This window comes from Cupressus sempervirens, chromosome 10, assembly GCF_028749045.1.
Source record: "Cupressus sempervirens isolate cs-2001-9-10 chromosome 10, ASM2874904v1, whole genome shotgun sequence".
NCBI classification, from domain to species: domain Eukaryota; kingdom Viridiplantae; phylum Streptophyta; class Pinopsida; order Cupressales; family Cupressaceae; genus Cupressus; species Cupressus sempervirens.
In genome coordinates, this window is record NC_143127.1 from 591,349,281 (window position 1) to 591,421,369 (window position 72,089).

At 34.2% G+C, this 72,089-nt stretch overlaps 1 protein-coding gene across 1 annotated transcript; it reads left to right on the top strand.

Moving 5' to 3' along the window:
- The first annotated feature begins 36,263 nt into the window (after positions 1-36,263).
- On the top strand, positions 36,264-41,613 carry LOC149535253 (cholesterol 22-monohydroxylase CYP90B52-like). Its single transcript, XM_089806825.1, has 9 exons — positions 36,264-36,489; positions 38,149-38,473; positions 39,262-39,414; positions 39,620-39,871; positions 40,183-40,275; positions 40,374-40,452; positions 40,576-40,682; positions 41,093-41,214; positions 41,293-41,613. Exons 1-9 carry the CDS (start codon positions 36,275-36,277, stop codon positions 41,426-41,428), a joined length of 1,482 nt encoding a protein of 493 aa, XP_089662951.1. The 5' UTR covers positions 36,264-36,274; the 3' UTR covers positions 41,429-41,613.
- Positions 41,614-72,089: the final 30,476 nt, after the last annotated feature.

The window sequence follows — 72,089 nt, forward strand, 5'->3', positions numbered from 1 at the left end:
GAACTGCAGTTAGAGTTGTGATCAAGTGATTTCTTTTGTTTCACTTGGTCGTAAGGTTAAGAGGTGGACCTTAGGTTAAGGTAGTGATGATGCAAATGTAGTTAAGGATCCTTGTCTTTGCAAGGTCTTTTGGAATATTCAAATAGGAATAATGCTTCTGAGAGGGGGGGGGGGGGGGTGAATCAGAAGTACTGGACCTTTACCATTAAAACTTTTTAACTAAAAGTAGATTGCATGCATATAAACATATCAAACAATTATGAGAAACACATAAGCATCACCATATAACACTATAAATTTTGGTAACCCAGAAACCCTCCAGAAATAAGAAGGTAAAACTAGGGTGGGGATGATACCCACAAAATCACTGCAGTAATAATGTTTAACCACTTCTGATGGCCTTCCTTGTTAAAGGCTTTACACTATATCAATAATGACCTGGTTAAAGGATTTACAAACACTTTACATGAAGTGTTACCTTGTTAAAGGATTTAATCACCTATTCAAAGGATCTACAAAATAGTTGTTATGCTAACCTATCACCATAAGGTTTTCTTTCTAATACAATTGCTAGAGAGTATTAGGTATAATAAACCTGGTAGCTTACAATCCTTTGATTGCTGAATACAAGCACTTGATCTACTTTCTCTAATCTTGATCCTCTGTGGTCTGATACTCTTCACTTCTAAAAAATAGTTTTCCTTACACACCCTCATCTATTCACACATACAATGAGATTTAGTCTTCCTTATAAAGACATTCAAAGACTTAGGGTTAGGTATGGATCTATGATCCATATTGAATCTCTATTTTTTGCTCATTCCTTGCACATTTACTATTGGTTGCATGCCTTCTCCATTTTTCTTATTAGCTACATGTAGATTGCATAGGAAAAACAAAATATTCATTCTTATCTTTTTAATCCTTCAAGATTCATCATATGTCGGCCATGAAAATAGTTTACATCTGCATTTGTAAAGTTACAAACTCATATGTGCATTCTGTGTTGCTTAGCACTTATTGATTCTTGATGCTTGACACTTATATTAAATTGGCTTACTCAGCTCCTGTTGTATTTTTTTATTGCTCGGCATCGTCTATGACTCGACACTTGTATCATGCTTGGCACCTAAATTCATTCAGCACTTGATCTTCACTCGGCACCTGATCTTCACTCAGCACTTGAAGGCTACTCGGCACCTAAAGATCACTTGGCATCTGAAGGCATTCCTGAATCAGCTCATGTTGTGGCTCAGCATACATGGTGTACTCAGCTCCAATGTAGAAAATGCATAAGTGTGTTGGCACTCAAGTGTCAAAACCATTCTGAGACTAACAATCTCCCCCTTTGACATGAGTGACAAAAATACTTAACTGACCTTATGAGTACATTTACTAATATGCTCGATGTACATACAGAGGTTTTAAAACCTTAATCAAAATTTTGTAATGTAAAATATATATACCTCAAAATTATTGTAACTCCCCCTGAGTTGATTGTGCCATTATCTGTGCTATCTTGGTAACCAAAATTTTATGCCCATTCTTGTCTCCCCCTTTTTATCTTGTCTCAAAGGGTTTTAAGGGTTAAGACCATATTTCACCAAAAATGTGTTGTTTACCTCCATAATCATCCTGAGAGCTGCATCCCAATTATGCAAAGCAATTTTCAATTATTTATGTTGGATGGCAGTCTCTGCAGCAAGGTGAATAAGTTCATCTGAAGTAGAAAGATTTGGATCTTTCTTGAGAATAGTTTCTACATAGACTTGTTCTTTATGGAGGGCTTCCAAATGTGGGATAATGGAGGATTGGATTTGTAATAGTTTTTCCTTGATGGTGGCCTCTTCTACTATTAATACAACTATTTCTTTTTTAGTATAAAGCATTTGAACAAAATGCTTCTCACTTTGAGCTAGGTCTTTTGGTAGCTGCATGCTTGAAATATTCAAATTTCTCTCTAGGCTCATTATCTTTTGGCTTGTCTCCTGTGTGAAGTATGAAAAGTCACACAAATTTTTGTACAATGAGAATATATTCTCAAGTACCTTTTTCACTTTTTCTATTACCTTTGTCAATTCAACCTATGAAAGTTCTATTTACTAGATATTTTCTCATTAACTTTCCCTTAAAATTTTCTTTCAAACCACTCCATAAGTTTTGCGTTTGTCTCTTGGTCTGCATTTGTCACTTGGTCAACAATATCTGATAATTGTTCCATGATATGTTTGGACTCATCTGGTGACTAAATACTAAAAGCATCCATAAATATGTCTTTAATTTCATTCAGTGTTTGCTTTTGTTTATACTCCTTTCTGAGTATCTCTTGCCTCTTTCTTCTATTTAAGGCTTCCTGCACCTCATTGATTTGATCAATGTTTATTAATTTTGAGTCATAACTTGGTATGACTATCTCCTCATCTAGTTCATGGTTTCCATAATGAATTACCCTTGCAACTTTTGTAGAGCTTGATCCTAGTGCTAATATTTGCAGTGATTGTTGTGAAGGGGTTCCCGAGGTAGGCAAATTTATCAATGTTTGTATTTCCTCCTGCTCTTTAGGGGTTTCCACTATTTTCTCCTCCTACTATCTACCTTGATCAATTATTATAATTTGAGGAAGTGCACCTTGAGTTTGTGTTGTAGGATCAGATGTAATAGTCTATCCTATTTGTTCTATTTCTTTGTCTGCTACTGCACTCGGCTTTTGTATGGTTGTGTCAACTATGCCTGATGAAACAACTATTGGCATTTGAAGTTGATCACTAGTAGCTGTAGAGATGATGGAAGGTGGTTCTTCTGGATTCACCTTATCTCTAATTGTGTTTTCTACTAGTTTTTATAATTCATCCATATTGACCAATACTAGATTTGCACATAATCTTGCTTGTTGTGTGGATTGGTCAAGGATTCTTTTGAGATCCTCTGCAATTAATGGATTGATGTTCTGAGAAAAAATGTCAAGAACATCTTGTACTATTATAGTTTCTATGGGTGTGATGGGTACATGAGGAGGGCTAGGAGGTGGCAATTGTGTGTCTTGCACACTCTGGTCCTATTGTTTCTCTTACTCAGCTATTGCCTTTTCATCTTGCTTTTGTGTCTCCTCCTCTATTTATTCCTTTTGTTCTTCCTTATTCTCTTCTTCTTGTTTATTTTCTTCTTCCTTCTTTTCTTCTCTACCTTTCTCTACTTCTTTCTTCTCTTTTTTCCTTTTTCTTCTTTCTTCTGGTGGGGTAGAAGCTTCTTCCTTGTATTCTTCTTCAAGAAAATCTTCAATCTTTTTGTTTAAGTTCTTCCATGATTTTTTTGTTCTTTGTATAATATCTTCCATTTTGTTTTGGAGAATGAAGAATGCCCTATACTTAGGTGTAAACCCAACATTATGCCTTTTGACTGCTCTCTCTATTTTCTCCTTAGTCAAATTAGGCAGCATGCTTGCTAGGGTTGATTCTCTCATCTCCTTCTCCATTTTCAAACAAAAATGCCATTTGTCTTCCACAATTTTAGACAGTTCATTTGGCAATTGTCCATCTAGTTCAAGACGAGTATACTTGAACTGTGCCATCATTCCATAAACTGATTCTTCTATTCTATCTTGTTCTTCTTTAGTAAACTTGTTGAAATCAACTTTATTTATGTTGCTTAAGTCTCCACTTCCAATCTTTTTACATAATGTATCAACTGAAAAATGGCTTACCTTTTCAGATTGATCTTCTTCATTAGTATCAAGTTGAGCCACATATTTTCTTATTTTTCTTGGCTCTTCCTGTGTCTTCTTGATTGATTTCTTCTTTGTAGCTTCCTCTTTAGCTTTTTGTGTGGAGGCCCTCATTGCAGCTCTGGTTGGCTTTTGTGGTGATGGCTTGGTAGTTTTCTTTGGTTTGGGCTGAGTTGGAGGCCGTTCTATTGCCTTTCTCTTCTTTGGCTCAGCTTGGGTTGGTGCTTCCTTGGCTTCTTCTTCTTCCTTAGCACCTTCCTCCTTGTCTTCACCTAGGCCTTGAGTTAATTCCATTTGGCCTTGCTCCTGTTCATCCTCATCATCATCATTGTCATCATCATCTTCTTCTTCTGCTTCAACCTCTATTCCTTCACCAAATTTCTTCTTAATTTTCTTCATCAATTTATCTTTCTTTTTCAATGTGGAGGTAGTTTTTAATTCCATATTTATCTTTGACCTTACCACATAATAAGTGCCAAAGTGTGGAGCACTCTTATCTATATCTTCTACCAACAATGCATTTATTGCTACAGATGCTTCATCTATGTTGATCTCATAACCAAATGGCCTTAGCCATCTCACCCTTGGAATTGGTTCTTGGATATAGTTGAAGTCAATATCAACTAAGAAGCATATATCATTAATATGTTTTTTCACTAAGGAAACTGGAATTCTTGCCCTTTGCTACATGGATTTCTTAAAATCCTCAAAATAACTTGTCATTAGGGTGTCAAAATTGTCTCCCATTTGTTCTATATATTCATTAATTTGGGATATGATAGTTCTATCATTCCTCCATGTAACTTTGCCAAAAGAGGGAAATTCATTCTGAACATAAAAGAATATACAAACTAGAATTGCTCCAAATTTACATTGAGCACCCTTTGACCTTCTTATAGTTGTTAGGTTTTCATTTATCTACCATAGTTGCAGTTTAGCAAGATCATAAGTATGATCCTTTTTCACCAGGTTGTAGCCTACATCCACTGCAATACATGGCACATTATTGAGTCTACTAGATTGGTAGAATTTGTGGGCAATAAATCTAATAGCAAACTCAACTAGAGGATCCTAAATTGTGTGAATTATCATTCCTCTTTTGTTCCACTGAGCACCTATGTTCTTTTCTATAACCTCCTTTGATTCACTTCTCAAGGTTTTGAACTGATCTAGGGTAGGATATCCAGTTACCCTATGAATGATTTCTTTTGTTATCTTGATGGGAATATCTTCTAACCACAAACTACCATCATGAATTCTACTTAACACAAGTTTAACCCATTCTATCTTAAATATGGTGGGAAAGCTCAATACTTGGTTCAAACCCTTCCTTTCAACAATTTTGAATTCATCTTTCAAAACTCCATCTACACACAATTTCTCTTAGGCTTGCCTTATTTCCATATCTCCTATGGCTCCTATCTTACAATTGTAGCATCTTCTTACGTCCTAGACCATTACAACTTTTGGGGGTATGTGGGAAAGGGCTCTGACTGGGTCATTTTTGTATGCAACTTTAGGAATGGGATGAAAATTAGGCTGCCTAACCTCATTAGATACTAGTTAAACTTCAAACGATTGTTTTTCCTAGGTTTTCGTAGAACTCGAAGCCATTTATGCAAACTAGGGTTTCCTTTACACAGAAACATGAAACTGCATAGCTCAGCACAAATGAAAGTACCTCAAGATCAATGAAAATGCATTGTAAGAGGTTGCAATCTACTTGGAATGCTAGATTCTCTGGTATGAAGTTGCTCTACTCTCTTTATCTCCTTTGCTTCTTGATCGTGATGAGGGAAAATGATTGGAATCACAATAATATACCCTATTTCCATCGCATTAAATGCTCAATTGCAAACTTGGCTTATGAAGGATTTTAACATCACTCGGCTTGCACTACATTACCATTCTACTCAGCTTCCATAGGAGTTACTCAACTCAGCATCAGTCATCAACTCAGTCATTGTTAGGAATTCAGCATCCACTAAAGTTTTACTCGGCATCCAAAGATGGCTCAACATCAGCATTTAAAATTTTGTCTTGGCATCTTGTTTGATGCAGATTTATACTTTGCATTTCTTCTCCATGGTTTAGGGCTAATGTATGATACTTCCTGATATGTATCAGCCCCATAGGCTCATCTTGAGATTAATTGGATGAGATATGATCACTTGACCTTGTGGGTGAAGTGACCCTTTCATTGGATGTACTTGATTTATTTATTTTTTTGCCATGTCTTCTTCATGTTTGTTTTGATGTGTTCCACATCAATCTTTTCTTTTCCCTTGTTTACTTCAACCTTTGGTGCCTTTGACCTTGTACGATAGTTTCTGCTGATATGACCAATTTTTAGGCAACTAAAACATGTGGTTTGGCTTAGCCACCTACTATAATTTCCTCTTAAATGTGTTCTTATACAATTTTTAGGGATATGTCCATATTCCTGGCAATAATAACAACTATATCTGGTGTTATAATCCCAATGGTACTGACTTTCATTCCCTTTTGTTTTTACTGGTTGATTTGATGTCCACATAGGTTTTGATCTGCATTCAAATGCTCTATGTCCATACTTCTTACAATTATGGCAATGTCTATCAAATCTTTGTGTCCTTGTAACTCTGGATCTGCAATCTTGTGTCATATGTCCTCGCATGTTGCATTTGTGATAGTAACTCTTGCTTTTCAATGTGTTTGGCTGATTGATCCTTCTACTCCTATAAATATTAGCAGTATGCCCCTTTTTATTATAGTAATGACAAGTAGGTTTAGAATCCTTACCTTTGTCACCTTTTTGCTCAACATTCTTTGATGATTCTCCTACTTCTGTGCTGTTGTATCCAAGTCCTGATGTATCATGGGTGAATCTTGGAAATTTTATCAACTGTTGAAAGTACTTAATGGCTTCACTTGACTTGTTGAGATTATCTGCTAACTCTTTTTCTCTGTTCAATTCATTCTACAGTTGTTCATTCTGCATCCTCAAAGTAGAGATTTTCAATATCTTTCATATTAAGTTCACGATGAAGGTTCATCATTTGGGCAAGTGTATCCATCTGCATGTTTGAGATCCTTGTTAATTTAGTACATTTTTCTTCCAATCTGTTTGGAAGATTCCTTTTATCATCTTCCATCATGACTCTATCCTCAACTACTCTTTTCTTTTGTTCAGTGATTTCACATAACATTATGGCCTATGATTCATGTTCCATCTTGAGAGATCTTATCTCATTTGTTTGAATTTTGTTTTTCTCCATCAATTCTTCTATTGCTGCATCAAACTCTTTAGTGTCTCCATTGGCAAATAGTTTTGTGGTATCTATCTCCTTGTAGTTTGTATCATTTTCAGCTATGGCTATATCCTTTCTTCTTTTCAAGGATTTTCTCAGTTCCTCCCTTGCTTCCTCTACTTTTTGTAGATCCAGTTGCACATCAATCACTTGATTGTCAATAATCTTTCCAAGTTTGAAGACTTCCATATTTAGACCTTTTTCTCCAAGCTGTTAGACTTCTTCTTGTGAGAACCTTTCTACTTTGATACCAATTGTTGGAATATTCAAATAGGAATAATGCTTTTGAGGGGGGGGGGGGGGGGGGGGGGGGGGGGGGGGGGGGGTGAATCAGAAGTACTGTACCTTTACCATTGAAACTCTTTAACTGAAAGTAGATTGCATGCATATAAACATATCAAACAATTATGAGAAACACATAAGCATCACCATATAACACTAAAATTTTTGGTCACCCAGAAACCCTCTAGAAATAAGAAGGTAAAACTAGGGTGGGGATGATACCCACAAAATCATTGCAGTAATAATGTTTAACCACTTCTGATGGTTTGCCCTGTTAAAGGCTTTACACTATATCAATAGTGACCTGGTTAAAGGATTTACAAACACTTTACATGAAGTGTTACCTTGTTAAAGGATTTAATCACCTATTTAGAGGATCTACAAAATAGTTATTAAGCTAACCTATTACCATAGGGTTTTCTTTCTAATACAATTGCTAGAGAGTATTAGGTTTAATAAACCTGATAGCTTACAATCCTTCGATTGCTGAATACAAGCACTTGATCTACTTTCTCTGATCTTGATCCTTTGTGATCCTCTGGGTTTTCCTTACACACCCTCGTCTATTCACACATACAATGAGATTTAGTATTCCTTATAAAGGCATTCAAAGACTTAGGGTTAGGTATGGATCTACGATCCATATTGAATCTTTGTTTCCTGCTCATTCCTTGCACATTTACTATTGGTTGCATGCCTTCTCCATTTTTCTTATTGGCTACATGTAGATTTCATAGGAAAAATAAAAGATTCATTCTTATATTTTTAATCCTTCGAGATTCATCATATGTTGGCCATTAAAATGGTTTACATCTGTATTTGTAAAGTTACAAACTCATATGTGCATTCTGTGTTGCTCGGTACTTGCTGATTCCTGATGCTCGACACTTATATTAAACTAGCTTACTTGACTCCTGTTGTATTTTTGTATTGCTCGGCATCATCTATGACTCAACACTTGTATCATGCTCAGCAGCTAAAGTCATTCAGCACTTGATCTTCACTTGGCACCTGAAGATCACTCGTCACCTGAAGGCATTCCTGACTTGGCTCATGTTGTGGCTCGGCATACATGGTGTACTCGGCTCCAATGTAGAAAGTGTTTAAGTGTGTTGGAACTCAAGTGTAGAAACCATTCTAAGACTAACAAGGTCATGACAATCAGTAAAGAATGTTAAGGGAAAGTTGTAAAGTGGCAATAATAGTTTGTTCGCTCAAGTATAGGCATTTGATGTTAGTTGAAAGGAAAGGTTGTGAAGCTGTAATTATAGAAGAGCATCAAAGAAGGAAGACCTTGTAGAGTGGTAAAAATAAATAACCTCATTGGTCTACATGGTACATTCTAGTTGCTAGACCCATTTGACTGCTGACTTTTGCTGGTTTGTTGAGCCAAGAATGGGAAGAGGGTGGTTTTCCTATGCGATATGATCTTCTCGATCAAGCCCAACCACTCCTGAATGAATGCCATGTTGAGAAAACAAAGAGAGCACTCCACTACCCTAGTCCTATCCATCTACTTGGTTAGAAAAATTAATGGCACCATTTCATATCACTTTAGGGTTTCTTCTAGTTATGGTTTGATGATTTTCTTGCCTCCAGATGTGTACCACAATTGGATTCTCTTCTTGATCTACATGATTGATCTTAGTAATTTTTAATGTTAGTGGTTGAACCTAGCTTCTCTTTGAAGCTATCTGAGTTATGATTAAGTTATAAAATCATATTTTATAATCTTTGTTAGGGTCAGTCCTTCTCTTTTGTCCTTGGTATGCTTTGGCATACACATTGTAAATTCCCTTTGCCTCTAAACTATTCATGAATTTTTGCCTTATCTCTTTTAGCCATTGATGTACTGTGCAAGATCTATTTTCCTCTCTTCAATATTTGTTTTCATCTTTCATTCTACATGACTATATCTCCTTAGATCTATGAATGATATGAAGTAAATTTCCTTCCTTGTGTCATTTATTTGGTTGTCTAATATGAATGTGATTGATAGGTTAAGCAAGTTTGAATATGTATATTTTGATGGAGTGATAGTTAATTGTGCATATATGGGCAGAGATTGGATTGAACACTCTATTTTGGTGCATCACCCCTTAGATTAAGATAGGTAGATTTTATTTCATTCATTCCTTCTCCCCTTTCCTCTCAAATTTAGTTAGGTACACCCTAATAGCAAAGGAAGCTGGCCTTCTCTAGAGACTCAACCTCATAGTTCAAGTCCCATAGCTTGGAGGTTTTTTCCATGTTTTACAAGGTTTCCTTTAGGTAAAATCTTCAAGAAAGGGTGCAAAATTTTGTGACAATAGAACTCAAAGTTCAAGGACAAACTATATTGGCAAAGTGTCTAGATTCAATGTATTCAAGCTAGAAGATTATTGGGTAGTTGTGATTTAATGACAAAACATTGAAGAATCTGGTTAAGCAAAAATATTATACCTATTTAAGAGATGAACAAGATTTTTATAGATGCTAATCTAAGTCATTTGTGAATGTGAAGATAGAAGACAATACTGAGAAAAACTGCATTATAAGATCATGCAAGTAAGTGGAAATTTGATGTATGTGAGTGGATCATCCAAAGAGGAATAAACTAGGAAAAAGGATGAGTAAAATGGAGATCTAAAATAGAAAAAGGTAATTGCATTTTTATGGGATCATGTCACTATTTCTCTCTAGCAATTGTAGCTGAAAACATCTTAACCAAGAAAACTTAACAGTCTTATTTGTAAATCCTTGCTAAAGTGACATTCCATTTAATATTTGTAAGTACTTTAACAAGAGCCACTCAATTGAGGAGTGATAGAGTCTAGATGATCTTTGGTGTAAATTTAATGCAGGAGCATCCTGGGTTTTTTAACAATCCTGCATGTTGGGGGTATTTTGGCTCTGGAATTGTGGTCCTTGGTCACTAAAGGGTGTAGTTGTGGCTAAGGAGTTCATTTTTTGAAGAGTCTTGGTCATTGTTTGAGCTTGAAATTTTCTGTGCACTCATCATGTATTGGTTTCTTAACATGTATTGGAGCTCAAAAAATATTGTTGCTTGACATTCACTAAGCTCGACATGCACTAGGAGCTCGATAATGCTTGTGATTTGGTGGATGCTCAACTTGGTTTCTCTAACACTCGATCTAGTCTTGGTTCTTGTAAGTGTCAAGTTGTCTATGACCCAACTTTGGGTATTTAATTCATGTTGTCATTGAATTTGGGTATTTAACTTGTATTGTAGTCAACTTGTGGCTTAACATATATTTAATATAAGGGATTTAATTTAATTTGTAATGAACTAGGCTAACTTGTGGCTTAGTTGGGTATAACTAAGGGGTCTTGTGGATTCTTTTAGTCAATGATCATCCATCTTAGAGAAGAGGATGCAAACTTTGAAGAGCTAGTAGTTGTGGCTTGAAAACTAGGAGATTACTTGGTGGGCTTGCAAGCACAAGTTAAGATTTCCTCAGAGGTTTCTACCAAAATGTGGATCTAGACTAGTTAGGATTAGGCTTGTGGGATCTTGTAGAATTTTTTTGTAATTGTTTTTGTATTTGGCCCTAACCTAGAAGGCCTTGTAGCTAGGCACATTGTATGTAAATAGTTATTAATGAATAAGGTATTGCGATTTTTTATTAGACCTTGCTTTGTTGTTGTGTTTCCATTGTGTGGTTAGTTGTAGAGATCCAAATTACCTCCAATAGGGGTATCCTCAAATTCTCATTGTATTAGGTGGTATCAGAGTGAAGATGTTCTTGAGTGTGTAGATAGATCACTCAAGTTGAGGAAGTTTGCACCATGACTTAGGTGAAGGATGGAAGAGAAAGTTGATCTTGTGGAGCTGATTGATCTTTTGGATTAGTGGATCTATTGTAGAGGGTTTGCAAAAATATTGGAAGAAGATTGGACCCTAGGGAAATTGATGATCTTAGTGATGTTGTGGAAGAAAGGAACTTAGAAAAGGTTTAAATAGATTTTAGATCTAAGATGGAGGAGGTTAAAGCTAGTTACAAATCTAAGATGGCATTGATGAATAGTGACATGATTGCTGAAATTGTGAGTGCTTTAGGTGGTGTACCTAGGCATGTGGGTACTAAAATTGGTTATGAAGAAGTAGCTAAAGCCTTTGAAATTATTGGATCTAGTGGTGAGGACAAAACTAGTCATGTGGAGAGACCTATTAGAACTAGGGCTGGTCAATTTGCCAGACCTAGATCTTAGTTGAAGTTGAAGCATAAGATGGAGGCTTCCAAATTTCTCAGATACTTTGACTCCTTAAGACTTGATTGAAAATATTGGTGAATTGGAAGACTACTTTGAGTTAGAGGATATTGGAGATCCACTCAGAGTAAGGTTGGCACAGACTAAGTTGAAAGGACATGCTGCTCTTTGGTAGAAACAACTACAAAGAGACAAAGAAGAGGAAAGTGAAATGAAGATCACTAAATGGAGATTGATGGTGACTAAGTTGAAGGCTAAGTTCATTCCTACTGATTATGAACTTGAGTTGTTTAAGAGGTTGTAGAATCTAAAGAAGAAGGATATGAATGTGAAATATTATACCGAGGAGTTCTACAAGTTAACTATTTGGTTTGGGCATAAAGAATTTTCAAAGGAGAAAGTAGCTCAATATATTAATGGTTTGTGATTCAATGTTTAGGATGAGCTTGGTATGATGAATATTTCTTCAGTTGAGGATGCTTATCAGTGTGCCCTGAAGGCAAAAGATAAGTTGAAGAGGAAAAGTCAAGGTAATGCTAGAGGGAAGGAGAAGCAAGATAGCTTGGCACAAGCTAAATCAAATGTAGAAACTGAACCAAAATTCGTTGATTAGAAAAGGAGGATAGGTGGATGTGAGTTTAGAGGTAATTGTTTCAGATGTGGTGAAGAAGGGCATAGATCATTTGAATATCCTCATGGTAAGAAAGCTACTATTGTGAATGAGGTTGAAGTCCAAGATAGTTCACCTAAGAAAGGAGAAATTTTACTAGCTTTGCAAGTGCTTATTGGTTAGATGACAATGAATTCTTGTCAGAAGACAAGATTGTTTAGGACTTTTTACAAGTTTGGTGGTAAATTTTGCAAGGTGATTGTGGATGGTGGTAATACTGATAACATTTTTTTGAGGAGATGGTTCAAAAACTTAGTTTGAAGAGAGTGAGACATCCTTATCCTTATAGGATTAGTTGGTTGTAAATTGAGCATGCTTTGGAAGTGAGGGAGCAATGTCTTGTTGATTTCCAAATTGGACAATATTAGGATCAAGTGTTATGTGATACTATGGACATGAAAAATTTTCATGTGTTACTTGGTAGACCTTGGAATTATGATTGCAGGAATGTGCATGATTGTGTCAAGAATGTATTTATTGTTGAGAAAGGTGACATGAAGAATTCCTTGATTCATTTGCAGAATGAAGAGCTTGGCATAAGTAACCTGAGTATTGGTAGCTGAGTTGAGTAGAAAGATTTGTAGAAGATTGGAAATCAACATGGAAAGAAGACTTGTCGAACATTGAGGAAGGATGCAACGAAGTAGAAGAAGAACAAGGGAAAGAGTGTACAAGTTGAGGACTTGAAGGACATGTATGTGAAGAACCAGATTGGGATTTATGTGTTGCATCCCAGAAGATGTTCTTCAACATCTTTTTGAACCTAGCATGTCTGATGTAGGAGTATCCTAGGGTTTTTAACAATCCTACATGTTGGGGGTATTTTGGATTTGGAGTTTTGGTACTTGATTGTTGAAGGGTGTAGTTGTGGCTGAGGAGCTCAATCATTAAAGGGGCTCAGTCATTGTTGGAGCTCAGAACCTTCTATGTGCTCGACATGTATTGAAGCTTGACAGATACTATTTCTTGTCATTCACTATGCTCAGCATGCACTGGGAGCTCGACAATGCTTGTGGTTTTGCTGATTCTCAACTTGGTTTCTTTGACACTCAATTTGGTCTTGGTTCCTATAGGTGGTGAGTTGTCTTTGAGATGGCTTTGGGTATTTAATTCATGTTGTAGCTGACTTTGGGTATTTAATTTTTATTGTAGCTGACTTGTGGATAAACATATATTTAATGTAAGGGATTTAATTTAATTTGCAATGAACTAGGCTAACTTGTGGCTTAGTTGGGTATAAGAAAGGGGTCTTGTAGAGTCTTTTAGTCAATGATCATCCATCTTGGAGAAGAGGATGCAAAATTTGAAGAGCTAGTAGTTGCGGCTTGAAAATTAGGAGATTGTTTGGTGGGCTTGCGAACACAAGTTAAGATTTCCTTGGAGGTTTTTGCCAAAGTGTGGATTTGGATTAGCTAGGATAAGGATTGTGAGTTGGATATTGTGGGATCTTGCATAACTATTTTGTAATTGTTGTTGTATTTGGCCCTAAATTGGAAGGCCTTACATTAGAGCACATCAATTGCATGTAAACAATTATTTATGAATAAAGTATTGTGATTTGGTATCAGATCTTGCTTTTTTGTTGTGTTTTTGTTCTGTGGTTATTTGTAGGGATCTAGATTACCTCCAATAGGGGTGTCCTTGGATTCTCACTACATCAAAATCTCCTAATAGGATCACATTAACAATGTGCATGTAACCTTTCATAAGATTGGCTCCTAATAGAGATCACTTCAGAAGAGTGAAAGAATTGGGTTAAACTAGTCCTAGGTGGTTTTTCCCTTTTTAGGGTTTCCACATTAAAAATCTTTGTCAAAATGTGTGGATGATTGAGTTTCATGTTTCTTTAATGTTTACTATTTATTGTTGCAAGAAAATTCATGAAGTATACAATAATAATCAATTTCTCTAATGTTCAATATAAGCTAACAATTTACTAGTAAATATTGAATTGTATGTTATTATAAAGTTTGAATAATGTTTTTTTTTTTAAGCAAGCGTGGCAAGCCACTATAATATTTATTAATCTGATTCAACAAGGTCAACTGGGAAAGAATGAGTGAAGAAAAATTAGCATCATCCCTAAAGTTTACATGTATGTATATATTAAAAGCAAATAATTACAAAAGGTTATCACCTATCTTAAGCTAACCCACTCTAAGCTTCTGCATAATACATATACAATAAGTTTGGCAGAAAATAGACTTAGAGCCTCAACATTAGAGATATCTCCAATTGAAAAGAGTTAATTTTCGAGATAAACCATTGCTTTGCAATTTTTCCCAAACTAAAAGAAAACAAACAAAAGAGCCAGAGACCAAAAAAGAGAATTCCATAGCCAAATCATGAAACTGAGTTATGTACGAGCTAATCTAAATCAGAGTTAGGCACACCAATTGAATCCAAATGATTCTGTTCCAATGGTTGAGGAGTTACTACCAATGCATTCTGAGTGGGGGTTGAAACATTAGGATCCAACTACAAATTAATCATGGCCATTCCAACTAACAAGATTCTTTCCACCACCCACTCACCCAAAAATCATGGATCAGAAGGCAAATATTGTTTCAAATAATCGATATCACAGTTATCTATAGAATTCTTTATTGCCTCAAGAATAATATAATATTCATGCTTTTGCAGGATTTGAAAATGTGAAAGCAAACCACCTACTAAAACCATACCATTCCATAAATCATATTTCTGCATGGCCATTTCCAATTTATAATCCAGTAAGAATTGTGGCAAAATTACCTTATGAGCCAAGCCTTGAAGTAACTCTGAAGATTGTAGAAGATCCATGGCATTAGATAGGAAAATAGATATGACCTGGGAGAGATATAAAAACACAAGTGCTGAAGGATAGAGAAGCTCCTCACCAATGATGCACCAAATGGCTAAACTGACTGAGTGTGAGTTCATAGTGAACATTTGATTCAGCACCTCATCCATTATATGCCTAGGAAGCACAACTTCATCTAAGGCTGGTTGTAGCCAAATTCAAATTTTTTTTGGCATGACTAAACGATGTTGTATATGACATGTTGCGCAGGCCAAATCAATATCCCACCCAGAATTCATATTTGAACATAATCTCAGCTTACAGATTGAATTTGCCTAATTTAGCATTAGCAGATATTTTTAGAGATGAAGCGATGAGACTTATTAAATAATCAAATTGCAACTTGTCATTTAATCTCTCCAGTGACATCCTAATCTTGCTTGTAAATAGTACTACAAACATTACTCCTTAAATATTCAAATTTGTTCACATGAAGCAATCAACCAACATGACATCAAAATTGAATATCATCAGATAATAAAAGATTTGGATCCTGCAAATTGTACTTTGGAGGACATGTCAATGTAAATGATCTAAATAAAAGCATGTGACATTTAATTTTGCATACGACACCAACTTAAAAACAAGGCAACTCAGCATCTAATAAGCATAACTTGGCATCAAAGACACTAAAAAAAACTCGACATCTAAATTAAAGACTCAGTTTCTCGACACTTAGTAACTTGGCACTAATTACTTTCATGCCTACTCGGCACCTAAAAGGATCTTGTATACTTGGACCTACTAAAAGACTCGACACCCAAAGCCTAAAGAACTCGGCATAGCTAAATAACTCTACAATAGTTATCAGATTGCCAACTTGGCACCTAAAAGGATCATGTATACTCGACACTACTAAAGAACTTGACACCTGAAGCCTGAAGAACTCAGCACCTGAAAGGATCCTAAATACTCAACATTACTAAAAAACTTGGCACCTAAAGCCTGAAGAACTCGGCACAGCTAAAGAATTCAGCACCAGTTATCAGAATGCCAACTCAGCACCTGAAGCCTTAAGAACTTGGCACAACAAAAGAACTCGGCACCAGTTATCAAGATGCCAACTTGGCACCTGAAAGGAACTTGTATACACGGCACTACTGAAGAACTTGGCACCTGAGGCCTAAACTCGGCACAGCTAAAGAATTTGACTGAGCTGAACTCACAATGAAAAATACTAAAGAGCTCGGCTCCTAAAGGATGATTCATATCTCAGCACATGAGATAAAAATACTCGACATCTTAAGATAACTTGTTAATCTCAAACATTACTACTATTAGCTGCTGCCATGTCATCATGAATAAGATTTTTTAAAACCTTATGTTGCTCAATAAAAGGTAGAGAATGAAAAGTAGAGACATTAACCCCATCACATCCCAAATTTGATAAAAAAATTTGCAACTTTATTTCCTTCACGATAAGTATGCGAAAGGCAAACTTCCCAGCATTCATCAAGAGGTCTCCAGATTTGATTGAGAACATACTTTAGTTTCCAAGAAATAATGCATCTATGAATACAAGCATCAATGATAACTAAAGAATCCCCTTCAATATGTAACCTATTAAGACAACCTTGTTTAGCTAATAAAAGCCCAGCCAACAAAGCATGAGCCTCAGCAATATTGTTTGTGCCAATAGGTAGAGGAGATACTCTGTTGCTACAACCTTACCAAAAGAATCTCAAATACAAACCCTAACACCCGAAGGACCAAGATTTCCTCTAGAAGCACCATCAAAATTCAACTTCCAAAAACCAGAAGATGGAGGTCTCCAACTGTTCTTCTTGAATAAGGTCTGAGCTGGTGAAGTACTAATTTTCCACCCATTAGGAATAAATAATAATTTCCATTCCTAGACAAGTTGTGAATCCCAATGAGTCACAATAGGATTAAATTTAATCCTTTTCAAGTTGGAATTAGTCACTTCTGAGATAGATCTTTCAATACCATTTAAGACAACTTCTAATGGAAGGGATTATTTTCTAAAAATATGCTTATTTCTTTCCCACCAAATAGCCCAAACTACCAAAGTTGGAACACATTTCCATAGGTTTGCAAACAATGATTTTTATAAAGAATTGGCCAGGCTTGAAATAGATCCCAAAGCTTGTTTGGCAAGGGGGAAGAGTACTTAAGCTTGCTCAAAATAAAGCACCAACATTGATAAGAAAATGAACAAGAGACAAAAAAATGATCTACAGTTTCGTCCTATTCCTTACAAAGAACACGTTTTAAGGCTTAGCAATTTGTAATCTATTCAATCTATCACTACTTAAAAACCTTTGTTTTAATGTCAGCCATGCGAAACAACCTGCTTTAGGTAGAACTACCGAATTCCAAGAAAATGAAAAAGCTATAGATGTAGGTTTATTCAAATCATTTTGTTGTAGAATATTGTATCCCTTTTTCACTAAATACTTATCATCCTTAGCTGGAGCCCAAAAAATCTGATCTTGGACATTAGAGAAGTAGACTGATCTTGAATTTAGAACATTTTAAAATTGGTTAATTTCCTAAAAGGAAAGAGGCAACTTACTTGGGTCTTTCCAAACTATTTTATTTGAGAATTTAGAAACATATTCCACATATTGATTCAACTGGGTCCTCCAATGGGTTTCCACAACATGAATAATATTCAAAGAAAACCCAATTTTAGATAAGGGAGTTAGACCATTCCAGGAATCATTCCAAAAATTAATACTAAGTCCATTGTGGACTTCACAAGAAATATAGTCAACTATGATTTTGTGCAAAGCTATCATAAAGTCCCAAACAACCAAACCTTTTGGAGGATTAGAAATTGTTAAGACTCTAGAAGGATCATTGTTATCCAAATATTTTTGCTACATAATTTTATGCCACGTGGACTGAGACTTAGAATACATGTGCCAAATCAATTTCCCACCAAATGCCTTATTCCTGAATGAAAGATCATGGATTCTTGCCCCTCCGACATTAGGAGTGTGTGACATATCTTGCAAGAAGACAAGTGGAATCTTTCGAGAATCATCTAGGTTACCCGACCAGAGGAAACCTTTGATCAATTTTTGAATTGTAACTAGTACTTTGGATAGAATCTTAAGGACAGCAATAAAATAGTTAGGGATAGCAGCTAAAACTGATTTAATCAACAAAATTCTTCCCACTAGTGACAACCATCTAACTTTCCAAGATGCAATTTGACTCTGGATACGCTGAATAATTGCAAGCCAATATGAAGATTTGTTTGAGCCCATGAAAAAAGGAATGCCCAAATAGACTGAAGGTAAGGAATCTTCTAAAAAACCCAAGATCTATTTAACTTTATCAGAAACCAATTTAACAGTATTGAAGAAGTAAATCTTTGATTTCTAAGCATTAACCATCTAACCAGACACTGCTGAATATAGGTCAAGTGTGTACAAAATCTACCGAGCTTCTTAAACATTTGACAAGCCAAACAAAAGAGTATCATCCGCAAAAAGAGAATGTGTAATGGATATGTTTGTACCTAAAATGAGAACTCCTTTCCATTTATTAAGAAAGTGTTGATGAGAGATGGACCTATTGAAAGCTTTAGCCATAATAATAAACAGAACTAGAGATAAAGGGTCCCCTTGTCGAATCCCTTGAGTAGAAGGAAAGAAACCCTCAGGCTTCCCATTAATGATCAATGAAAACCAAGCCCCCGAACTACAAGCCTTAATCCATTTGCACCAATTTTTTGAAAAACCCAATTTGGCAAGTACTTGTAGTAAAAATTTCCAACAAACTGTAGTGCCTGCCCCTAAGTCGCATTTCTGTCATCCTTGCCAAACTCTTTTAGGCCAATTTATGTTTGATGATTAGTATTATTATTTTAGAGATTATCAGATGTTGTTTTACACTCAGTTTATTATATGATGAGATTACTTGTACTCTATATTTCATGCATGTATGATGATTATTCAATGTTTTCAGTTATCGATGATGATTAGTAAGATGGTTTATTATCACATGTGCCTTCTTATGGATACTTACCCCATACTACATGTGTATGGTGTGCGTGTTTATTTTATTTATGTATGGTGTTTCTAATGTGGTTAAGGAAGGGAGTTGTAGTCACCTACTAGTCGGGATCTACACGATGCACCACTTCCTGCCATTGTCTGTTTAGATTAGAATATTGTGTTTGTACATGTGTGGATTTTATGCAGGTTGCAGGTACCGGGTATCGACTTCCCTGAATTGACAGGATGAGCGTACCCTATCGCATTGTCTCAATGGTAAGAGAGGGGAGATAAACTCTTAAGTCCAAATCCTAAACCCTTCAGCCAATTGTCTTAATTGATAATTAGAACAAGTATCTGAGTTAAGTACCCTCTGAATGCATCAAAGGATGTAATTTCATGATTATAACCCTTTTTATTTGATTTAGTAAGTGTTTTTCTATGATGGATTTTCGTATGTTGTTATATGAGTCCTTGATGTGTTTTCTATTAATTAAGTCTAATTAAAAAGATTAATTAATGATTTAATTTAATGGAGAATTAATATGATGTCTTTAATATTTAATTAATTGAGAAATTAATTAAATAAAAGAATTAAATTTGGAGGTTAAAGTTCAAAGATAAATTTAGAACAGGATAATATTTATTTAATTTAATAATAATATATTTGGAGTTCATTTTTAAATAAATGCTAAATATTATTGTTATTTAAATTAATTAAATATGTTATCAATTAAGTTTCTAAAATAAATTAAAAGTTAAAAGATATAAAATTATTAAGAATTCTAGATTGCATGATCTAAGCATGAGTTTAAATATGAGAAATTAATTAAAAGATTAAATAATAGAAATTAATAATGTTATTTTAATTTCATAAAGTGCACATGAGATTAAAGTAATAAATTAATTTAAAATAGAAGTCGAGTGGAATATTAAATAAAGTTATTTAATAAATCAACTTAATGTGCATGAAAGATGAATGCAAAATAAAATAAAAGATAATAAAGATTAATTGGGAGTTAACTTAGTTGTGCAAAGAGTCTTCTCGGGTGAACGCACAATTATTGCCTCGATTTGAGGAGAAAACTTCTTATCACAACTTTGGGGGTTCGTTTTTGGGGGAGACACGAATTTGGACGGGAATTTTTGGGGAGACAACTTTTGGAAGCGAATTTCAGAAGGCTGATACCAAGAAAGATTTCCAGAGGAAAGTTATTGAAGGGGAGCGAATTCTCTCATAGTTTTTCAAGGATTTCATATTAGCATCAGGATCAGGTAGGGTCTTGTGTTTGATCGCTAATCATTTACGTAATTTTCTTATTTCTTGTTTTCTTCGTGTCTGTGGATTGTAGATCTGAATTCTCTATGATGAATGTTTAAACATTACAATATTGGAATTATCAGATGCTTGTCAATAAACTTCTGTATACATAAGATTTAAACGGAAAGGGTTGAATCTAAGACTGAAATTCTAAATTAGAAGTTCGGATGGTTGACTATATTTTCTATATCATTATAAGGAAGGAAACAAGTTTTCAATATATTTATATATATTAAAAAAAAAAAAGAATTATTTTATATATATATTTAATAGATTGAATATCAATAAATTTTATTATAATGATTATATTTTTTTTAAGATAAAAAAATATACATATATGTAAATTTTAATTAACAAATCTATTTATACAAGGTCGGATATAAATAAAATAGTTTTAAAAAAAACAAAGTATTGGGGAGGGGCGGCTTAACCACCACCTGCCCCCTTATTAAAATGCAGCAGGCAACTGCTGTACGCAGTCGTACTTGCTGATGTAGGACAACTGCGACAGCAGTCCTGCCCTGCGCATACAACAGGCAGCGATTGTTAAATCACTTATGCATTTTTTTATTTAAAAAATTATATTTGCCATTCGAATTTCGGGGTTGGTTATATGATAATTTTTAATATTATAAATTATAATTAATTTTAATAATTTTTAATTAAATTAAATTTATGATATTATTTATTATTAATTTCATTATTAAATTTCATTAATATTTTATAATTCATTATATTAATAATAAATATAATATATATTTAAATAAAATATTGATTAATTTAATTAAATATGATTTAATATTTAATTAAGAATAGAAGTTATTATTATCAAGTATTTAATTATCGATTTTAATAAAATTGTAATTATTTTATTTAAATCATTAATAAATATTATTTGATAAAATTGTATAATTAGACTATTGACTTAATGAAAGTTATTAATGTGGGTTTAAATAAAGATGATTTTAATAAAGTCATAATTGTATTATTTAAAATCATTAAGGATCATTTTTATAACTTAATAAATAAAAGATTATCCTTAGAATATTTTTAGGGTAATTGTACAATCATGTAAATATAGAAATGGGTTAATTGTAAGGGCTAATTGTGGAAACTTAGTTACTTGAAATAGACATTAAACTGGAACATAAACCTTACCTTAACTCAATAATATACTTTCAAATCCAATCTCTGAGACTTTGATGTTTTCTATGTGTTCTCTATGTTTTGGGGTTGTTCTAGTATTGACCAGTTTAGGTTGTTACCAGAGGCCGAGTTTGTGAATGTGAGGTTATGATGATTTGTTCTCGATATTTTCAAACCAACCAAGGTAATGTGATAGTATGCTCTATGATGGATGTATTTACTGTTTGTTATTGCTTTCCAATTTCCTTGTGTGAAGTTGAGGTGTATGTATTGAGATACCTAACTTAACCATTTTCGAGTCTCGATCAGTTATATTTGATAACCATTTTTGAGTCTCGATCAGTTATACTTGGATTGCTTTTCGGTCGCTTGAGAGGACTGAAGTGTTTGTTATGTTCTTGATGATGTCATGTTTTAACTTGACCATTTTGGAGTCTTCGATCAATATTGTAATTTACTATTGAGATACTTTCTGGTTGCTCATTGGAGAACCATTGGATTTTGTGATTTATCATTGATGCCTTCAGTTGCTGATAGAGAACTGTTGTGATCATATGATTATTATTTGATGCTTATCTGTTGCTCATGAAGAACTGATGTAATTTTTGTGGCTTATCTTTTATGATATTTTTTAGTTGCTTGTATAGGACTGAGGTGATTTTATTATGATTCTTTGATTCATGATTTCATGAGCCTAGGGTAGGTTATCTATGTGTAGTGTCGGGAAGTGGCTTGCAATGGGGATCGGGGCCCTAAGAGGCTGCCTAGAGTAACCCATTGTAAGTTGTTTTAATAAGTGAAAACATTTACACTAAATGAGAGAAAATGAACCTAACAAGATAATTGTATGTTCTCTCCCATACCTTGAGTGCTAGTACAGACTAGGATGGGGTAGAGAGAACGCTTGGTTACGACCTTGCATTCCGTAGTATGCCTCGTCAATACAAGAGGATACTAGTGGCCGCAGGGATCAGTAGGGACCTGAGATTCCTAAGGGATTGCTTGGGTAACTTCTACGTGACTTTTGCGATGACACTTTCCCGCTTGCATAGTAGGTTTCCTACGTGTCTTTGTGGTGCCTCTGGGTTTAGATGTCAATCTTTTTAGGAACCCTTGAGTTAGCATACTTATAGGATTTCTTGGACTTAGAGAGTATTTATGATTATAGGTTTTGTTATCCTATTTGGGACTTGAGACTATCTCCTCAGCGCAGTGGGAGTGGACCATTTAGGTTCCACGCGGTCGGGTGGTAGTGCTTTTTACTCTTACCATTGAGATCTGTTCTGTGGTCACCGTGGCTGGAGTTTACTTGGTTGGCAGTTACCTTCACTATGTTCTTGGATTATTATGATGGATGGTTAGATTTTATGATAGATGTTTTATCATTATGGATGTATGGATGTATCATGTATGGTGAATAGTTTCATATATTTTTACTGTACTTTGTATCATGGATTTGAGGATGTTGTATCTTTATCTTTACATATGTATATTCTTTTAAGCCTTTCATACCCTATGACTTGTACAGTGGATGATTGAGCATTCCGAATTAATTTGCCAAGAGGCATTCAGAACAAATGTATATTATGGACATGGGACTTTCTGATTATTCTTTCATATGTATGTGGTAATTGTTAGACTTAGAATTAATTAAATTTAAACGTGACTCAACATCTTGGGTTCCTTAAGAAATGTAGCTTGCAATGTATGTTAGTCGATGATTACATGTTATTGCTTCTGCTACTATGTGTTTGATGTGTATGTTATACATTCTTACTTTTAAAAAAAAAATGTTTAGCAAACTTAGTGAAACTTTAGGTTAATTCTTTTGGATCCCTTGGCGGGGCGTTACATTTGGTATCAGAGCCAGAGTTTCTACATTGGGAGCTCTAGGTATATTGGAATGCCACTAGTGTTAACTAGTTGAACAAAAATGTAAACCTTAAACTAAAACTTGAAACTAGTCGAACTAAAAACATAACTTAAATTGTTAGTTGCATATTTTGCATACTTCAACACTTAGACTTCAAAACTGAAATTATAGGTAAACTGAAAATTGAAAACTATCTTGTTTGCAAAACATGTGTCTTTTATCTATGTGTTTCAGTAGTATGTTTCATGGTTATTTTAGCATCTTGTGTCTTGGATATTATTGTAGGATGGTATCTGGGATGAGATCTTCCATTAGAGGCCGTAGTCTTGGCCATGGCAGAGGTCGTGGGCGAGGCAGAGGTATTAGTGTTCATGAGTCTATCCACGAGAGCCCCATTCAGGAAGAGAACAGGGAAGAGCATGTCAGTGAGCATCAGGAAGAGAACCATAGAGAGGAGCATGTTGACTCAGAGGAGGTTGACATGAGGCAAATGATGCGAACCATCATTGATTGTCTACCTCCTGTTCATGATCAGGATAGAGCACATCAGGCAGGACATGAGCATAGACCTAGGTCTAGGAGCCCTCTGAGGGATCGACATAGATCCATTGTATCTTCACAGATGAAGGACCTTCAGAGGTCCAAGGTCAAGCCCTTTAATGGGCAGGGTTCTGGATATGTAGCTGAGTAGTGGCTTATTGCCCTTGACAGGATTTTTGCTATGCAAGACTTTGATAGTAATTTCAAAGCGAGGTTTGCTATCACCAACCTAGAGTTCTTTGAGGCCACTTGGTGGACAATCGAGGAAAAGAAGTTGGGCTTAACCATCAACAGTGTCACATGGGAGTTATTCTTAGAGAGCTTCCGTGAGCGATTCCTACTAGAGGAATGGAAGCAACATAGAGCAGATGAGTTCCATAACCTGAGACAGTACACTATGACTGTTATAGAGTATGAGAGCAAGATCTTTGAGCTCATGCCCTTTTTAAGATTCAGTGACAACCCAACATAGTTGGCACAACATTTCATTAGAGGTTTGAACAACTGTTTAATTGGGGGTGTTAAGGTGTTTGAGCCTAAAACCCTCAAAGATGCGGTACATCGAGCTATCCTGGTAGAGCAGAGTGTCAACTTAGGACATGGGGGTTTTGTAGGAGCACCTTCAGCATCAGGATCGAAGGGTGGTCAGGGAACTGGTGGCAATAGGAAACCTCCTTCTGGGGGTAATCAACGGCAGGAAGGTACTTATCCTCCAGCACAGAGTGGTGGCGGTGGTTCCAATACTAGGAACTATCATAACGCTCAGCGCAACAAGCACAACCAGTATGATCGGCCATCTCAGAGTGTTCAGTCTTATCCTAGTGGGGGTAGTTTCCAGCAGTCTAGTGCACCTAGAGTTCAGAGGAGCTTCAATGGAGAGTGTTTCTCATGTGGACAACACAGACACAAGTCATCTCGTTGCCCTCAAGGGAAACCACAGTTCTCAGGCCTGGGACCCGCAGCTTCAGAACCTACAGTTGGTGGCATGAGTAGAGCCCAGAGAGTGTACTCAGTGGAGTCTTATCCTCCTACAGGGGGAAAGGGTCCAATGGGACCCGCACAGTGAGTCCTTAGCTTTTCTTTTGTTGTAGGCTTCCAAGAGTAAGCCTAAGTCTGGGGGGGTGGATGTAGTGCCTGCCCCTAAGTCACATTTCTGTCATCCATGCCAAACTCTTTTAGGCCAATTTATGTTTGATGATTAGTATTATTATTTTAGAGATTATCAGATGTTGTTTTACACTCAGTTTATTATATGATGAGATTACTTGGTACTCTATATTTCATGCATGTATGATGATTATTCAATGTTTTCAGTTATCGATGATGATTAGTAAGATGGTTTATTATCACATGTGCCTTCTTATGGATACTTACCCCATACTGCATGTGTATGGTGTGCGTGTTTTTTTTTATTTATGTATGGTGTTTCTGATGTGGTTAAGGAAGGGAGTCGTAGTCACCTACTAGTCGGGATCTACACGATGCACCACTTCCTACCATTGTCTGTTTAGATTAGAATATTGTGTTTGTACATGCATGGATTTTATGCAGGTTGCAGGTACCAGGTATCGACTTTCCTGAATTGCCAGGATGAGCGTACCCTATCGCATTGTCTCAATGGTAAGAGAGGGGAGATAAACTCTTAAGTCCAAATCCTAAACCCTTTAGCCAATTGTCCTAATTGATAATTAGGACAAGTATCTGAGTTAAGTACCCTCCGAATGCATCAAAGGATGTAATTTCGTGATTATAACCCTTTTTGTTTGATTTAGTATGTGTTTTCTATGATGGGTTTTCGTATGTTGTTATATGAGTCCTTGATGTGTTTTCTATTAATTAAGTCTAATTAAAAAGATTAATTAATGATTTAATTTAATGGAGAATTAATATGATGTCTTTAATATTTAATTAACTGAGAAATTAATTAAATAAAAGAATTAAATTTGGAGGTTAAATTTCAAAGATAAATTTAGAACAGGATAATATTAATTTAATTTAATAATAATATATTTGGAGTTCATTTTTAAATAAATGCTAAATATTATTGTTATTTAAATTAATTAAATATGTTATCAATTAAGTTTCTAAAATAAATTAAAAGTTGAAAGATATAAAATTATTAAGAATTCTAGATCGCATGATCTAAGCATGAGTTTAAAAATGAGAAATAAATTAAAAGATTAAATAATAGAAATTAATAATGTTATTTTAATTTCATAAAGTGAACATGAGATTAAAGTAATAAATTAATTTAAAATAGAAGTCAAGTGGAATATTAAATAAAGTTATTTAATAAATCAACTTAATGTGCATGAAAGATGAATGCAAAATAAAATAAAAGATAATAAAGGTTAATTGGGAGTTAACTCAGTTGTGCAAAGAGTCTTCTTGGGTGAACACACAATTATTGCCCCGATTTGAGGAGAAAACTTCTTATCACAACTTTGGGGATTCATTTTTGGGGGACACACGAATTTGGACGAGAATTTTTGGGGAGACAACTTTTGGAAGCGAATTTCAGAAGGCTGATACCAAGAAAGATTTCCAGAGGAAAGTTATTGAAGGGGAGCGAATTCTCTCAATTTTTCAAGGATTTCGTATTAGCATCAGGATCAGGTAGGGTCTTGTGTTTGATCGCTGATCATTTACACAATTTTCTTATTTCCTGTCTTCTTCGTGTCTGTGGATTGTAGATCTGAATTCTCTATGATGAATGTTTAAACATTACAATATTGGAATTATCAGATGCTTGTCAATAAACTTTTGTATACATAAGATTTAAATGGGAAGGGTTGAATCTAAGATTGAAATTCTAAATTAGAGGTTCGGATGGTTGACTATATTTTCTATATCATTATAAAGAAGGAAACAAGTTTTCAATATATTTATATATATTATAATAATAATTAAAAAAAAAAGAATTATTTTATATATATATTTAATAGATTGAATATCAATAAATTTTATTATAATGATTATATTTTTTTTAAGATTAAAAAAAAATATACATATATGTAAATTTTAATTAACAAATCTATTTATACAAGGTCGGATATAAATAAAATAGTTTTAAAAAAAAAAATTTAAAAAAAAAAAAAAAAAAAACAAAGTATTGGGGAGGGGTGGCTTAACCACCCCCTGCCCCCTTATTAAAATGCAGCAGGCGACTGCGACAGCAGTCCTGCCCTGCGCATATAGCAGGCAGCGATTGTTAAATCGCTTATGCATTTTTTATTTAAACAATTATATTTGCCATTCAAATTTCGGGGTTGGTTATATGATAATTTTTAATATTATAAATTATAATTAATTTTAATAATTTTTAATTAAATTAAATTTATGATATTAATTATTATTAATTTTGTTATTAAATTTCATTAATATTTTATAATTTGTTATATTAATAATAAATATAATATATATTTAAATAAAATATTGATTAATTTAATTAAATATGATTTAATATTTAATTAAGAATAGAAGTTATTATTATTGAGTATTTAATTATCAATTTTAATAAAATTGTAATTATTTTATTTAAATCATTAATAAATATTATTTGATAAAACTATATAATTAGACTATTGACTTAATGAAAGTTATTAATGTGGGTTTAAATAAAGATGATTTTAATAAAGTCATAATTATTTTATTTAAAATCAATAAGGATCATTTTTATAACTTAATAAATAACAGATTATCCTTAGAATATTTTTAGGGTAATTGTACAATCATGTAAATATAGAAATGGGTTAATTGTAAGGGCTAATTGTGGAAACTTAGTTACTTGAAATAGACGTTAAACTGGAACATAAACCTTACCTTAACTCAATAATATACTTTCAAATCCAATCTTTGAGACTTTGATGTTTTCTATGTGTTCTCTGTGTTTTGGGGTTGTTCTAGTATTGACCAGTTTAGGTTGTTACCAAAGGCCGGGTTTGTGAATGTGAGGTTATGATGATTTGTTCTCGATCTTTTCAAACCAACCAAGGTAATGTGATAGTATGCTCTATGATGGATGTATTTACTGTTTGTTATTGCTTTCTAGTTTCCTTGTGTGAAGCTGAGGTGTATGTATTGAGATACCTAACTTAACCATTTTCGAGTCTCGATCAGTTATATTTGATAACCATTTTTGAGTCTCGATCAGTTATACTTGGATTGCTTTTCGGTCGCTTGAGAGGACTAAAGTGTTTGTTATGTTCTTGATGATGTCATGTTTTAACTTGACCATTTTGGAGTCTTCGATCAGTATTGTAATTTACTATTGAGATACTTTCTGGTTGCTCATTGGAGAACCATTGGATTTTTTCATTTATCATTGATGCCTTCAGTTGTTGATAGAGAACTGTTGTGATCATATGATTATTATTTGATGCTTATCTGTTGCTCATGAAGAATTGATGTAATTTTTGTGGCTTATCTTTTATGATGTTTTTCAGTTGCTTGTATAGGACTGAGGTGATTTTATTATGATTCTTTGATTCGTAATTTCATGAGCCTAGGGTAGGTTATCTATGTGTAGTGTCGGGAAGTGGCTTGCAATGGGGATCGGGGCCCTAAGAGGCTGCCTAGAGTAACCCATTGTAAGTTGTTTTAATAAGTGAAAACATTTACACTAAATGAGAGAAAATGAACCTAACAAGATAATTGTATGTTCTCTCCCATACCTTGAGTGCTAGTACAGACTAGGATGGGGTAGAGAGAATGCTTGGTTACAACCTTGCATTCCGTAGTATGCCTCGTCAATACGAGAGGATACTAGTGACCGCAGGGATCAATAGGGACCCGGGATTCCTAAGGGATTGCTCGGGTAACTTCTACGTGACTTTTGCAATGACACTTTCCCACTTGGATAGTAGGTTTCCTAAGTGTCTTTGTGGTGCCTCTGGGTTTAGATGTCGATCTTTTTAGGAACCCTTGAGTTAGCATACTTATAGGATTTTCTGGACTTAGAGAGTATTTATGATTATAGGTTTTTTTATCCTATTTGGGACTTGAGACTATCTCCTCAGCGTGGTGGGAGTGGAACATTTAGGTTCCATACGGTCGGGTGGTAGTGCTTTTTACTCTTACCATTGAGATTCGTTCCGTGGTCACTGTGGCTGGAGTTTTCTTGGTTGGCATTTACCTTCACTATGTTCTTGGATTATTATGATGGATGGTTAGATTTTATGATAGATGTTTTATCATTATGGATGTATGGATGTATCATGTATGGTGAATAGTTTCATATATTTTTACTGTACTTTGTATCATGGATTTGAGGATGTTGTATCTTTATCTTTACATATGTATATTCTTTTAAGCCTTTCATACCCTGTGACTTGTACAGTGGATGATTGAGCATTCTGAATTAATTTGCCAAGAGGCATTCGGAAAAAATGTATATTATGGACATGGGACTTTCTGATTATTCTTTCATATGTATGTGGTAATTGTTAGACTTAGAATTAATTAAATTTAAACGTGACTCAACGTCTTGGGTTCCTTAAGAAATGTAACTTGCAATGTATGTTAGTCGATGATTACATGTTATTACTTCCACTACTATGTGTTTGATGTGTATGTTATGCATTCTTACTTTTAAAAAAAAAATGTTTAGCAAACTTAGTGAAACTTTAGGTTAATTCTTTTGGATCCCTTGGCGGGACGTTACATAGACTCTATCATATGCTTTCATCATGTCCAGTTTTATGACAAAACTTGAAGTCTTGTTTAAATTAATAGAATGAAGAACTTCATGAGCCACAAGAGCCCCTTCCATGGTTTCCCTTCCCGAAACAAATCCACCTTGCTCTGGGGAAATAATACGTGGAATAAGATGTTGAATCCTAAGATATATGGCTTTGGTAATAATCTTATAGGATAAGTTGCATAAAGAGATTGGTCTAAAATCCACAAAAGTTTGGGGATCCCTCAGTTTTGGAATGATAGAAAAATTTGTGGTATTAAAATATTTCAGCGTGGATTTAGACCTTCTAGATTCTTCCACAATTGCCCATAGATCTCAACCAATTATATTCCAACAAATTTGATAAAATAGAGCAGAAAAACCATCTGGCCCAGGAGCTTTGTCAGGCAGAAAAGAAAAGACAACTTCACAAATTTCTTGAATAGTAAAAGGAGCCATCAGAATATCATTTTCCTGTTCTGAAACCACTATTGGGATGGAATTGAGGAGATCATCAATTGGTGATGCAGTAGGGGAAGGGAAAACATCAGGAGCAAGAAGATTCTTGAAAAATTTAATGCCTTCATTCTTGATAAGATTTTCATTAGTTAGGAGGGTACTAGAGGCATCTTTGATATGAAAAATTGAATTATTAGTTCTTTTTTGTTTTGTTGAATTGTGAAAGAACTTAGTATTTCTATCCCCATCTTGAAGCCATAATTCTGATGATTTTTGTCTCCAGTACATCTCTTCTCTAGAACACAATTCCTCCCATTGAACTTGCAAATTCTTTTGAAGAGAATAAGTTTCTTCATTCATGCCCTCTTGGATAATCTGGTTGTAAACTTCTTCAAGCTGATCTTTGACTATGACCTTTTGATGAAACACATTTTTGAAAACTTGTTGGTTCCAAATTCGAATTCAAAATTTGATATATTTCAATTTCATTTCAAACTGATGCATTTTTTGTCCTTCTAATGGAACTTCATTCTACCATTGTTGAATATTGTGTAAAAAACTTGGATGCCTAAGCCACATGCTTTCAAATTTGAAAGAAGAATGAAAGCATTGATTAGAACAATTGTTATTACAATTGAGATTTAATGAAATAGGAAAATGATCAGATCCTAGTAAAGTAAGGATGTCTGAAGAAATATCTGAACAACTCAGCTACCAATCTTTAGATAAAAGAAATCTATCTAGACAAGCAACAATATTTGCAAAGCTAGATCTCTTATTAGTCCAGGTAAAAACTCCATTACTTGGTTTAACATCCATCAGATTGTTATTATCCATGAAAGCATTAAAATCTTGAAGAGTTTTAGAGGGGGGGATAATACCACCAATTTTTTCTAATTGATCTAATAGAGCATTGAAATCCCCACCAATAACTACTTGCTGTTATCTTGCAATTGAAGGGAAAGTGTGATAGACTCCCATAAACAAGCTTTCTCCGAGGTTGATGCAGGTCCATATACATTAATCAGGATAAAAGAAATATCAAATGCAGTTATTTAGATCAATTGCCAATTACTTTCTTGTCTAAGAAGCTGAGAGTTAACTTTGAGAGGATTCCAAAAAATTGCTAAGCCTCCAGAAGCACCCAAACCATGCATATGATATGCTTTCCATTTTTTCCAAGATGCAATGATTTTATCAAAATTATTTTGAGACAACTTGGTTTCTTGTAATAAAATAATGTCTTCATGCAAAGAATCAATTACTTGTCTAATTCTTTGACTTTTGTCAGAGGCATTTAAGCCTTTGACATTCCATGAGATGATCTTCATTGATGACAAGGAGAACACCCAGTTCTCCTTGTTGATCTTCTAACAATAGTAAAAATGTCATCCAATGTAGTTTGTATACCTACAGTGATTTCTTTCTTAATATTGAAGCCCTTCTATCTACCTTTAGCCTTTGGTATTTTAGTAAGAGGAGTTATTGTAGACGGAGTCTGCAAAATAGATAAAGGCTAGAATTTAAAAGTATCTTGCATGGGAGAATCTTGAGACTGAGATTGTAGAGGAGACAAAACCATAGATTTTTGCACTAGTTGATAAATATTGGTCTCTATTCCCATGGAATCTCTAGAAAGTGAATTGATAATTCCTACATCAGAATCCTAAGAAAAATTGTTAAGAACAGTCTGATTGCTAGAATATTTAATAACATTCAATTTGTCAAGCATCTGACTAGGAATCAAATTGTTCCAAAACTAAAATTCTCGAAGCAGATTATCAATCTCATGTGATTTATAGTCCTCATCCTGTAAGCCTTCTTCTTTTGCAATACAAAAAATAATAGAGGTAGTAATCTCAAATAAAATTTGATCACAAATAAAAGTCAATATGATAGGAGAAGGATAAATGGAAAGACACCGTATAGGCTGCTTTAAAATTGACAGTGGAAAACTTCTATTCTAAAAAGTGATCAAACTAGAAGACTTTTCAACTACACATTGTTGAGGATTTTTCAATGGGTACAAATTTGATTGTACACTTGTAAAGGAATCCAATAGAGAAGAAGGAGCATATTCCAACATGAGAAATTTACTATTGCAGCACACACTCTCGAGAGAAGCAAAGAGCCAAAGAAATTGATAGAGGAAGACTAGAAATGAATCTGACATAACTTGAACTGCAATTGTATTCTCTTCATAAATAGAGTTATCTATTGGATAATCTAAATCCTTTTGCATGATAACTATGTCAGAAATGTTGCTATTCTTCACTAAACTTTTCATAGAACAAGCCGTAGGATCTGAACAATGGTCTGGACAAACTTTTAACACATTATCTTGACCAGTTTGGCACATATAGCTGAAATGACCAAGATTATCTTGGAATTTTAGAACCACAGAAAAATCCTACACCTTAACTGATTGTATCCATTTTTCCCATTTGGATATGAGAGCTATAGATTGAGGAAATGACTTGCTACTCAATAAACACACCCTAACTTCCAAGTGAGGGCATTCATACAAGATCAAATCATGTTTCAGAAAAATGCCCAACTTGTTAGCTATGATTTCCAATATCTCAGGATCACGGTACTCCAATGGCAAAGAAGGAAAAGAAATCCAATATGGAAAAAATTGGATATTAATATCTTTGGGATTAAAATTTGGTATCCACAACATGGTGTATAATCCCACACCCTGACAAAACCAACCCTTTTGCCTATTTACAACATCTCTATCTTCTTTCGAATTAAAAATGGCAATAAAGAAATTGGATTTGAAATCATGATAAAAAAATATCTATAAGTCCAGACCAAAGGTTGAAAGCCCAATTTTTAATATCTAAAAAAGATAACGAATCAGAGGAAATCTTACCTATGAGAGCTTTCTGTTGAAGAGTGGACACAAATTTTCTAACATTTGATTTGGAAAAGTGACATGCAGCTATTGTTGGGATGAGTGTAGATCTTGATCTAGATTTTTGTCCACATTATTCTAGGATTTCTCTTGACTATTATCCTGTAATGTAGATTTATGTACAACTTGTTGATGACTTGGAGCTATCTTACCCTGATCTTTTTTCCTCCAGATCTTATTTGGAATGAAGGGGGCTCTATTTGTTGTGGAATCTAGCTTCTGTCGAACCAGACCATTTTGGATCTGAATAGTTTGTATTTGAACAAAATGGCCAAGAGGAGGACCTGGACATATATCAAATACAGACTACTTTTTGAACTTCAACCTATTATGATTCCTTTGTACAAATGTAGATTTATGATGCACCTTCGTAATAGGGTGCTGAAATGAATGAGCCGTTGAAGGATTGTTGGGCAATAGATAATCCTGCCGAAAAGAATTTGAAACTTGAGGCTACTGACAGCGATGAGATGATTCGCCCTTTTCAAAATAGGGAGAGGGCCCAGATTTAGCAGTCACTAGATATTGAGATGTCCGATCATGAAACCTAGGGTTAAGGAAAAATGGCTTTGCAGGTTGAACAATTGCTTTCCCTTTGAAGATTGACTTATGGGAAGTGTTTAAAACCCTATTTGAATTAATATCTTTGAAAGAACATCTCTGAAGTGAAAAAGGATTTGATTTGGAGTCGACTGGCTACACTATTGGTGTAGCAGAGAAGATCTAACTGAAATCATGATCCCAAGCCGGTTGAACAAAAGGTGTGGATGAAAATATGGAAGAGGGTTTCTGGAAAATTGGATCAAAACCAATTTGTTGAGGCCTGTTACGGTCGAAATCCTTGCTCCTGTTATGGTTTGAATAATGTTATTAAATTTACATATTGAAATTTTAAGTTGTTAAATTGCTAAAGTTGGTAAAAGTGCCTAAGGATAGTTGATTGACCCCCTCCCCCCCAATTATCTAATGCCTCTCTCCCAAAAGAAAGAAATTTAATCCATCTAAATAGATTTTCCAAAAGTGACCAACCCCCAACTAACTCTTAACTAAAGGGCACAATTAAGTAACTCAATACAATTATAAACTCATAACTATATAGTACACAAATTTATAACCATAATGAACACGTTTATAATCATTAGTACGCATATTTATAATATGTGATATAGAAGATATAAATAATATATAACCTATTCATATTACTAATAATTAATAATTAATAATTAACAATTTGCGATATCATATGTCACATTAAGTAGTATTTAATTATTAAAAATACTATACTTTAACTTATATCCAAATATAAACTATAACCAATATCCATAGTCATGCAAGTATAATCACACACACGTGCCAAATATAAAATATTATAATATATATGATTAGGAAGTATTAGATCACAACATTAATATTATTATGTATTTACTATTTATAAGCTTCAAATAGAATAAAGTCGCATGCTTCAAAGTACATCTAATCATCCAAAGAGGCTATAACACTTAACTATAAAACACATAGAGAAATCACAAGATCAAACAAGGTCATCCATAGTTAAAAAGGCAAGTCAAGCCAAACTTCTAAGATCATTTAAGAATCATCCCAAGGAGGAGAAATAAATGAAATTGTCAAACAAATCATACTACCAAAATGACAAAAGTGTTAAATCATCAAGTCCAAGAAAGTCAACTAGTCCACCTAAATAGAAAACTTATGCCAAAAAGTGTTATTTGTAGGCGCCTTGGTACTATCTCAACAATAACAACTTTTGAAGATTTTAAAGACACACTAATACCTATGTAGCGAGGGGAAGTCTTTGTTTGGTCCTTGAAACCTTGCATCAATAAGACAAGCACACACAAATATAGACAGACGTATAGAGACAAGAAATTAGCAATAAAGAGTATCATACCTCATATTGAGGTATTGTAGGCATACACATATCATTCACTATGAGTTGGTTTACATGACATAACATTTACAACTAAAAATTTAGAAGAAAATGTACTACTTCATTCTCTCGAGAATTAAAGAAAGTCAAATGCAATAACAGATCTATAACTACCATAACAATGATTGCTATGCTTCAACATGTATGTATTGCCTTAATTGTCCATTTGTATTACAATAACCTTAAATACAAATTCTAGATATATTATTTGAAACTTTTGATGTGTGTAGTCATGCTTTGAAATAAATGATTTGCAAAACAATTAAACTGAATTTGAAAATAGAAAAATGTTTCAAAAACCAATTGAGAATATAAAAAAATACGAGTAGGATAACTGCACCAGAAAGTATTTAAATCCTCAGAATATGAATTAAGGACATTTGAAAGAAAACATGATGCAAAACGAGAGAATTAAAAAAAGACGGAGAACATAGGCATTCAAAGTACAGATTGATGCTTGGACACATCACTTAAAAAACAATCTGGCAATTTTGATAGGAAAAAAGTCAATACTTCAAGAAAATTGAAAGAAAAACAATATTTGTTGACTTTACTTTCTATAATGTACAACTTGTAGACATTTTCCTGGACATGAATTTTAATATGAAGCATGGAAAATTTGGCGAACTTTGGTGCTCTTGCATATATTAAGATACTTAAAACAGATTATTTTATTACTTCACTGGATTGTTTGATTCTGTTCAACTCTACATCCAAATTAATAACACATTCATGTTTCCAAAGCTTATTCTTCTCCTCAATAGTTTAAACTAAAATAACCCTCTTAAAGTCTTGAAACGCTCTGAATATCTTAATTTGACAAAAAAAACCAAGCCTTACTGAAAATAAGTTGAGATCGAACAAAATCCCTGAATCTTTGGAAGCAAGTGAATATATCCTGCAGGCGAAGCATCCCAGTTGATTACATGATAAGTGATTAATTTGCCCACTTTACAATTAAACTCCCTGATCAATAACCCCAACAAGGCTGTTCACACCTCACATATATACACTGTGTATATACAACTCCCTCAGTAACAACCCAAATAAGACTGTTTATAAGACTGTTCACACCTCACATATATACACTGAGTATATATTTCAAGCGTTGACTTACATGCTAAGATGGAATATTCAGTGAATCATTGACATTTTGTTTGTTATAGATGAGCATTTGAACTTGTTTTGTCAACTCCCACCTAAGATGGAAGGTTGAGTTTATCATTGACTTGAAATAAAAGCATGTGCCAACAAGTTTTCCATATTCCAATTCACCGACCAACAACAGGAGAATGCATTCCTTGAACATATAAATAGAAGTGTGCAAATCTAAGACTAACAAGGAATGTTCAAGTCTTAGATTTCCCTTGCAACAAGTCTTGTATCAGGGAATATCACAATAAACATGGTGATCTTGTTTTTGACAGGAGTCTTAGCTGCAGTCTTGACAATAGTAGTTTGGTTTAGGGCTTCAAAGAGCTTAGGATCTTGTGAAGATGGTGGAGAAAAGCCTTTGCCTCCTGGCAGCATGGGTTTTCCATTTATTGGAGAAACACTTGAATATCTAAGCCCATTCAAGTCTAATAGCATGGGGCCCTTCCTTCATAAAAGGATCTCAAGGTACATACGTTGCTCTTATTTTTGTCACTGCTGGTTGAGATGAGTTTTTTCATACTTTGTGGAACTACTTTCATGGTTTTCTTCTTAAGAACTTCTGCATATTTTTGACAAATAGATTAAGTTTCACTGACAGTTTTGTTCTTTGGCTAGCCTTATTGTATATTGGTCACTTTTCATTGTATTTAAAATCAGAATCAGAGGTATAGTTTTAACCAAATTTCAACACCCTAATGTGCTTAGAGAAAGCTTGTAATGTTTTGTCTTTCAAAAAGGCTAAGGTGATGTTTAGGTTAGATCACCTATCCTCTTTTTAAGGTGGTGTTTAAGACTAAGATGGTTTTTAGGTTAGACCAACTATTCTCTCTCTTCAAATACTAAGTTTCTTAAACTATCTAGATGAAAAGCTTGTAAAGCTCTGTTCTTGTTATTTGCTTTAAATGTTGGAAAAAGAATCATACTGAAGATGGATTGGTTTTCTGATAATTCAATGGTAGAGTGCCTTAGTCTCATAGGTTCGACTTCTAGTTAGACCATTCACTTAAACATGGCACATTAAGGCTTGATTCTAATGTTAAAAGTGTTAATCAATTCAAAGCTATTGTTTTAATTAAATCTCAGTTTCTTAACATACCTAGACGAAGCTTGTAATGCTTTTTTTTTTTTTGGAAGAAAAGAGTTCTAAAGTGTTGTTTAAGTTAGATTACATATCCTTGACGAAGCTTGTAATGCTTGTTCTTGAAGAAAATAGTTCTAAAGTGTTGTTTAAGTTAGATTACATATCCTCGACCAAGCTTGTAATGCTTTTTCTTGAAGAAAAGAGTTCTAAAATATCCTCTCCCTTCACATATTTACCATATCATGATAGAACGTTCATCGGCTCCACTCTGAAAACTTGTTGCAGGTGTTGAAAAAGAAGTCATATTTGAATTTAAACTGGACTGGTCATAAGCAAGGCTGGAAGTTGAATCGTAAAATACCCTACCTTTGAATAAAAGATCTAGATTCAACTCCTACCTAGTCTATTAAAAGCCTAGTATGATATAAATAAAAAATTTAATTAGAAATGTCCAATCAGGTTTTCACCCTTGACTAAAAACAACGTTAGACAAAAGAATCACATCAATATTCACTGGAAAAAAACAACAACAAAATAAACTATTATCGTATTATACTGTACCTTACAACGTGTTAAAATATTCCCTGTTCCATGCTTTCTACAATATGATATAGAACTGGAAGGTTTTCACCAGCTGGCTTTGGTTATTTATTTGGGGAGTCGAATCCCCACATAGACTGTTAAAAATACAATATATGAATAAGTACTTTATGAAAATATCTTGAAATTTTAATCATATCATATGAATCAGCACATTAATTAAAACAAACATGGCATATCCAGCTCATATCTCCATCTCCATGTTTATAGCAGTTCTTTTTTAATTTATTTTTCCATTCTATGGACAAAATTTCAAATAGTTGTGTGCTTTTCAAGAACACCTACGCCTGGTGAGCGCCTATGTTATATTAAATTAAATATTTTCCTTTTATAAATCAAATCATACAAAAAAGTATTGCTCTTATTTACCATATAGTTTATCATCTGAAATGGGATTCATTACAAGACAGAGTCATGCTGATCACATTACTTCTGTTTAACAGGTATGGTAAAGTATTCAAGACAAATATATTTGGAAGACCAACTATCATAACGACAAGTGCAGAAGCAAATCAATTTATTTTCCAAAATGAAGGGCGCCTATTCAAGTGCTCATACCCAGCTTCATTTGTGAGCATTGTGGGGGAGAATAATATTGTAGAAGTACATGGCCCCATGCACAAGAAGCTTCGACACTTAAGCCTCTCTCTTATTGGCCATAAAAATCTTGAGTCCAAATTGGTGGAACAAGTGGAGATTCAGGTTCTTCAAACACTTCACACTTGGAAGGATGGCAGCCTAATCCAATTGAAAGAAGAAGTTTCCAAGGTAAGTATGACTGTGGTTTCAAAATCTCCACATTAAGAAACTTTTGCCATTTATTTTCTGTCCACCTCTACACTACCATATAATAGATTGAAAGAATCTCTAAGTTTTTTTATTCAAATATACATGTAAATATAAGTTTAATTATGATTATGAGATTAAAATATACATGAAGTTTAATTATGATTATGAGAAATGAGTTCTTGTGAATTCTTGTTGATGAAACATAGATCAATAAGATCTATTCTAAATTATACAAAAGAATCTCAATCATAATATTATAGTTTGATTTCTTATGAAAAATATTTGGTACCTATCAATTAATGAGGTAAAAGAGCAACATTTGTTGAAGGTTTACAAATGAACTTACAAGCTAAGTGGACTTATCTTTAGGTAAACTCCAAGTCTAAACATATTTGAGCTAGAGTAGTATTTGGACGGGGCCACCCCTTAAAAAATCTAATACTCCACCTTATGAACATCACTTAAATGTATAGAATCATAAAATTCATTCTCATAAGAAATAGATTCTTATGATCTAGTACTCGAACTCCAAATTTATATAATTACTCGAACTCCAAATTTATATAATTAAATACTAATAACAATCTCACACATTTTATTTTGATTTATCATTTTTTTAAATTATTTATTATTATACTATTTTCCTTTATTGTACCAAGTTTGAATCATATCCCAAAAAAACAAAAAATCTCTCTACTCACCTTAATCAAAAGAAAATTCCCTATTGTTTATGTCTTAATGATCTTTTTGATGATTTCTGTTGCCAGATACCATTCAATATGTTGATGAAACAATTTTCTGGCTATGTTTCTGAAATTGGCGAAGAAGAGGACCTCCTGAAAAGTTTCTCTGACTTCATGGAGGGGTTATTCTGCTTACCCATCAAGCTTCCTGGCACAACTTATAGCAAGTGTTTGAAGGTATGAATTTTACTTCTAGTATTCTCCCAATGTTGTTTCTTTGCTTTCCTTCTGATTATTGTGTAAAGGTGTGTTTCAGAGAGCTTCAATGACAAAAATATTCAGAAATGTTTGTTTTCATTGAGCTTCTCAATATTCCATATGATTTTGAGAAGTTGGCCCATCTTCTGATAGAGATGTGGATATTATTCATGATTAAATGCAGGGGCGGGTGAAGGTGATGGAGTATCTGGGGAAAGCTATATCTCAAAGGAGGAAGGAGAGAAGAGTTGTGGAGGGGGATTTCCTGGATATGGTGCTAGGCGAGGCAGATAAAATTGGGCAACAGTTTAGTGATGAAAAAATATTGGATTTCATGTTTGCTATTATTTTTGGTGGATATGACACAGTTTCAATAGCCATAACTATGGCTGTCAAATTCCTCACAGAGAATAATAAAGCACTATGTGAACTGAGAGTATGTTTCTATTCACATACAATCAATCTCAAGCTTAGTTTTATTCACATAGAATCAGTCTTAAGTTTAGTTTTAATATTATAATGGAATCAAGGCTATCAAATTTCTACAAATTTTCTGAATTTTTAAGAGAATTTTTAAATTTGGTTGTGTAAGATATTTTATCATCAACTTTTCATATTGTACTGCATGATATATCATTATAATACTACATAAAAATAAATTACAAAATCAAATCTAAAAAATTCTCTGAAAAAACTTATAATATAATGATCAATAAACCCATTTGATTTATTACTTATCAACTGCAGGAGGAACATGAAGCCCTTATTCATCAGAAGATAAAGAAAGGAGAGTCAAGTTTGAACTGGGAGGACTATAAATCAATGACCTTCACAAGAAATGTAAGCATAAAATATATAGTCTTGTAATCAAACATGATATCAAATGAATTTAATAATAATTTAGTCTAAGACATTGAGAGTGTATTGAAATTGAATAGGTAATCAAAGAGGTCCTCCGCCTATCAAACATAGGCCCCTATGCGCACAGAGAATGCATACAAGATACAGAAATCAACGGTGAGTTTTGCATTATTTCTCTGCTCACTTCCTTATTTTCTTCATTAATTACAAAGAAGAAAAGAAAATTGAGTCATTAATTGATGTGGTTTTCTTTTCACCGGCTGTTCTGAAATATACTAGGCTTTAAGATTCCAAAAGGGTGGAAGGTTATTGCATGCACAACAGCTGTTAATCTTGATCCTTCTATCTACTCAGACCCAATGTCCTTTGACCCATGGAGATGGAATGTAAGTAGTTAACCTAAATTGTGTCAACGTTGTCTCAATTATCAGCCTTTAGTAAGTTTTAAAAAGGGGCAATGGGATTGATCTCTTTAATTTATCAAACATAATAGATGAATATGCTAATTTCTTGATTAGACCATGTAGCTTTTAGTTGGTAATGCTTCAGAACATCATGACAAGTAGATCATAGATTATAAAATTTGATTTAAAATGTTGATATAAATGAGATATAATGGATAAAACGAGATAATGGGTTTTATTTATACACAAAGAATCCAAATAAAAAGAGGCTCAACCATTGCAGTGGAAGACGGTACATTGCTAGCTTTAAAAACTGCTCTTTTAAAACATGAAAGATGAAGATAATGGTACTGTGGAACTAATGGCGGTTATGTGTTCATGAAATTGAACAGAAAATGAAAGTTAATGGAAACCATTTCCAAGCCTTTGGAGGGGGGTTAAGGTATTGTGTTGGATCGGAACTGGCCAAACTGGAAATGGGTGTATTCCTGCACCATTTTGTGACTAAATTCAGGTGTGCATATCTGTATTAATCTCAGTGTAATCATCTCACATATAAAATGTTATACTTATCATCATCATGTTTTAACAGATGGGAGAAAAAAGATGAGAACAAAGATGATTTAGTCCGCGTTCCTGTTGTTCTATTTGAAAATGGGTATCCAATCAATGTGAGGAGGAGAGGTCAATTTTCTTCTTTAGCGCCCACATGCTCGAAGGATAATTAAGTTGGCATAGCTTTCTTTCTGCTGGAAATTTGGAAAATACTTCTTCAAGGAATTATTAAAATAAAGAGAAGTAAAATAGATTTTGGGCAGGGAGGAAATTGCTTACAACTACAATAGGATTTTTTCTCTAAATTAGAGAAAACTTGTGCACTTCATGTGCATGTATATATATTTCTTTATAAGGTTCTCACGCTACATTGTAATTGACTTTCGTTTTGTAAGTCTCTAAAGCGGCTCAAAATTCCTATCAAATATATTGTATGGGCTCTATATATATATATATATATATCTATCTGAAATGAATGGGCATTTGATTTACAATACATGAGGTGATTAAACTTCCGTGTTCTAGCTATTTATCACTTTAATTTATGTTTTAGATTAATATTGGAATTGGGCTTTAGAGATGTCACTTCTTTCACTCCTTAAAATCTGAATAAATCTATTTTATAAATATTTTATTGAATGGTATTTTAAAACTTTCTTATTAATTCAAATTTTACTATAAGTTAACTACATAATAAAATTATTATTCATAATTAATTTTAAATTAGTATAGATTGATAATTTAACAATTAAAATAATATTCATAACATTAAGTTTGATGATTGATGATAAAATTGTATATTGTATATTTTATGTTGATAAAGATTTCTAATTTTTGACTTGTTGGTTTGTAATTTAAAATTTTTATTAGACATCAATAAAAATGATGACGCTTTAACTTATACACATATTTTATCACATTATTTAGACTTGGAGGTGGCTTGAACATTGGGAGGATCTTTTGCATAGATTAGTGTTAATGTTGGTGTATGTTGGTGGCAGTGGTATTATGACTTTTCTCCTCCCTATGAACATGGTTTTGCCTATGGTTGACTCTTGTTCTATTTTGGGTGTGGTTTTTGACCCTATAACTTTCTTTGATTCACACCTATCTCATGTGTGGGATTTCCATTTTGGGTGCACCTTGTGTGGAGCATTCTATTTATTCTCATTTCTCTAGGCTACATTCTATGTTTTCCCCAGTGGGCATACTAGTATTTATATTTTAGGGGAAGGTGGTTTCTTTGTAGTTGTTTTACATTACCTTTTGCGCATGTGGTTTCCCACCTAGGCTTATTGCGAAAGTGTACAAATTAGAGGTTGGTCTATGGGGGTTTTGTTGAAAACATGAGAGATTATTGGCACTTCGAGTGATTGCAGAGATGTTGTATTAATGATAGCTTTTCACTGATGTCAACATATGTTCTTTGGATGATGAAAGACCCAATATCTATATATCGTAGGTCATTGATCATTTCAATTCAGGAAGTGATTGATATATTTTCCTATATGTGAGCTTACATTCAATGTGTAGCAGTGTAGACATCACATATATATTTTTTAATACTTTATTTGATATAATTGTGGATGAGTTACAATTTGTTTGGTAAAGATTTGTAGCATATAAGTGAGTAGGAAAGTATGCAAGAGGTAATTGCAATATTTTTGTTGTAGCTTGATGGTGAGAAGAAATTAATAATGGAGAGAAAGGAGGCTATTAGAAGACTTGTTAATGTGTATGTATGTTCTAATTTGTGAGTCATTTGGCTTACTCTAGAAAGGTCATTGATGTGTTTTACTCACAAATGATTGGATCATTCTAGCATATGAAATGTTATTAGAAAATGTTAACTTCATTTTGTAGCATAGAACACTTCATGCAATATTTGTGTAATTTCTTGAGAAGGCATGTATGCCTTAGCATGGTCCGATGTAATTAATTACGCATTGGGGAAGCCCTAATAGGCCTTTTAGAGTCATCATATTGTGGCTAATAATTATTTATTTAACTATTAAAGTTTATTATATTGTACACTTAAGCTAAGGCATCTTAAATTCTTTAGGATTTTCTTCTTTAGGGTTTCTTGAATCCTTTTATAAGGGTTCTCTCTTTGTATTTTTATAATAGAATAACATTGTATGTAATTGTATTGTATTATTTTTTGAACAATCAATATGAATCTTTGTTAGGGTAAATCTCATAACAGAGTGATCTTAATAGATCTATGTAAATCTCCCAACAGAGTCCATACTTGATTGTAAGTGTAAAATCCTTCAACAAGATAAGACCTAGCACTCTTAATAGCTTTTAACAGGGAATACCCCTCTTAGGGTAGATCATATGTTATGATAAAAAATTGTAACCCTAACATGTTAACTTTATTGTTGCAACAATGAACAATTGTGGGTTTCATCCCCACCCCAATTTAACCTTCGTGTTGAAGTTTTACCTTCACAACATGAGAAGATCAAATCTTGGATATGGAGGAATACCTAAAGGGAAAATTCATTGAGAACCAAATGATTTAAATCTAGATGATATTATAACAACTTGAAGAAGTGAGAGAAAAGTTGAGAAAATCCTTGACAAAAAGGAAAGAATTGGCAATTCCGCAAAATGGCACACAATACCAAGAAGTTGACATAGAAGGACTATTTGTCAGTGGAAAGATTGGTGATAACAATGTAGAAAAAGTAGAACTACTAGAGGGTAAAAGCACAAACCTGTATCACCCTTAGTGATATCTTTGCCCGTTTCGGCCAGAAGACTTTCGGCTGGAACAGTTTCGACCGTAACGGCTCTGACCGAACATACATGGCAGTTTCGCGTACCTACGTGGCTCGTATCATTTCGGCCGAAACCTGTTCGGCTAAAATAGTTACGGCCGAAACCCCAACCCATAATAAAATTGTCGCAAACCTCTGGCGGCTATCATTGTCACTATTGCGGTTCCTAGATTTTTGGAGAGTGGATCAACTGTTTCGGCCGTAACTGGTTAGTGATTTTTTCCTCCCCATTTTTTAATAGTTTTTAAATGTATTTTTTGATTAATAGATGTTAATTGTACTTAAAGTAGTTATTTTTGACCTATTTTGTGAGTGAAATGCTTAAAATTGTTTATTTTTTAATATCTTTAAATTATTTTAATTATTTTAGATTGTTTTAGAATGCTATTTAAATTAATTTGTTAGCAAAAATGTAGTTAAACATAAGATAGAAACATAGAAAAATACTAGTTAAAAGTGTAGAAAAACATTAAGTTAAAATATAGAAAAATATTAGGAAAAACATTAGGTTAAAATATAGAAAAACATTAGTTAAAAGTGTAGAAAAACATTAGGTTAAAATATAGAAAAACATTAGGAAAAACATTAGGTTAAAATATAGAAAAATATTAGGAAAAAAATTAGGTTAAAATAGAAACACATTAGGTTAAAATGCCAGAAAAATTAGTTAAAAAATATAGAAAAACATGAGGTAAACATGTAGAAAAAAATTAGTAAAAAATGTAGCAAACCTTTAGGGGACATTATTCAGTTTCTAACATAACCTGATGGATCTAGAGGTGAAACAATAATATCTTATGGTGAAATTAATTTTGACATTAAATACACCTTCTAACATAACCCTATATTAACTACAATCATAACCCATACCACATTCTAACCATAACATAGGCCCTCTACTAACCGAATGAACCACACTTAGATATTGATGATGTTCATTTTAACAACTAGTTATTGTTAGGTAATAATGAGTCTTACATAACCAAACAACACATTAAGATCAGTTAAATGATATGTTTTTAGGTATGTTATCCATGCATCTATGTCTTAAGGGGACAGAGGAGTAGTAATAGGTCATACTATTTTTTATAGGTTCTAATAAGTCTTAATATGTATTATTAGGATATAATAGGTCTTATTAGGTAATGATGATTCTTACATTACCAAATGACACATAACGACCTCATGATACATTTCTAGGTATTTTTATCCATATATATGTTAAGGGGACCTAGGGACTCCTACTAGGTCATTACGTCTGTTATAGGTTGTAATAGCTATTCATATGTTTACTAGCACATAATAGGTATTGTCAGGTAATAATGAGTCTTACATTACCAAACAACACATTAAGATCACTTATGTCAACTGCATTTTTCAATACGTTATCCATACATGTGTGTCTTAAGGGGACATAGGAGTCGTAATAGGTCATACTATTTTTTATAGGTTCTAATAAGTCTTAATATGTATTATTAGGATATAATAGGTCTTATTAGGTAATGATGATTCTTACATTACCAAATGACACATAACGACCTCTTATGATACATTTCTAGGTATTTTTATCCATATATATGTTAAGGGGACCTAAGGACTCCTACTAGGTCATTATGTTTGTTATAGGTTGTAATAGGTATTCATATGTTTACTAGCACATAATAGACTGACCTTACTATCAACCTTAATAAAACTATATCCCATTTACTTTATTAACATTCTTAACTCTAATTCAAACTATTAAATTAAGTCATGAGTTCTAAATTGTAAACTAACATTTGCTAACTAAACTCATTTACTTATCTAGTAACAAATTTTTCTATCCCTATGTCCTAACTCTCATCTACACTCCCCATAATCATCAAAGCATTTACATAAAAATCTAGATTTTAGTCAAGAATTATATTTTTTTATTGCATGTATACATGTGTACACTTAGTTATCATTTAATCAAGAAATTTTATTTTATTTTTATTGCATATACATGTACATGTACGAATATTTATTTTTCACATTTGCATGAGCACGTTACAATGTACATTAGATATGGTCTCTAAGATAATTTGTTTTAAAATACATATGTATGTTACATGATTGAATTTAGCACCATACATTTAATGTTGTGTATTTATATGTACATGTGTTTCAAATTAAATTTAACTTTTAATTATTTTAATTTAAATACACTTGTATGTTTATATTTGTATATATATGCATGTGCAGATCTCTAGATATTTATCACTCTTGTAGCTTCACATTCATATCCTCATGTTTATTTTCATATATACATTATGGCATCTGGTTCTAGGGATCGTGCTCCTGCATCCTCAGGGGATGCCGGTGTTCATGGTGGGAGTCAGAGTGTTGAGTCTGGTACAACACGTAGATCAACCTCCTCCACTCATGATAGACAGTAGTTATTTAGAGATATAGTTTCAAGATTATCTCGTGCTATGAAAGTTTTGGATACCTCACTTTCCTCTTCTACCACCCTCCCTAATAGGGAGAAGGTCACAGCGATGTGAGAGGAGTTATTTCGTATGATTCAGATAATTGAATCATACAACCCTTTTGATGATATGAGCATTGAGACATTTTATTCTTCTTTATCTCACAGTGTCACTAGCACTGTGAAGTACACATAGATTGACACTGAGGTTTCCACCGGCATGGTGAAATCCATGTTTCCATCTTATGCAGATCATCGCAAAGTCAGAGGCTACTCTGCGACGAAGTGTACTGATCCACTCGTCGCACCATTGATGTATCCTTGTTGGTTGGCTACTCATCATAGATGGCCATAGAAGGATGAGTTCCCCTTCATTTACACTATGATGTTGACTATATAGATTATCCAAAGCATGTTGGGCAGGGTCAGGGGAGACTTTCTGACAGATTTAGACCTGCGAACACTCCTACACCCATTAACAAATGGGCAATGGTGGGTCCAAACCTTTTGGTTATGTCGAGAGGTCCACAAATGGCTACTGCAGGTGAGAGTGTTCCTGATGACACAATTAGGACACAAATTTTTTCGAGCATCGCCACTGTCGCCATACAGTTACACGAGATTTCTTTTGATCGATGTGGTAGATATATGCTACGGTCTCGAGGTACCACTCCCACAGCTACATCATCTAGCACACCTGTTGATGATGATTATGGAGTTGCAGACATACCTTCTCCTATAGACATTTCTGTAGTCTTAGAGGTGGATTCATTGCATCGTTTGGCATCATATTTAGCATCTGATCTTTTAGATGCATATTGAGCATTATCTACACTCTCAGGGATTCCACTTCATGACATGAGCTCTCAGATTAGACATATTTTGTCATGTACAACAGTCCTAGAGGATTCATAGAAGTAGGAGGACATTCCTGCACCTTCTACTACTCCTATTGCTACACAGGCCCAGGCTATAGCACCAGCCCCAGCTACTCAGGACCCTACAACACCCTCTATACTCAAGATCTCAGTGCCATACAGCTTGGTCTATTTACTTCCATGCTTTCAGATCAAGGCCGCAATATTGACTTGGATGCTGATACTATTTTTTCATTACATGATTCAGATATCAGTCAGATCGACAAAGCATTACATAATGCTACAGTAAATATCTCTATATGTTTAGATTTATTTTTATTATAGTAAATAATATGTCTATATGTTTAAATTAATGTATATGTGTGTGTTTGTGTATGTGTTATAAGGTTTGAGTGATAGTATGTTACATTTTGTTGATCTGCAGACACCGACAGATCCTACACGTCGTGAGTCCCAGGTATGTTACAATTTAAATATATATATTTGATTTATATACATGTAGATCTTGATATAATTTGGCTGTACACATAATTAAATGGTTCAAGTTATCATTTGACACAGGGTTCAGATGCAGCTAATAGACCCTTTTGGGGACAAGGCCTAGGATCAGGAGGGGGGATGTAGCTGATTAGATCATATGTGGCCTTTCATTTTATTACACACATGTTATGTCTAGATACATATTTATATGGACAGTTTGATGTTTTATATGTTATTTCCATATGCATACATTTTATATCTAGACACTTTGATGTCTTATATGTTATTTTTCAGATACATGGCTTATAGGGACACTTTGATGTTTTATATGTTATTTCTAGATACGTGTTTATATCATGGACACTAAATGATGTTTTATATGTTATTTCCAGATACATGTTTATATGGAGATTTTGATGTTTTATATATGCTATTTCCAGACATTTGATACATGATCTATTTTTATACATTTGATATGGGTACATTATATTCTCTAGATATATGCACATGTATGTTATTGATCTTTTAATGTACACGTCTATTTTATTGATCTTTTGATGTCTTCATCTTTTATGTAACTTATGTATGTGTTATGCACATGTTTCTATATGTTATTCATGTTTTCAATATTCAAGTTTACATGTATATGTATAGTTATTCATCTTAATGCCTTAATCTAAGTGTAATTAACTATATAATTTTAATGGTCGATGTACATAACAATATAACATATATTTAATGACATGCCTTAATTAACTATAATTAACTATATTTAACCTAATTAACTATAACTAACTATATTTAATCTAATTAACTATAATTAACTATATTTAATCTAATTATATTTAATGTCTTAATAATTAACTCTATTTAATGACTTAATTAACTCTATTTAATGACATACATTCTTAATTAACTATAATTAACAGCATTTAATTAATAAAATATAATGTATGTAATATGTAACATAGTTCATATAACATATACATGTAAGAACATATAAAGAGTATGACCTAAAGAATGCATGTTACAACATTTAATTAGTAAAAGTTAATACATGCAAGAACATAACGATTATATACAAACATAAAGAATGTACCATATAAGAACATATAAAGATTATATGTACATAAATACATAACAACATTAACAAACATGTGTAAGAAAACATAAACAATGTACATATAAATACATACAAATACTAAAGGGGTTGTCTTAAGGGGAGGTCTTAAGAGACCTGGTCTTAAATGAGATATCCATCTCGAATTTAAATAAAAATAACAATACATGTCTAATTTTGCATATCCAAGATAAATGATCCAATGTACAAAAATTTATAAAACAAATATCCTGTCAATATTAAATATGAAAGTATAAGAGCTATACAGGCATAACTCAACTAGAGCTCCACAATAAGTACATAGGTAAACTAGAGCTCCACAAACAATGTATTGTTAGGATCCTCTCTAATTTTTATTATCTCTAGAAGTTTTTCATGTTCTTCAATAGGCAATTTCCACTTTTGATTTCCACGACGTCCTTTTCTTTGTACTACTTCAAATTGTAATTTGGTTGCTATAACATGGTTACTGTAGTGTAAAACCTTTTCTCTGGGCTTTTATAAAAATAAATGCAATACCACTATCAATTACCCTTGTTTATTGATAATATGTTCCTTCAATAAAAACTGATCCAATTGGATATGAGTGTTCATCAGCATCTATAGTTCCTTCTAGCAACTTGTGTTTTGCTTTTGTGCATCTTAAAAGATAATAGTCCACATTTTTCACATTATCTAGTAAGGCTTGAACTACAAAAATATCTCCTGCATGTATATAAAAAGATAAATATAAATTAATTTTAAAATAAATATACATGTATATTAATTTATATATATGTATATATGCACACAAACCTGCCATAACTAAATCAGAAATGCGCTCATAATCAGTTGAATATATAGGATCATGAATGTCAATGTCAATGTCAACATCTTCAAAAGGAGGCTTTCTAACTATCTCCTTCAAATCCCAATGTGAAACATATCCATTCCCAATATTTTCACATGCACTCACTAGATTTTCCTTAATGCAGTCATCACAAAAACCTGTTTTCTCTCTTACTTTAATTACTGGAGGTTTATGGTTTCCTGTAGTCATCACTTGATGTAAACTTCTAATTCCAGGAATCATTTGACAATTGTAAGGATTAGATCAATCTATATCTATTACAAATACAAAAAATAATTGTCATATTTCAAAATAAATATTTAATTAAAAAATCAACTTGATTTGAAAAATACATTAAAAATAAATATAACTTAGTTCACCTTTCACCTCCCAAAAGTAACGCTTATTGTATTCAGTATCTCTAGTAGCAAAATGAACTTTGCACCATTCAACAATTTGATTTGCGCTCTCTATCCTATTCCCTGTATGTACATACAATATGCATGTGTATATAAAATTTAAAATATATGCTATTAGAGTATTAAACATGCACATTTTAAAATGCATATATTTACCTGCAAGTTCATGTTGTTGAAGCTCACATTTTATACATGCTCCTACTCCATCATGCTCCCCTTTTCCATGTCCACTTTCAAAGAAATTCCATAAAAACCTAACATTGGTTCTAGCATGTTGCATTGCCAACCAATTAAATGCTTTTGCAGATTTGAATTGTCCTATGAACATGAAACATGATAAGTATCTACAATTATCCATGTACATATATCAAATAGAAATAGACATGTCCAAATAAATATAAGTTAAAATAAAGTTAAATAAATGTGTAACTATTTCGTGTATACTAACTTGCACATCCATCAGACCAAATCCAGTGCTCTAAAACATTTATTTCACGATTTTTGAGATCTTCAGAGAACATTGCAAAACAATGAGCCACATAACTCTTGTCATGAATTCTATCATCACTAATATAGAAATGAACCTCTTTGATGATGATGCGTTCATTTTCATCCAATCTTTCTATCTGATCCACCTCAAATTGTGCATGTCTATAGGTCACTTGTACAAATATTGCAACTTGTTCAGAATGATAATATTGGCTTTGGAGCTTTGTATGAGGTGCAAATGTATAATTCTCAAAAAAATCTACAACTGAAAGTATACAACCAGGTGGAAAACAATTTTTGGAATCATGAAACTATTTTTCTTGCCATCGTGCACCATGACAATGTTGGATATGTGGATATATCAATGGACAGAACTTGGCCATGAACTCATCATAATGCAATTCACTCTCCTTCAATACAATTTTTCTAGATTCATCTCCTCTATTATTTTGGTATGTCTCATATTCATATCTCATCCATGAAACTGGTGTGGATTCATTAATATTCTCAACTTGCATAATTTCAGAAAATTTGTGTAAATCTGCACAATCTTCACACTGATTTTTTATGCATTGCACTTTGAATTCATCTGAATCTTCTAATTTACCACAGAATATGGACCTCACAAATTGTGTTGTACTGCTAGGGATGACCAAATTAGGATCAAGTATTGCCATAACTTTTAAAAATGATTGCAAGTGTAGACCAAATTCAACATGATTTCTACAACAACAAGTTTCACGCATCTTATTTATGCGTACAAAGGAAGGACGTAAACTCTCAAACATTCTCTGACATATTTTGACATTTGAAAATTCTTGTTTGAATGCTTCAAAAAGTTCACTTTGAGTTATATCTATGAAATGTTTTGGATGTTGAATTTTGGCCCCTATTTCTTGATCTTTAATTTGTATAGTATCACGCCTGTTAGAAGAAACACGAGAATGTGTCGTCCAAAAATTCAATAACTTGTCTTTTTACTTCTTCAAAAATCCTGTCTTTTCGAGGAACTCTACAAATATTCACCCAGTTATTCTCAATGTTATCATCTAGCACATTTCTCCTCTTGATGTATCTCTGGACAATTCTTCTAGATATATGTAGTACATTAGAAATTGCATGTACCTATTTTCTATGTGTCAATTTTCTACTAGATATAGTAGTCATCAATGCTCTACGTGCATTACTCAAATCAACTCCTTGAGTTGTGTTGTCAATTTTGGTATAAGCATTTTGCAAGTTTTCAACTATTGTTTTATTAATATTATGGGCATGGCTTTTCCTGTTATCAACACCTAGCAACTCTAAAATAGGTCTCATATCTTTTCTCCTAAATAACTTGACAAATAATTGTGCCTATCCAAATATACTTTTATCCTTGAAATATTCATCCCACGTGTTCTAAGAATGCTTTCTGATAGTGTTATCATTTATCATATCTTTAGATGGAATTTGGTTAAAAAGTAGTTCTTCATCCAAATCCATCAAATTTTTTATGCTTTCTAATTTGTCTCTATCAATAGAACTGCCAATTTCTTCCTCCTCATTACTTTCATTTTCTTCATGAATCTCATCATGTTCAAGAATTTTAGTAGGTTGGTTTTGATCATGTTTTGTATGGCCTTTCATTTTGTCATCTCTTTTTCTATCATATTTCCTTGATCTTTTCCGTTTACTACCCATTGAATATTTCAATCTATAGAAAGAAAAATAAATAAATTTAGATTTCACTAAATATCAGCTAATGGTTCAATATATAATACATAAAAATAAAAATAATTAGAGGAGAAAAAAGCACCTTCAAAATATTCGATCCTTTGCAATATTGATTAAATCCACAGAACAGTTGTTGAAAATTCCTTCAAAATTAATTGTCTTTTGAAAACCCTCTTCCAATTTTTGTTGTCCCTGTATATTTAATTTTTTTGAAAAGGAAAAACAATTTTTTTTAATATCAAATAGTCACATTAACAGTTGGTGGTTTACTCTGTCGACGGGCATTTTGACCAGAACAGTTTCGACCAGAATTGTTCCGGCTGAAACTGTTACAGCCGAAACAGTCTATGTGGCAGCCAAACAAGCAAAAATCAAAACTTTTGTAAACATCTCACTTTGAAGGCCAATTTGACCTACTAAATTGAATTTTTTTTTAAAACTAAAAATATACTTTTGTAGTTCTTGGAGTTACGATTATGATCATATAATTTTTTTTAAATTTTGATTATGAATAATATGTTATAATTTGAAAATAATACAAGTAGGTATCTTAAGATTTAGGAAGATGTCTATTCAAAAATAAGAAAAAAATAGTAAATCATGTTAAAAAATTAATTAATTTTTTTATGTTGCATTAGAGGAGAGAGTCTTCTTCAAGAATATGTAATTTGTTTTTAAAAATATGTAGATTTGATGGAAAAAGTTTGACAGGAGAAAAAAACTATCTATTTTTGATAACTTTGACTTTGACTAGTTATAACTTCAAAAATATTAGCCGAATTTCAAATTTTCTTTTTTGGTGCACTAGGTATACATGTTAACTCTAACATATTCCAAAATCAAACCAAAATATGAACATTTGCATATATTTGTTTGATGGAAAAAAAAACTCTATATTTTTAGTATTTTTTAAAAAATTAAAAAATACACTTTAAAAATTCAAAAATAAATAAAATTTTCACTCAATTTTTTAAAAAAAAATTATAGACATAAACTTCATCCAATTTTACACATTTCATTAGTTTATATCATCTTCAAATTCTAAGCACAAATGCCACTTTTATTTCGTTAAAGTTGAAGACTTTAAATTCTAATATCACTTCTCCTTTATAAAAGGTGACACAGGTTTGTGCTTTTACCGTAGAGTAAAACAACATTCTAAGAAAAAAAGTAAAATAACTCTCAAGAGAGAACAAGAAACTCAATCAGTAAGACTATGTGAAGTGATAGCGAAAAAGAAGAACTTGTTGAAAAAGATAAAATCATGTATGAAGAAGATAAAAGAAAGATGACAACTAGACTTGAAAAAAGATCATTTGAAGTATAGAAGCTCACAAAAAATCAGTTGGATATGATGAATCAATCGATAATTGCTACTTAGGAATAAAATAGGAAGGACTTAGAGACCACAAGTTTAAGGTCACAAAATGAGCAACTGAGAAATGAGTTAAGGATTGAAAGGGAACTTCTAGAAATAATGAACAAACCAAGTGAGGCTATCAAATACTTTGAAGTACTAATGAGATCACCTAGATCAACAAGAATCACTTTTGGACTGTGATACAATGAGAACTTTTCATCTACTTAAGATGGAGAATCATCAAAGGGTTGAGAATAAAGAAATGCAAATTCCAAAGTAAAGTGTACATGTCATCATTGTGGTAAACTTCAATACACAACTAACATATGCAAAAGAAAGAATGGTATGCAAACTTGTAGACCTAAGTATATTAGTAATTTCTTTAATTGCAAGAAGGTAGGATACCAATTAAACATATGAGTATAGATCAAAGAAAAGTGATTCACCCACTACATCTAGATTTGAAGGATATTGCTATAACTGTGAGTGTAGATCTATGAAAAATCTAACTAGACATCTATAAAAAAAACAAGCATCAAGAAAACATGACTCTCACCATTGGGATTACAATACATGGTGCAATTATCATTATTGTGGAAAATATGGACATATTCCAAAAAAATGCATTAAGACACATTTAAGAGGAAATTACAAGAAATGATTGAATGGAGAGCTAGTTTTTTTAGCTGTCTTAAAGTTGGACATGTTAGTAGAAACTATAGACCAGAACACTAGCACCAAACAATGGAAATGAAAAAGGAAAAAGAAAAGGTTGAGGTAAAGAAGATATGGAAAGAAATAGTGGAAGTTAGAAATAGTGGATCGAGAAAAGTTAGGATCACCCAATCCAATGGATCAGGTGATCACACCACAACTAATTAAGAGAAGATAATAAGGTATGTAGGAATTATTCATTTAATGATATATCTTACATCACATCCTAACATAGATGTGCTAAAAGTTCATATCTACATAAGAAAAGATGCATCAAGAACATATCTAGAGAAAGGAAAGTGAAAGAGAGTCATTTAACTACATGAGATACTGAGCATCAGTGATCTAGTCTATATTGACTGAGCATTGTGGTATGGACCAAGTGATAGACTAAGTTGATGTGTTAACCAAGTAAGGTAATGACAACTGAGTGTTTATAAGTAAGCATGAAGACTGAGCCGGCTATCATACACCTACCAAGTACAAGAACATTTATTGTAGACCTAAAACATTTGACAAATTCAAGGTATTTATTGAATATGAGCATACATTTCTATTTATCAAGAGATTTCAAAGCTCACAAGTGATTCAAAGAAGATTGAGGAAAATATAGTTAGAAAGAAAGCAAATCACAATGAAGTATTGACAAATTTTATAAAGTCAGTAAGTGTTACTTCTTTTGCTGAGTTAAATGTTTTTATGAAGTTATCATAGAAGAATTTGTTTTCAAGAACCTTAAATTCAAATGGCATGAGCAAGTGATATGTTGAAAGTGAGAAACACTCAAATTGTGAGGAATGACTAGTGGCCCCCACCAAATTTTAGTAATAGTGTGAATTTTGAGGAAACTAAAGATGATATTGGCCCCTTGTCACCAATTCCACCCAGAGTTTTGACTATATGGGATGTGAGATCTTGTTATATATGCAAAGTAGGAGAAATCAAAGATCTTGAGATTAGAATAACTTATGAGAATCTATGCAACAATGGAGTACTAAAGGATGAATACAATATCATTTCTAACAAAGGGCTTACCCATGCCATAGGTTTTCCCAAAGATTTCAAGGTTGAATTCCAATAAAGATTATCCTAAGTCATGTTCATGATATGAAGGTATGGTTAGAAGGAGGTCCAATTAAAATTAACAAGGCCACAATATGCCAAGTTACTAGATACTGTACCTTGGACAGATCGAGGAGTATAAGAAGCACAACATGGAATGAGATTGAAAATTCTACCAAAGCAAAGTGGAATGGTCAGGGGATGTCAATTGGTGGGATTAAAGATCTTGTGATTGAATTTTCATTTCGTGTGATAGTGCACAAATTTTACCATTATAGAAAATTGAATAGTGTGTCATGCATTGTAGTAGACCTAGGCTACATAATTGTCAAAGAGGATCATACTTATGACCTCGATGAGCTGCAACTGCAACAATTGACAAAGAATTTGGAAGCAATCAGGAAAGAAAAGAATACATCATGTAATTTTGGATCCTTGTTAGTATGTATATTATTTTATGTACACAATTATTTTCCTACAGTTGGTACTATAGTGTGGGATAGGCACAAGACAACTATGGAGCAAATAAATGAATTGACAAGTCAATTGGGAGATAATTTTGAGGCAATCATGGATAACTACTTTGAGGAATTCAAAAGAAAAATAAAAAATTGAATGAGGATTCCTAAATCTATTATAGAAAGATATTTTGATGAGATATGTTTCATGGTAGACACAGATTTTCTTTATGCATAGGTAGTGTTACCAAAAATTGTGTAGTTAAGGTATATGTTTGAGGTTAATGTTGATGAAGTCATAGTAGTAGTGATTGCACTCTTATGAGAAGATGTATATGTAAATGTCAATCCATTCAGCACATATGACATAGTGAAGAATTAGATGAATGTGGAGTCAAGTGAGCCCAAGATAGAAAAGAAAAGAAAAGAAAAATTCTTAAGGTCATGAATGATGATGAAGAAGGATCAAAACATATAGCTAAAAACAAGGAAGGAAAAGGAAAAGAGCTAGTTTTTTTTGAGCCCAAGGAAACCAAGAAAAATAAAGTGACAATTGTAGATCCTAAGGTTAAAGATGATCTCAGAAAAGGTGTTCATAAGGTTGATACTATAATACCCCAAAATTGGCACATTGCCATGATCACCAATTCTGGTCTATTTCAATCAATCCTAAGTCATATGTCACTAGGCAATTCTCATTCTAATATTCACTAGTTGACTTAATTGTCAAATGCAAAAAACCCTAATCTACATTAATCGTACTCTTTGTTAAATTCCTATAGTATTGACTCATATTAGTCACATTAAACCTATTGATTAATATTTAATTTAATTTAAAGTATTTATAATTAAATTAAATTAAATGATCACTTAAGGCTAATGTACTAAGGAATTAAATTTATTTAATTTAATAACTATGCTTATTTTAGTTAATTAAATTAAGATTATTCAATTAAATAGAAAAAGACATTTATGAGATTATGTCTCACTTATTAAATTAAATAATATCTTCAAAATCCCCTCTTCAGTTCTAAAATGGAAATTCCTAGTTAACTACTTCTTGAATTAGAAGTGATTCAAATCACTTACTCTCACACTAAAGTGAATTTGAGTTAACTGTTTCTTGCACTCAGGATCTAAGTTAGTTAACTACATCTGTATTTGGAATCTTCCACTTTGACTAAATCTTTTCTTCAATCATGACCATTCATCTGAGTTGATCTCAACCGTTGATGGATTCCAAGAATTGTATTTAAGAGACCCCATAATTCCTCATTATAGAGGTTGAATTGAATTGCTATCAAATCTCTATTGAATTGTGCACTCATTTAAGTTCATTATTCTCATAAGTTTTCATTTCTTAGAATAAATATCATATAGCTTTAGTATGCATACATATAATCTAGTTTATTTTATATGTTCTTAGATTAAAGGCGTATCTCATTTTAGATTACTTGCACACTCATATAGATTTAATTGCATCAAAACCCTTCATTCTAGAAAGTTCTAGTTGCCTGCATCTCAACTCTGAGAGTATAAACATGAAAAATCCTTCTGGATAGAAGGCAACTAGCTGTCTTGTAGGACCCCTCTTGGGTGAACAATCTCATGTTCATTCTAGGATGAATCTGCACACGAGGACCATGTTGAAGTGTGTACGTGAAGCATAGGCTAGATTCCACATACACAATTCTAGCACCCATCGTGGGGCTGAGAAAATCATTTTTTCTGGCCTCATCTGCATTAATTTATGTTATTTTCATTATTCTGTTATACTATTTTGTATAGATTCTCAAATTTTTGCATGAGAAATTTCATTTTTGTGCAAATATTTGAAGGGTCTCACCTGAGTCTACACACTTTCTTGTTCAAAAAAGTGCCTTATTGCCCAAGTCTTCACACGACACCTCATTTTCTCGCATGGGTCGGTGAAAGATTTTGCATAGTCTTGCACAAGATTTTGGGCAAAATTTTTGAAACAGTGAGTTCATTTTGTTATTTTCAGCATGGTGTTCATTATCTTTTATTGACATGTTTTCCTCTGTAGCATTGTTGTTTTATTTTTTTGGTTATCTGCAACTTAACGGTTATAAGCAGGACATTTGACAAAGATTCCTTTACATAAACCATTCAAACATGAACTGACTATTTTTTGCATGATGATTTTCGAATATATGGTTGTCAAAGATCAAATCTTAAAACCCACAAAACAATTTGTTTTCTTTCCTACTTTCAAAACATAGTCTAATTAGGGCTTGTGAACTTCCTAGGATGCAAGACAGAAGAATAGGGGATTATGCTCTTCACCACTTGGAGGTCATGACCAAGGGTGAATCAAAAACCTAGATGCTTCTGAAAGATGACATTCTGAAGAAGGCAACTAGCTTAGTGGTTCTCTAGTGCTAATTCTTTTCTATGATAAGATGATGGTTTCCTTTCGAGGGAATCAAAGTCTTTTTTAGGAAGAATGAGTCTAGATTGATTAAGCTAAATTGATATTTAACTTGTTCTATGGGTTTGGGTGAGAAAGTAAGGTAGAGGAGTATGTTCTTCCCCCTAAGGGAAATCAGAAACTTTGACCCTTTTGTTCGAACCACTAGTCCGAGTCAATCCATTAGAGGGCTTACTAGAGTGATCCAACCTCTGAGAATGATCCAAGTAAGCACACTCCTTTCACCAAAGATTCCAACTCACTATAATCAAGATGCTTTGTAGAGTGAAAGACTCCAAAGCTAGATTAATTTCTTTCCCTTGATTCTTGATATTGCTTATCAAGGGGAAGCTATGTCTATTGCATTGGTCGGCGCCAGCCCAAGTCTTGCTAAGAAAGTGTGTACACTCTCAGATGCTAGTGTGGGCTGCTAGTCTCAACTCTTCTTGTAGAGCCATCTAGGATTAATTCAAATGGAAGCTAGGTAAAAACCTCTTAGTTAGAAGCTACCTGGTTCACCTCCGAAAGGAGGCATAATCTTTTTGCAAGGAGGGGGAAGAATCTCTCCTATAGAACTCACCATAGGCATGCTACTGGACGTTTGAAGGTGGTATACGTGCTTGTCCCCTGCCACAAGGGAACTCATTTAGCATATACTATTGAATCCTTTGAATATACCAAAACCATGGGCACCCTCTAGGGGATGACACGATTGTGTGAGGTACATGCATGTGCATAATATGTGGGACAAAGGTTTTGCCTTCTCTACCATTTTTTGTTTTAGGGATAGAGTGTGTTTGTTATCGAGTCATAAATAGTCCAAAACTATCTAAAACAAAAAAAAGGTCAAGACTCCCTTGTCCCTCTAAGTTTCTTTTCCCTCAGTTGGATTCTATTTGACTACTGCTTGCTTCCTACGTTCTACTGAAAACACTTTGTCTTGCTTTGAAATCCAACATCAATTTCACAAGTTTGAAAATCAACCTGCATTCTGTCTATTATCAGTCAAACAAACCTGTAATCTATCCAAAACTATCCAAAAATTTTGAAAATCTCTTCAAAATCCAACTTTGTTGTTAGTCTGGTCCTGAATTTCACGCACAGTCTTGTATTTCTTCATGTGAGAACTCACTTTTTCGTGCGAGCTAGTCCAGGTCTTCGTGTGAGAACTTGTGTATGCTCACATGAGATCTTGCCAAGTGTCTTTGTTGAACTTGTCACTTCTTTGCATGACTTGTAACAACTTTTTCATGAGAGTTTAAATTGTTGTTTGAGATTTTGCATCCCCCAGTGTACTTTCTCACATGCCTCATAGAGAATCTTTAGGTGAGATCTTGTTCTAAAACTACCAAATCAGCTTATTCAAGCAATCTATGATCTACGTTCAGTCTATTTCCTACATCAAGTTGTCCCTTCTTTGTCTTTAAATAGTCCTCAAATAATGAAATTTAGCTTAGCTAAAGATTTGTGATCTATACTTTGACTAGTCTCGTCCTTTAGTTGTCTTAATTCTTGTTCTTTAGTGCTTGTCATACTATGCATTATGATAGTCATAATCTTTGGCTTTCCTATCCTTTAAATAAGACTATTCGTGCCTTAGTATACAACATTCTTGTCTTGTCCTATTGAGACTAAGTTTTAGTGTGGTCCTTGTCCAGGTTCTTGCTTCTTATCCTTGTCTATGACCATCGCAATAAGGAGCAACAACATGTTTTATCCTCTTAGACTTAGGCGAGGTCATGTTAGGGGTCATAATTGTGATAGAGGTTGCCTTCCTTTTGTTACATGGTCTACATCTAGTTCATCTAGTGAGGCATCTTCACGATCTCCTTCACCCATCAGGTCACCTCGAATCCAACAAACATTCTCCATAAACTTGCAACAAACTAGGAACACTTTGTATCAAGCAGATCCTGAGACTAGTAGAGATCTTGTATCCCCAAATGAAATGTCAAATTTCCTTTTCAAAGGACCTTTCGAATCACAAAATACTAAAACTAAACACATTCCTACAATGAATGATTGCCAACCTGAACATGGTAGTCACAGTAGACATCAAGAACCACCTAGGAATGACAAAGAGAAAGACCATGACATTGACAAGGAATAGGAAGAGGTGGAAATACTTCCTGAACACATAGAAAAATGTGAAAGAGAGAAAAACTTTCAAAAGGTCATGGGAATTCTACTCAACGAAGAGAAAAAAAGGTACTTTCTCCAACTTGCCCAAGAGGAAGCTAAGCTATCCTCTCATTTCAATGTGGAAACCATCATCACACCTGAAGAAGAAACTGAGACTTCCAAACTACAAAAACAACTAAAAATTATGCAAGACCAACTGGCTTAGATGATGCAAGAGAAAGACAAACCTGCTAAAACATACACCTTAGATGCGATTTGTCCATTTCCATTTGACAAGAGCATAGACATGCCTCCTTTCCCATGAGGAGTAGAACTACCTAGGTATGACAAATACTTTGGAACCACTAATCCCCAAGATCACTTGCAGGAATTTGGGGCATTATCTATGGAATTTATGCATAACTAGACATATCTCATGCATTTATTCCCCAAAAGTCTAGGTGGTCAAGGCTTTGGAGTGGTTTTCACACTTGCCTCCCAGTATCAAAATGTTTGATGAAATTTCCAACTTGTTTGTCTATCAATATTCTCATAACATTCAACACCTTGTCAATATTTGAGATCTATGCAACCTTAAGCAAAAAGTTGGGGAGCCCTTCCTCACATTCCTCCAGAGGTGGAGGCAACTATACACTAAATATTCATGCAAGGTTCCAGAAATAGAAAAGCTTGACATCTTCACTACTAATCTCCTACCTGATTTCAGGTATAGAGTCCAACTTTAGGGTCCACGTACCTTTGAAGATATGATCACATAGGCTATCTGCATAGAGGAATTTATGGTCAAGAAAGGTGAACTTACCCTTCAGAAGGACACAAAACAAGGTTCCACCTCCAACAAGGATAAAACCAAATATTTGAATAAGAATCAAGAAGTTTTACATGATGGGTTTGTTGACAATGTCACTCCCAAACTTGCTAAGGTGGCATTTAATCTCATAGATGGTGTCAAAGTGGCAAAAAATGCTGAGAAGCCTCCTCTTGAAAATAAGACGTTCGAGAACAAACTAAGAAACTCATGGGCCACATGCCCTAAGTGAGAGTATACACCCCTAGGTGAACCATTAGATGTGGTTTACAAAACAATTTTACAACACAAACTTATTTCACCACTAGACAACCCTTGCCCCTATGATCCACAACCACGCCCACCATGGTGGAATGAAACCTCATTCTATGAGTATCACCAAAATAAGGGGCACAAAACTAGCAACTACATAAATTTGTGCCACAAAGTTCAGGACATGATTGATGTTGGTAAACTTGTGGTAGATGGACATAACAAGAACTCGGATCACAAGGTCTTCAAAGAGCCTTTCCTAGCTTATGAAAAGGAGAGAGTTCAAAACCAAAACCCAACAACATGGTCAGCTATACATACTCTAATGAAAACAATGTGATTAACATGGTTGAACCTATAGATTCTGAATATTGCAACGTCACTACCATTAAGAGCAAACAAGATAATGATAAACCCAAGACACCATTTGTCATGAGGGGCTCTACTTCCAACACAATAGACAATACACCTTCACAACACTGTGCTAACACTATCATGTGCTCACACACCAAGTTGGTGCTCAAAGGCCCTACACCTTCTACTCCTAATCTTGAACAACATAAGGACAAAACCCTTGCTGGTCCTTCTGGAAAAGGTGCAAAACTCACAACAAATTCAAGAACAACCAGCTATAGTGTTCTCAATCAATTGAAATGAACTAATGCTCAAATCTCCATCTTCAAGCTGCTTAAAATCTCACCTACTCATAGGTGGATTTTGGACAAAGCCCTCACTAAGGAAAACATTCCTCAAGATCTTGATCTTGAGCAATTTCAATCCATGGTAGGTCACCTGACCTCACCTGATTTTATGTCCTTTTTTGAGGAGAATGATAACTCACTGAGTCACCTGCACAATCAACCTCTACACATTGAGGTCATGATACATCAGACACATGTTCATTGAGTACTCATCAATAATGATGATAGCTTAAACATTGTCTCTGTTTCTTTTCTTAGACAATTGAATTATTTTGAGGACTCTATTGATCCTCGACACAAGATCACTATCAAAGTGTATGACAAAGTTGAATGAAAATCTCTAGTTCTTGTGGTCTTACCTATTGGCATCAATCTTGTAGAAAGGGATGTCACTTTTCAAGTGCTCGACATTCCCTTGGCCTATAACATTCTTCTAGGATGGTTGTAGATACATGAGATGCATGTTGTGCCATCCACATATCATCAATACATCAAATTCTTGTTTTATGGCTCTGAGGTCACTATTCCTGCCACTACTAGCTATACCTACAATATGTTCAAAGCTGCTAAAAATTTCATCCCCACTAATAGGGAGTCCATTGATTATCATGAAAATAATTCAAAACAAATTGAGCAGTCATTCAAACTAAAAGAAAATAGCGTGGGAGAGTACCATATTGAACCAGTATTGTCATTAACATCTCTTCTATAGTCTTGTTGTCATTATGGGAGACCCTCAGAAGCGAAGAAACCATTTGTGCTAATGCCTCAAACCAAGTATAATGACACTTTTTTCAAGGCTATAGTTACCCTAGAGGATGAAAGTGAAAATTGAGCCATTGCTACATGGCTTTACAGAGAAGAGACTCTAGTAGACTTAACAAAGCAAGCTCGAGAAATCACTCCTAAGAAATATGGGCCTGGTCTTAGGCTCATGAAGCATTTCAGCTACAAGGAAACTGGCCCTATTAGGTGCAAGAACAATGGTCTAATTGATCTTATCAAGGCAACAAATTGAAGCAACAATGATACAACTGATCTAGGATTTAAGAAGGTCCCTTTCCATTTGGGACCTAATAAATTCATACTAGAACCTAAGATTTCATTTGGAAATGAGTCACAAGCTAAGTCAAATACTCAAGAGGAACAATCTGACAATGAGGATCCCTATTCATATCCTATTCCTCATGATCTCGCTAAATTCTTTGCTGAGCTAGATGACTTTGTGCCACATGTTAGCACTATGGATGATACTAGTGATTCTTCTGAAGACAATACTGATCAACCCAAAGCTCATTTAAAAAAGGGAGAGTCTAGTTAGTCATTACATATTGAGTACCTATGTAAGAACCTAGATGATGAGGGCAAGTACATCCCTATCACTGTTGAGGAGTGCTATAGTCTCTCGCCATGTAGCACTGAATCTAAGGAATATGAGTTTGACTCTCTTTAAGAAGTGACTATTGATAAAGAAATTGACCAAGTTCATGTCTATGAAAACCAAATTGAAGTGGGTGAAATGTCTAGGGTTAGGTGGGATGGGTTTGATCCAACTAGTGTCCTAGAGTCATCAATTGCCAATGTTAGTACTTAGATGCATTCAAACACACTTGTGTAAGAAGTCATCATAGGTCTCGAATTGCTGGTCCAAGCGCTTAGTGACTATATTGTGAATGCAATCAAACACATCACTACTCTTTCACTCACACATCTTGAGCTTATAGATTGAGACCCTAATGCATCTAGTGTAGTCTCCATGTTCCAAAATGACTATGCTCTTGACTGCTACCTAAACATTGTCAAACCTATAACATCTTCTACCAATGAACAAGGCATCAACATGACTGAAGCTGACATCAAATATCTTAGTCATACAATTAAAAAGAAAAAATGCAAAAGGTTCGATGGTGAAAACCACATTGTGGTAGTGTCAGAACCCAAAAAAGTAAAAACAAAAGACATATCCAAGGGTGAAAACCTCTATAAGGAACCTGCGGATGAGATATTTAATGCACTTCCAAGTCACTTTCAAGAGAGATCATCAGTGTTGATCAAGCTGACATAGCCAATCAACCTGGGTATAGAAGAACATCCTCATATGATACATCTGGCACAATCACTATCTCCTAAAGAAAAGGAAGAGTTCATTTCTTTTATCTAAGAAAAGAAGATAAATTTTGCTTGGACATATTCTAACATGCCAGGATTGGACCCTAATCTTATCATGCATCACTTATCCATCACACCAAGCATCAAACTAGTTAAACAAAAACTTTGGAAAATGTATCCTCATGTTGCATTGCTCATCAAAGCAGAACTTGAGAAACTTTTGAAATCAGGATTCATCAGTGCAATTGATTATGCCAAATAGATATCCAACATTGTTCCAATATCTAAGCATGATAAATCTATTAGAGTTTTTACTAACTTCCATGATCTCAATTTGGCATATCTTAAGGATGATTTTCCACTTCCCAACATTGATATGATAATGTACATGATAGCAAGCTATGAGATGTACTCACTAATGGATGGGTTTTCTGGTTACAATTAGATAAAAATTGCACCAGAAGATCAAGAGAAGACTGCTTTTACATGTGCATGGGGAACCTTCTGTTGGAATGTAATGCCATTTGGCTTGAAAAATGCTGGTGTGACCTATTAGAGAGCAATTACTACAATCTTCCATGACATGATACATAAGACCATGGAGGACTACATGGATGATACCTTGGTCAAAAGTGCAAAATGCAATACTCATCTACAAGATTTGGGACTCATCCTAGATCGCATGGAAAAATACAATCTTCAGCTCAACCCTAAGAAATGCACATTTAGTGTCACATTAGAAAAGTTGTTGGGATACATCATGTCTACAAAGGGAATTGAGGTGGATCTAGAGAAAGTTCAAGCAATTATGGATATGCCTCCACCTTGAAACATTAGCTAGATGAGAGGCCTACAAGGTAGACTCCAATCTATTTGTAGGTTTATCTCACAGTTGGTAGATAGATCATGACCCTTCACAAAGACTTTACATAAGGGTGTGAAATTTAACTAAAGTCAGGATTGTGAGTAAAGATTAACACAGATCAAACAATATCTTGCCAATCCACCAATCTTGATGCCTCCTATCTATGGGAAGCCTTTGATTTTGTACATTTCAGCAACTAAAACATCTCTAGGAATTCTATTAGCTCAAGAGCACAATGATAACAAGGAGAGAGCTATTTACTACTTGAGTCTTATGAGAGAAACTATAGCATCATTGAGAAAGCTTGCTTGGTAGTTATCTTTTCTTCCCAGAAGTTGAGACACTACATGCTTGCCCACACTACATGGCTCATGGCTAAAATAGATCCACTAAAGTACTTGCTCAGTAAGATTGCTCTTACAGGAAGATTGGCTAAGTGGGTTATGATACTCAATGAGTTTGACATTCAATATGTTGAATGCAAAGCTATCAAGGGATAGACAATTTTAGATCAGCTAGTAGATGCACCTATGCAGAGTCTCTTGCCAATGAACATTGATTTCCTTGATGAGTCAATTCTAACACTCACACACCAAACATGGGTCATGTTCTTTGATGGGTCCTTCACACAATAGGGATTTGGTGCTGGATTACTCTTCATAAGACCACAGAGATATTCATTGCCCAAAGCATACAAGATTTTTTCCCCTTGTACAAATAAAATTTCTGAATATGAGGCTTTGATTAATGGCATGAAAATTGCAACTGAATGGAGAGTGGATCAGCTAGACATCTTTGGAGACTCTCAACTCATAATCAACCAAGTTAATGATGTGTATCAAACAAAGGATGAGAAATTAATTCCTTACAAATGCATGGTTGATGACTTGAAAAAATATTTTGCACACATCACCTTCCAATAGATTCCTTGAGAAGATAATAAAGTGGTTGATGCTATGGCTACTTTGGCCTCCTTGCTACAAATGCATGAAAATGATCTCCAACACAAGTTCTTGGTGGAAGCATTACACTACCCAACCTATGACACCCCTGATTCTAGGATGATCTATTCTATTGTAGGACATGACTCATCCCACTACCATCACATCTATTCCTATCTTCATAATCAAACCATTTTGGAAGGTTTGACCCAGAATGAGAAATTTTACCTTATCCATAATGCTTTGCGGTATGTCATCATTGCTGATGACCTGTATAGAAGAAGTCTTGATAGAACACTCCTTAGGTGTTTAGAACTTGAAGTGTCCAAATGCACATTAATTGATGTTCATGAGGGAATTTGTGGATCCCACTCAAATGGCTTGACACTAGCTTGAAAACTCCTTAGAGCTGGTTACTATTGGCCTAAAATGGAGCAAGAAGCAATCAAGTACACTAGGTCTTGCAAGCAATGTCAGCTCCATGTGAATCTAATCCATGCTCCAGCTAGGGAGCTAATTCCCTCTACTACAACATGGCCATTTCAACAATGGGCCTTCGACTTGGTGGATTAGATTCACCCAACCTCTTCTAATGGACATAAGTTCATTATCATAGCTACAGACTACTTCATGAAGTGGATAGAGGTAGTACCTCTCACAGTCATCAAAATGGCAAAACTGTAGCTCTTTTTATCACAAACTACATCATTTGTAGGTATGGTGTACCATCCTCAATCATTACTGATAATGGAGGACAATTCAAAAACAAAAACCTCAAGGAATTATGCAAGAGATTCAAAATCACACAACATTGGTCTTCCATCTATTACCCCCAATATAATTGCCAAACTGAGGCTTCTAATAAGGTAATCCTCAAAATTCTCCATCGCACAATCAAAATATCTAGGAGAGACTGGCACCTTCATATTGTTGTGGGCATATAGGACAAGCATCAAGAATCCAACAGGTATGACACCCTTTGTTTTGGTTTATGGAGTAGATGTTGTGATTCCAATCGAGGTCGATATTCCTACCTTAAAAATCTTTATGAAGGGCCTTATTACTGATGAAGATTATAGGATAGCTCAACTTCAAGAACTAGCATTACTGGATGAACATTGATAAGTAACATGTGATCATCTACGAGCTTATCAACAACAAATGTCAAGAAGCTACAATCAAAAAGTTAGGCCACGTCACTTCCAACTGGGTGATCTCGTCCTAAGAGAGAACCTTAAGAATCAACAACAACAAGTCCAAAAAGGGAAGTTTGAACCAAATTGTCTTGGTCCTTACATTATTACTACAATGTATGGATCCAATGCTTACCAGCTTTCCACAACCGAGGGAGAAGTGCTCAAGGAACTTGTCAACACTCTCCACTTGAAGCGATTTTACAGTTGATTTGGTCTCAGTAGCTCTTTGTACATATCTATATGTCCTGAAAAAAATCATAAAAATCAAAAAAAGTCCTGAAAAAATTGTTACCTTGGTGAAAACCTAGCAATAGACACCTTGGCAACACCAAAAAAATTGAAAAATCCAAAAAAAAAAAACAAAAAAAAAATTTAAAAAGGAAAAACACAAAAAAAATTGAAAAACAAGAAAAGTGCCATTGGTGAAAACCTGGAAATAGGCATCGTGGTAGCAAATAAATGAAAGCTCTGCCAAGAAGGTGAAAACTTGGTAAATAGGCACCTCTTGTTCCCAATGCTCCATCTCACAGTGCATCTTTTGGCTTCCTATACAATTGCTTTCATGCTTTTCCTACTTTCTGCTCATGTATCCATGGATTGTGTCTTGTTGCAACTCAGGGGAATTCCCCTTTAGTGTCACTCTTGCTTGAGTTTCTCCTCACAAAATCTCTTGCATGACAGTCACCAATGGTCCTCATTGCATTCCTACTGTCGTTAGTGTCACTCTTGTTTGAGATTCTCCTCATAGAATCTCTTGTGCAATAGTGACCAGTGGTCCTCACTGCATTTGCCTACTATTGCTAGTGTCACTACTTTTCAAGATTCTCCTCATAGAATCTCTTTTGCAATAATCACTAGTTATTTCAGCTATGTCTGCCTACTATTGCTCAGGTTATGTTCCAAGATTCCTTTATGGAAGATCTCTCTTGCATTAGTCACCAGTCATTCTAGCTGTGTCTGTCTATTATCTCTTAGTCCTCTTTAGGTTCTTCACCTCAAAGATTCCTCTTTAACCTCAGTCACCATTCATTTTGACTACGTCTACCTACTATTGTCACCCTACTGAAGATATTTCTTTCATCCATGTTTTGGACACTGACACTTAACATCAATCCCATGAATAATATTGAACTCAAAATGACACACTCATTTGGATATGCTAAGCATTTTCTTGATTTTCTTTGTGTTCACTTTATCATGTCTCCTCGAGCAACTCGGTGATGTCGTTTCTAACTAGAGAAGTAATGACTAGGGGCATGATCTTTTCTTTTCTTTCTATTTGTCTTTTAGTTGTAATTACTTGACATATTCCCATAAGAGGGGTGTCCACTATAAGAGCCTCCATCTCATATTGGATGTCCTAGTGTACCTCAACTCCTTTTTATATGGATACATCAATGATGCTAGTACTTCTCTTTATCTGTTGGAGTGAACTCTTCATGCTACAGTATATACTAATACTTGTCCTATTAAGTGAATGTATGGATCACTACGAGTATACCTAGCACACTTCTATCTTAGGTTATGAATGCAAGGGTCATTGTAGACAAAATACTTACTGAAGGCTTAGCATAAGATGGATTTTTTGTGTGTTTGGTGTGTTTTCCATGCAGGCAACATTTTTGGTCATCCTAACATTTATGTTTTGATGGTTATGTTAACTTGTGACAATAAAAGGGACAATTGTTTTGGTCATTCTGGCTTCTTGTGCCTCGAAAGCTTACATTTAATCCCAACAAACCTATAACCTATGTCATATTCATATTCCCATGATTGCACTATTAGTGGGGGTTGTAGGACATATAGGATTTTGTTCTGTGCTCAATGATGACAAATTGTCGAGGCTTGGTAACTAGACCTAGGGTTGCATTTAACATAGTCTTGCATTGCATACTTCACTTGCATAAGCACATGATTCAATTAAAACTCTATTTTTGTCTGTTGTGAGGGGGGATTGTGGATCTCTTAAAATGTATTATGATTCTCCATGGCTGCACAAGCATTTGGTTCTTTGGTTCATATTCACATGCTCTTTGAGGGGATACCTGTCATTGTCAAGCAAACAAATACAACATTTCATGAGGTGTCAGTTCATTTCCATATGCATTACATCCACATACTCATGTCATTTACATTGCATATTCAAATTACATTACATCAAACATACATTCATACATCAAACATCACATTTTCATCTCATAATCATCATATAAGCATCCCATGTACATCAAAAGAATAGACAAACAATGACAATGACATGAACAAAATGAAACTTAGCTCCAAAATCTCATATATATATCTCCACGAATGTGTCAATACAAAAAATGAGTGCTACTCAAGCATTATTGATCAAAAATGATACAAAATGGTGCTGGCACACTAATCAATAAATAGCCAGAATCAAAATTGGTGCTAAGCATATCATGAGACTAACTATGTCCTACACCATCATCTCTAGCAAGAGGAGGAGGAGGTGGTGGTACATCTAGTCTGACAGGAGGACGTGCACCCCTAGAATGTTGGGCATACTATGAGAAATGAGGTACCTATTGAGCCTCATCGGGTACCACTATCGAGTATGCTACAAAATAGTAGGCCACTTGGGCCATTTACAATTGGACCTCATCCTGCAACACCTCTGCCCTCTGATCGGTAGCCTGCACTTGATCCCATAACCTCTGAATATCCTAATCTCTCTCGGAGATCCATTCATCCTTGACTATTACCTATATCTATAGCTCTCCAATCTACTGAGAGGCCTAGTGGATCTACTCTCTCTATCACCGCAGTGCATCTTGAGATCCTGTAGCAGCTTGCTCTTGCATCTCCTCATCAAGCATCTCAGATGCCTACTCTGTAGGTGCTTGCTCCTCCACCCTCAGCCTCTATTGCCACCTTTTCTCTCCACCACTACCTCCTACACCTAGGTCTGAATCCATCTTCCATACAGGGATTTGCACCTATTTGATCCTCTATAGCACCTCTGGTAGTGGACCCTGGGGTGCCTGCTACTGGGGTACCTACTACTACTATGTTGGCCATTTTATCGGTCCCTGTATTGGTGCTTGCTGGGCAACCGGTGTTGCTCCCCTCAAAGGATTTGTGAAGCATGGGAAGGTGTGACTAATAAGATATGCCTAATATGATGTTGTCACCCTTGCATTTGATACCTTGGGGAGGTAGTCCCACTATGCCACAACTAGGTTGTGCACATCAATCATAGATCTCCTAGCATCTAATCTTGTTGGCCATCCTCATGTAAAGTCCTTCATGACCTTTGTGTAGGCACAATACTCCTAGGATATATCTTGTCACCTCCCATACTACCTCCACACCCATGTGATAGCAAATCACTCAATGGTCTATGTGGTCCTACCCACAAATGGCCGCAAGTAGAACATCCACCCTAGCTCCCTAGGAGCATCGTCCCAATCCTCTATCTCTTGCCAAGGCCACTATACAATGGAGATTAGGTCATCGAGATGAGTCCTCTAATGATCTATCTTACCTAGGCCTACTTGGGTAATCTGCCCCCTATATCTACAAATATATGGCTCTATGGACTTGCAAGCATACTAAAAAATGGGTTGTGTAACCGACAGGTGCTCCCATGCCCAAATCTATAAAACATACACCCCCGCGGCCATGCTTTTCTACTCATGATACACAATCTTGTGCACCTCATAGAACATGTGTGCCAGCATGCACTGGCCCCATCCGAACTACTCGAGAGAATCAAGCATGCACTATAGAATGACCCCCAATCCACACTCTAACCTGTGCTACCCTCTATCTGGTACTAGGAAGCAGCTGATGAATATGGCCAAAACTGAAGCCAACCTATGTGTCTACCAATATGTATGAACCAACTCATCCCATGTGATGGCTCGCCCAATCACTAGCTATCACTGGCAGATGGGGATCCATAGAATCCTACAGATGTCCTCAGGGGTGATGGTCATCTCTCCCTAGGGTAAGTGGAAGGTATTCATTTCCAAATGGAAATGCTCCACCAAAGCTGTCAATAAGCTGTGATTCACCAACACTGTTGGGATCCAACATAGAGAAGTGAGACCCAATCTATTAATGTTGGCCATGTCTGCTGCATCAAGGCTTCGCAACAGAGCTCCATATGGTGGATAATGTGATTTGAACAATACATCACTAAATACCTCCTACACACATGAACAACAACAATGTGCAAATAGTTAGTACTCACTTGGAAAGTCAAAACAATGACACAATAAGCAAAAAAATTGAAGCTAAAACATAAAAATGCAATTTTTCATTAACATGATGTCACAGATTTTCACACAAAGATGTATTTTTTTGTATGAGAATTCATTTCTTCATGTGAGATTGTGCATCTTCACCTGAGAAATCAAGTCCTCATGCGAAGAAAGACATTCTCACGCAAAAGGCAACAAAAACTTTAGCAAAGTTCATCGAAATTCCTACTCTTTTCATGTGAGAAGTGGGTATCTCCCATGTGAGAACTCCCACTAACGTGTGTGAAGAAACACTAGGTTGGTGAATCTTTGTGTGAGAAGAGATTGGCTTCACATGAGAAAGGACAGTCTCATGTGAAAACTGATTGTTGACCTCCTCAAACATGCTAAAAATGCAATA

Coding starts and splice junctions, on each gene's coding strand:
- LOC149535253 (XM_089806825.1), top strand. CDS start 36,275: ATGGTGATCTTGTTTTTGACAGGAGTCTTAGCTGCAGTCTTGACAATA. Junction 38,474..39,261: donor TGAAAGAAGAAGTTTCCAAG/GTAAGTATGACT, acceptor TTCTGTTGCCAG/ATACCATTCAATATGTTGAT. Junction 40,453..40,575: donor ACAAGATACAGAAATCAACG/GTGAGTTTTGCA, acceptor GAAATATACTAG/GCTTTAAGATTCCAAAAGGG.